Here is a 72,089-nt window from a genome sequence, read left to right on the forward strand (position 1 = left end):
AATTGAAATATACTTAAATGAGTTGTACGTGTGGATAGATGCCATGTCCAATTTAATTCAAATAAAAAATATTTTTCAACATAGGATATACGTAACCCTTCAGCCTTTATACTGCATGTAGCAGTTCTTGTAACAGTTGTATGTTTAAGTCACTAAATAAAATCATAACAAACCATATAGGATTTTTTTTTTCAGTATTATAACTTTAGTTTTATTTTGAAAGTGATGACTAGAGGTGCAATATTCTTCCCATGCATAGTTTGGTTTTATACTTTGGATTTCTTTAAATTGAGTGGAGCACTCCTCATCCATTCACGTCGTCTTTACCAACAAGAAAGTTAGCCTTCTAATTGAGTGAAAAGCATCCTTAAGATTTGCTCCAAGGTTGCTCCTCTAGTCGCAACTTGCACTAACGCTCTTTCTCAGTCTAGCAACTTGACCAACACTATTTCTAGGTCGGTTTGCTCTTCTATTGCACTTGCAATTTCCTATAAAAGCTAGCATGGCAATTGACGTTCATTTTCATCGCCTTTGCTCACTCCGTTCTTTGCTCTGCCAGTTTCAATTTATAATATATCTTAATTTTCTTCTACAAACTTTAGAAATTCATAATTCTGCCTTGAGTAGTATTTATTTTATTTACATGTTTTATACGTGTGGTTGAACACTTCAGTGAACATGACATGTCGTTCCAACTCGGTTGCCTTTATTAATTTATAGTAATGTCAAATAATTAACAATTTAAGTATGTGGATGGTAAACGAAAAAAGCCTTACATAAATGCATTTCTTTTTTTTAAAATCTTTTAATTAACTCCCTGTAAAATGCAAATATATGCTATATGTGTTTGTCATTGACATGCAAAAGATTTAAAGCATGATATTATTTGTCTTGTAGTTTAAAGTGCATTCCATTGTCATTAGGGTAAAATAATGTCATTTAGAAATTTTTAAGGAATTGAGTAAAAATAGTTCGTATGATCCTCTTTGCATGATCTAGTAAAGGTATTGAACTGCTTGTGTACTTCAATATACCCTATTTATCAATATATACCTCAGGGCATTCTAAAATTCGGTTGATATCCACGGCCTAGACATGCCTTTGTGGTCTTTATAACGTTAGTGACATCAACCTCTGTCACTATATTTTTCCTTTTTACTCCAGCGTGTCTTTCAATTGATTCTTACATATCTTTCCCCGTATATGTCGAACCAGTACTGCCTTTTCTACAAGCTACGTAAATTATCTTATTATAAAAGATTATGATTAGCATCTTTATGCATGTAGGTCAAAAGAAAAATTATGTATTTTATTTAACGACACATATTATCTCAAACTTCTTCCACATTAATTCCTCAATATCATCAAGCACTCTTTTCCATGTTGGTCATGAACTATTGAAGTAATTTTTAATTGTTCTAGTAATTGATGTGGTGACCTTTATTTTTAGGAAAGTACTGTAACATGATAAAAGAAAGTCATTAGATATCGAAATATATAATTAATTATAAGCTAACAAGTTCACATACGTAATCTCAGGAGGAGTCAAGTGTAACCTCTGAGATGGATTTGTGGGGCATTTGTCACGACCTGGAATCTCCCTCGGGTCCATGACAACCGGTGACGTTTCGATTGATACTCATTACCCGAAATACCAATCAGAATCCCGCAAGACTTACATATCAGTTTTAAACAATTTTTAGTCGTTTTCGGCTCAAGTAAATCAAAAGACAAAAATATAACATTTTTATATAAAACAATATTTATAGAAACATGTGTAAGTAATCTTTTGTAACTTAGAAGCAAAATAAATTCATACATATAATAATTTACAAAGTTATAATGTACAATAATAATTATAATGACAAGTGGCCCATAAATATACCAAGTGTTGGTGATAGTAACCTACTGTCTGTGTGATAGAGGGGTCAACTGAAATCCTCGACAAAATCGGGTATTTACAAGCTACCACAGGCCTGAAATATTTGGAAATGAGGTGGGTGAGATTTTACAATCCCAATAAGTAAACAGACATTATTATAAATATCTAAAGGCGAGTAAAATTGAGGCTAGTTTAAACAACAAATCACAAACCATTTCATAAGGTTTTCAATTTATTTCTTAAATCATAAAATGTTTGTAATTTACCAAAACAGTTGTTAAAGCTTATGACTTTTATTAAAAACAGGGCTCAAGCCAAAACTAGTCCTCGAGGATACCTTGGCCGAGGCATCTAACCTAATCCGCCAAGGTTGTTAAGATATTTACATGTTAAACACGTGTTAGTTTTGAAAACAAGTCGTTCCTTGGCGTTGGCCGAATTACACATTCATGTGGGGGTTCGACGTGAAGTGAGCTCTAACACTACCCCGGGAGTTACCCTCCTCGCCTCTACAACCGAAGTAACTATATAACCGGGTTTACCGTGCCCCTCTAATAGGTAGTCCACAGAAACCCGTCACTGCAGTGACTAAACCCGTCAATTTTAATAAAATTTCGACAGTATAACGTGACTTTTATTTATTTACCTAGCCTGCATAGTAAAAGACAGCTTACATAAATTCCAATGCAATTATAAAATATAGCCACATATACTCATATATCATAAGCCATTCATAGGCAAATATATTTTTCAAAACAATTGACAGCCTCCAATTACTCAATTTCATAACCAAAAGTTTCTTATTTCAAAAAATTAAGACAATATATTTATTTGTCACATTTATTTCTAAAACATCAAAAATCCCATTTTCGTTTCATAAAATCCATGAAGAGCATTTAAAACTAAACTCTAGATAATTTACAATAATAATAGGTTTACTCACCGTTTGTACAAACTAACTGCTTTTTAAGTGCCCTGATCACTGTTTGTCGGATATGACTTCCTGGCCTTTATTGGAAGGCTCTCCTCCTAGACACATTGCAAAAATTTCACAATTTACCACATTGATGCTAAATCACTGTATAATTGACTTAAATCCAATACTAATGTATGGTATGAAATGTAATAGCCTAAAACAGCTTAAACGTGGTATTAACCTATTTTTAACATTTTACCCGTTAAATTGCTAACGCGCTCCATTTTAGCTCTAAATTATCCTATTTTCTCTCCAACATTTCTAACTATTAAATATCAGCCAATAACCTTCTAAAATCACCAAAATTAGCTCACTTTCCTTCTTGAAAAATTCGGCTAAAAATGGGACATTAACTAGGTAAATTTTTCACTTTGTTTTTCTATCACATTTAACCATTTTTCATCATTTTCTCTTCATGTCTCTTAGAATAAAAATCAGTTCTTCATCATTGTACATCATTGAAGATTCGGCCAAGGGTGGGTATTGTGAAAATTTCATGCTTTCTTGCCCAATTTGATTTCTATACACATTTAACTAACTAAAACTATCAATTTAACTAAAAATCAAAACATAAAAATTTCAAATTCCTCCCCCTCGAATTTCGGCCAGCCCTTGGTATCACTTTTTGATCTCTCTCCTCAAGCATGCTAAATGGAAACAAAGACATAAGAAAGGTAGAAATCAAGCTAAAGTAGAAAAATCTTACCATTAAATGCGTGAACGGACGAAAAACGCGATTTCCCTTTTGAATTTTCTAGTTTTCCTTTGGTTTTTCTCTTTTCTTCCTTTCCTCTCTATTTTCTCTCTTGTTCTCTCCTTATGGCCGGCCATCACTTAATATGGGGTTTAAATGGGCTGATTTTCCTTTAAAATAATATTAAACAATTAAAAAGTGTCATGTGTCACTTTTCCATTGCCCTGTTTTTAAAATTTCGTCTTTTAAACTTTAATTTTTCACCACTTAAAATACCATAGTTATTCATACCAAAAATAAATAAATCCTATGATTTTGACAAGTTTTGGGTGGTGAAAATTACGATTTTTACCTTGGGACGATAAAATTACCGTTTTGCCCCTATATTCCGAAAATTACCGAAATTAAAATTTTTCACTTCCTATCATTAAATTACACTCCAAATAGTTAATCTTGGTCAAAAATTTCACTCCACAATCAAATTATTATCTTAGGTGGCAAAATGACGATTTTACCCCTAAACATCAAAATTTTAAAATTTTCTCCAAATGAACCTTCGAACTCCGAACAATCATTTTTAGTCATTCCTGGACTGTAAAATATTAAATTTCATCCTACGATTTCTATTTGAACTAGTTCGAGGTTAAATCAACTCAAGTGTACCGTTAAGTACAATACCGGGTTTCGTCTATTCTTAGGTGCTTTCCTAACGTAATAACATGCTACTCAGTGCATGTATGTCATGACATATGTTTATAAGGTTGGGTTTTACAGCACTCATAATCTTACGGTAAGCCCTTTAGTCCTCAACGTTGTAAAGGTACCACCCCCATTGTCACCTTTATATGTGGCTTAAGATCCACTAGAAACAAGGGCCGAGGTCATCCCTAGCTGCGTCGATCGATCAACCAAAGAGGTAGCTTTCGCCAATGTAGACATTGGTCCCGATGTAGGTTTTGGTTGACCTATTAATTTAGAATGCTTTTCTTCTACTATCATAACTGTAAAATAAAATAAAAAATAAATTATATATGTTAGGAAAATTTGAAACAAAATCGATGAATCATCAAATAAGCTCTCGAAACCTGAATAATAACAAGCATATAGTTCTAAAAGCATGAGTATTAAATAAATGATCCTAATGTGAAAGATAAAGTATAACAATTCTATAACATGTCAACATCCTTAAGAAATAATGAAGTTAAACATGCCTAAAATTTCAAAAGAAAAGAAATCTAATAAATTTTGGGGTTCTTGGAATAAGGAGCTTTGTTCTTTTCTGATTTGAAAATGGAAAGAGACATGAAGTTCTCAAAAAGAAATGAAAAGGAAGAACAAACAGTCTAAACAAGAGTATGAGAGAGAATCAAGTGTCAAAAGCTTGAGCAAGTGTCAGAATTACCGAAAACATAATAGTCAATATTGAAAATTAGAGTAGGTTTTAGGAAAAGATTTTATCTGATTTTAGTCATTTTCTAAAATATATATACAAAGCCTAGAGTTCTGGAACGGATTGTCTACATTGATTATAAATGCATCTTCTTTTATTTCATAAATCAAGAATGAATATATTTATGTGTGTATGTATATATATAACCCCCGTCTGGGCCCATATCTGGTAAAAGTGTGGGCCCGGTAGCAGGAATCTTCTCCTACATTGCAAAAGAGTGATGAGATATCCAACAAAGGATAAAACTCTCGTGATGTCACAGTGAAAGTTAATATTGACTTGAACCCAATGTTGGCATGGCGTCGACATTTTTGTCAAAAGCCTGTGGATGATGTGTCATCTATTAATTGGTCGATGACGAAACTTTTAATCTTTTAGATCCTTTGGAGCGGAGGTGTTGCATATATTATAGAATTCAAAGGCAAAAAACGAAACAAAGAGTGTAGCTCAAGGAATTAGAATTGTCATAGGGTTTGACCAATTGAAAGACCAGAATAGGCATATAGACCTTCTGGATTTTATATTTATCCACTTTACTCTCTGTTTTAAACAACAATTGAACAGGTTAATTTTCAACTACATATACATTTACTACAAATTTTACACATGTGATGTGCGAAGAGATCCATCTCTGACGAAAATATCAGAAAGGAGTACTGTATATATTCACTTCTGTTCGTTGGGAACAAAAAGGAGTATTGTAGTTGTAGATGCGTCAAGTTAAATCTGGACCGTCCAATGTCAGAAACTGTGAAACTTCCGGTTTTGTGGAGCCCATAGTAAATGTAACGGTCCAGATTCAACTGGGTAGTTGATTTTTTGCGGGACAAAGCCATATCCAATACTAGACTGGTTGAACTGTTGAAGTTGAAACGTACAAGACTTTGCCGCTGCGATACAAGACAATTTTAATTGTAATGCTGCTCCGTACTTTATCGCATCACAATCACAGCTGTTCATAACAAATATATACCGAAATTCTCCGCCGAGAAAGTAAAGTTCAGTATATCTGAATCCATTATATAAATACTCCTTCTCCTAATATTAAAATTCTAAACTAATTAGATCGATGGAATATGTAAAATTGTAGTGGAAGTTAGATTCATTTACTAAAATTTAAAAAATATATATCACTAGGTATATAGGGTCTATTTATTTTATCGTACAATATTTTTTGGAAAAACATTTTCAACACTTGTTCGGAACACAAAAAATTTATTCTAGATATAAAATACTTTACGAGTTAATAAGAAAAATATTCATTGATCACGTAAAATGTATTAAGCTTTTGACAAATGTAAGACATTTTTTGAAAAATAGAAAAAAATACTTTTATACTAAACTTAACAATATAGGTTTAATGAATACTAATATTGAACTTAAAATTATAAAATATTATAAAATATTAATATTTAAGTTTAAAAAATTTTAACTGAAAATATTAATATTTAAATTATTCAATACTATTAAAAATTTTAAAAATTTTTTTAATAAAATCATTCAATACAATTTATATTTTTATTTATAAATTGAATAAATCTTACCAATAATTGTAATAAAAATATTTTAATGATTGTTATTTGATGAATATACATTTATAAATATAGGTTTTTAGATTTTTTATACAATTGATGAATATTGATATTTTTATAGTGTTATGGTAAAAAAATGATGAGATGGAAATTTGTTTTTAAAAATTATAGCTTACTTTCATTACAATATACAGTTAAATACTTTAGAAAATATCATTATTAATTTTTGTTATTTTCATTTTCATTTTTAATTTTAATGTGAAAACTAAATGGCATTATTATTTTATAATTAACTCTTATTTATTATTTTAATACCCAAATAACTCTGCCAGTGATGTGAAAAATATTTTCCACAGGATAATCTAAACAATAAAAAATGTTTTTAACAACTTATCTAAATAACAAAAAATATTAAATTTTTTTATAAACTACTTTTTATAAAAAAAAATTTCCTCAAACAAGTTATTTTCTAATTACCAAATGAATCCTACATAGAACATTGAAAAAGTAATAATGCTGACTGTTAAAATAATGCATCGATAGCTCCTCTTTCACATATCAATTGTTTATTGATGTCTTCTATCATTGTAGTTTATCTGAAACGTCAGTTACCATGTATTCTTATAATATCATTTGAAAGTCAACTATTTACGATGTGTTCAGTCATGTCATCTTATTATCTTGTTTTGTCATGTTACTTGACACGTGTATTGTGATGTCATCTTTTATACCATATTTCGTCACATCACTATGTTATGCAGTCACTAGTTGATTTCAATATTTAGTTTGCCTTATTTTTTAAACTCAGATGAATTGTACAATAAAGTTAACTTTACTGTAAAACCAATTAAAATAATTTTTTTAAAAAAATAATAAAAACACAGATTGACAAGTAAACAACAAAACTAATTTATAAACTTAGTTATTTTATATTAATTAACAACATAGATAATTTTTAAATTTATCTATTTTATTTTAAATGTTATTTAATTTTTATTATATTTTTTACATTAAAATATAAGAATATTATTATTTTATATATTAACAATGTATCTCACTAATTTAATTTAATTAAAATTATTATTATTTCTTATTACATTAAATCTCATACATTTACGTCAATATTTTGACAATCTTAAACCCTTACATTAAGATTAGCATTATTATAAAATTTGCCCTAAACTCGAGTTGACATTTATCTTACTAATTTGAGCTTGAGGAGAGTGTTAAGATAATTATGTAAATTGTTTAGTTAGAGTTATAATATTTTTAGTTAGTAAGATTGCAATGTCAAATTAAAATTAGATTATAAATAAAATTAACCATATATATATATCACTTATCTTCGTAACATACAAAATTTAAATTTTTTTATAAGTATAATAATTTCAGAAATAAAAACCCCTCTTATTGTTAATATTACTTCAAAAGATTTGATAGAGAACAGTAGAAATCAGAAGTCATCGGTTACTCCAATAAAACGTATTTATTGTCATCAGAAAAGCAGTACGTGCAGGGGAGGAAGAGTCCATTCATGCACAATTTTATGTTTTATTTCCATGAGTCAAGTCCCCTATCAGGCGTTAGGGCTTAGGACGCATCATTTATTTGACCCTTTGAACCCGCCGAACGGAATGCGTCATTTATTTATTTATTTACTAATCACCAGTAAAGAAGATGGCCCATTTCTCTATATAATATTTTGTGACAACCTAACTTTGAAACAGCTTAGAGAAAATGACTAATTTATTCCAAAATCTAAAAATAAAAAAGGATTACTTTTGGAAGACGAGCAGGATTAAGAGTTAATAAAACAATGGTAAACCTGCAAAAGATGGCAGTAAAGGAAAAGAAAGCCACGGTAAGAATTATCTACCAAACTATCTATAAATACTGCTACGACATCTTTTCAAAAGGCTAGTGTTCCTTTCTGTTGTTGTTGACGTAAACTTTCCACGTTTCAACATCTACTCGAACCGTCCCAATCTGAGTTCTCAGATCAATAAAAGAATCCCAACCGCTTCCCTCAACCCAGCAAAGAAAAACATTTCTGCCCGCAAAGCAAATTGAATATGTGTTTGGTATTTTTGTGTGATCAACAAGAGAGAGAGTTGGGAAGACAGCAAGCGCCTGGGTGTTGTCCGCACTGTGGGGGCAAGGTGGTAGCTGCTGATGTTGAGAGTCGGTGGAGGTTCTGTTTCTTACCCATTTGCTTCAAGATTAAGAGAAAATATTCCTGCACCTTATGTTCTAGGCGTTTGGTCTTGTATTACTAGTTCTAGATGGCTTTTCTTCTTCTTCTTGGATGTTTAGAAAACTTTTCCGTTTCGGGGAAATGTGAAAAATTCTCAAAGCATTTGAATGGCGGCCATCGATTGCTTTGATCTTCATAATTGTAGATGCTCTGCTCTCCATTGGTATTCTATTCTTTTTCTCTCCCTTCTCTCCTCTTGTTTCTTAATTTTTCCCCTGCAATGCACAAGAGGCTTTAAAGCTTTTTTTCCTATGATAAAATAGATTATAGATCTGATATTCCATTTTATATACTGATTAATTAAACAATGCTAATTAGTATAAGTGGTACGCTTAATCAGATACGTTCTTCTGCCTTTGAATAAATCGTTCGATTTTCATTTCTTTGAGCAAAAGTTTATTTGTCTTTTAAAGAAGGGAACAGGCGGAGAACCAGAGGGTAGTTTAGTTCAAGTTCTGTTTGCTACCAAGGTAAAAAAAGAATCAAATATTGTACCATCTTGGTGGTTATGAGCTCTGTTCCTGGCCATTGGATACGACATGTTTCCTTCTTCTTTTCCTCTTTATTATTCTGCCAAACACACCTCCTTTTCGGGATTCGTTTGCCAATCGTACGGACATGTCTTTTCTGGTATTTTAGGGGGAAGTGGCTGATATTTCACTTTCTTGATTTTGATTTAATAATGCTGAAAGCAACGGAGAGGTCATTATTATCCGAATTACAGGCCAGACCGTTAGCAATGCCCAATGGCTAATATCATTATTCTACTTGTTTTTTTCCTTCTCAAATTTTTTTTTTTTTAGCACTTAACGTTATCTCGTCCTTATTAATTGAATGTTGATCTTAAGAGTTTACATATTTGATACTCGAATTATCGGGAAATTGTTAATTTGATATTTGAAAAAAATAATGATTTAGTACTCAAACTGTACTTTCATCTGTTAACTTGCACGTTTGATTAATTTTGTCAGTCAAACATATGATCTGATTAAATATATCGTGTAATGTGGTCAAATATGTCAATAAGTACTTCTCACGTGTCTAAAAAGAATCACATCAGGTTTCTTTTTAAAAATATTATACTAAATATTTTTTAAAAAAAACAATGGAGGAGAGAGAAAGAGGGAATTGTGAGGGAGGGGAAGGGGAACGCAGGAAAGATAAGGGGCCAACACTAGTCGCGGTGTCACCAACTGGCACTTAACGCAGAGCTCAAGGAAACATTGAAAGAAGGCTTACTTCGTTATAACAAAGAAAGTAAGTTACTTCTGAACTGTAAAACCAAAATGCTATGAGCCTAAACTTTGAGGACCACAAATGTAATATACATTTCTTTTACAAGAAGGCAAGATTGATGCGGAAACGGTAGAAATAAAATTTAGAGAATGGTGAGGCAGTTGAAAAGATAAGGTGTGTAGATTTGAAGAAAGATTTTCTAGAAGTCAGAGTATCCATTTACATTTTACGCTTGGTTTTTAGTTAGGGAACCATTTGATTCTCAAAATAAGAACAACCTCTGTTAGACTTGGGTTTTTTTTTTATATCGCACAACAACACGGTACAAATATGATATGGAGTTAAACATGTATGAGTTTAGGGTAATTGTGTTCACTTATATCTTGGATACAAAAAAAAAAAGAGTTTTATTGATGGAATCAATTTTGTTGTTAATGTTTTGTTGATAATTATTGATGAAACATTGATGGATTACCATCGGATTCAGACTGCAACAACTGTCGACAGATTATTGACGAAATATATCTACGAAATGAATTCCGTCGGTAAAAAAATGATGTGCAATGTAGATAGATGGTGCGAAGTTTACCGATGGAATATTTCTATTGGTAATGTCTTCGTTGACGGAATTTAACAACCACATTATTGATGGAATATTTGATCTGTAATTTTGTCCAATTGCTGATAGATTTGTCGACGGAAGTTCGATCAGTGAGAGTATTGCGAAATTGCATTCTTACTGCAACGAGAAACTCTCGAGTGGCTGGGGTAAAAAGTCAGCCTTGGTTTTCGCTGCAGCGAGAAACTCTCAGGTGGTAGTTCAAAACTTTTCAACTTCATGGTTTTCCCTTTGCCATGTTTACCTTGCTTGGATTCTGTTGTAGTTTTCACTCTTCTCAACTTCATGGTTGATCACAGATCCTTCAACATTAAGGGATTAAATAATCAAAGTTTGAATTGAGGGTTTTTAACAAGGAAATTAAGCTAAATTGCATTGTTTTCAATATAAGTGCATCATGTCTTCTAAAACTTCCTGTATAGTTGCTTGTTCCCTTCCTATGTTCACTCACTGAGTTTATACTCACGCTTTTCAACTTCATGTTTTCAGATTCGGAGGTAGTTGGGACCTAGATTGAGGTGTCCACTTGTATTTGCCTTTTGGTAGGTACCATGGCATTTAGTTTTCATACTTGTACCCAAAGTCACTTCGCTGGTAGTCAAGAGTCTTTTGTTTGTGTATACTCACATATGTTGTAAATCACTACGGTTCATGTTATTAACAATACATGTATATTTGGATTGATGATTGCCATTATGAGTTGGCAATGGGTGACATTTTTTTTGGGTTAATATGAATGCAAGCATATGATTGTCAAAGCACATTACTAAAGTAATTATAGTTGAGAATCATGAAATGTGACTTTAGGTGTAATGGATGAAATAATGGACAGGACTACAAAAAGAGACTTGCTTAGGCTTAATGGGCTATGACCATTGGGCCCTTGCGCCGGTCATAGCCCAAAAATTGGGCTGTGACATAATTTAAGCTAGGGTAAGTTTAGGACTTGTTGTAAAAAGATTGGAGCTTGGGTTATAAGCTCACCTTGTAAAAGCTTGGTGGAAGCTATTAATTTCACTGGTTCTAGTGAAGTTGGGTTAAAAATCCTTGATTGGGAAGATCAAAGTAGTGGATGTAGGTCAGGTGGATAGAACCACTATAAATATTGTATTTTGTCCATTTCTCTTAACCTCTATTTACTTGGTGTTTACTAACCTCAATAAGTTTTCAAACCATCCATCTTAAATCTTCCAAACAAATTTTAAATTTCAAGACCTACCCTCAAAAATATTTTTAAGTGCTATTCACCCCTCTTAGCACCCTTTTTGGGACCAACAAGTGGTATCAAAGCTTAACCCTTGATTTTAAAGGCTTAACATCCTAAGGGGAAGATCCAATCGTTGCTCAAAATTTTAATGTGGCTGAGGGTCAATCCACAAATAGGCTTCCTCTATTTGATGGAACAAATTACCAATATTAGAGCACTAGGATATCTATTTATATTAGAACTATTGATTATGTGATGTGGGATGTCATTACCAAAGGCTCTTTCATTCCCATGAACATAAATTTGATTATTGGTGAGAAAACTCCCAAAAATAGAAATGAATGGACAGAAGCTGAAATGAGAAAAGTTCAAATAACCTTCAAAGCCATCAACACTCTTTATTGTGCATTGAGTCCTATAGAGTTCAATAAAATCTCTACATGCACCATCGCTAAGGAAATTTGGGAGAAACTAAAGATCATCCATGAAAGGACTTCACAAGTCAAGGAGTTAAAGATCACCTTTCTCACTCACAACCATGAAATGTTCAAAATGGAACTAAGAGAAGACATCACCATCATGTATGATCGATTTACAAACATTACCAACAAGCTCAAACAACTTGGGAAAGTAATTCCAGAACATAAATTGGTAAAAAAGCTACTTAGAAGCTTACCAAAATGCTGGAAGCCAAAAGTGATAGCAATTTGAGAAGCCAAAAATCTAAATGTCATCACCTTATATGAGATATGTGGCTCACCCTCATAGATGAACAAGAGATCAAGAAAAAATTAGAAGGGAGAGCCAACCTTTGCTTGATGGCCAAAGATTAAGAACTTGAGGTAATTTCTGAATTATTTAACATTTCTTATAATGAAATGTAAGATTAGCATGATTGTTTTTACGCTGAATTTGAAAAGTTATCTCTAAAGTATAAATTTTTGAAAAAGAAAGCTTGTTCTTTAGATGATGAATTAGAAAAGATTAAATGTGATTTGAAATTTGTTTTTGATCAAAGAAACATTTTTCAAATTGAGTTGGAGCATTCCAAAACAGATTCTGAATCTTTAAAGTTGAAACTAGAGAGAAAAAATGAGGCCTTGCAAAAGGCATTGGATGTGAATGATGTTCTCAAAGCTTCAATGGAAGAGATTTCAAAATTGAAATTGAACAAAGAAGATAAACCAATAGTAAATGCTATTTTTAAGAAGAAAAAAGATGCATCTTTATTCCATTATTGTGCTTGTGGCAAAAAAGGTAATTTCTTTTATAATTGTTATTATAAGGGTAATAACCTCCCCAAAACCAAGATGGTTTGGGTTTCTAAAAGTTCTTATATGCTTACTAACCCCCAAGGACTTATTAAAATATGGGTACTTTTGAAAATGAAATGAAAAATTATTTTGTAGGTTGAGCAAAAGCAAAAGGAACAATATTTGAAAGTTCAACAAAAGGGAAAACAACCTTGGTACTTGGATTATGGTTGCTCAAGGCATATGATCAAAAATTTAAATTTGTTTGTCAGGCTTGATAGAAAGAAAAATGATACTGTTTTTTTTGCTGACAACTCCAATGGTATCATCCAAGGAATTGAAACCTTTAGTAACAATTCTCAAATTCAAATCAAGCATATTTTACTTGTTGAAGGTCTAAAGCATAACTTATTAAGTATTAGTCATCTTTGTGATAGAGGATTTATAGTTTTCTTTAGTTCTCATGTATGCTGTGCAATTGATTAATTTAACAAAGTTGTATTCATTGACAAAAGGTTTGAAAATATTTATGTGAATTTGAGAAAAATGAATTTGAAATACAAGAAAGTGATTTCAAAATTTAATGTTGAAAATGATTTCTTAATGAAGGCAAAGATTGATTTGGAAAAAGAAAATGAAAAATTGAAAATGGATTTTAAAGCTTTTCAAAAGAAAATTGACATTTTGGAAAAATAGAATTTAGATGTGAAAATAAAGCTTGAAGATTTGACAAATGAAAAGCAAAACGTTTTCATGAATTCCCCACTTTCAAAGATGACCAAATGCAATTATTGTAACTATCATGGTCATATTTCACACATTTATTCAATTAAGAAATATCTACCTTATAGAGTTAAACAAGTGTGGATTCCAAAAGAAACTTTGTAGAATGAGACCAACTATCAAGGATTCAAAGCAATTTGGATACTAAAAATCATATGAAAAGTGTCTCTTGTAGTTGTGTTAGAGCAAGAAGAAACAAATTCTTGAAGATCGAATGCCCTCTAAACACACAATGAAAATTGGGTGATTTCTATACCAAAAGTCATTTATTTGTCAAATTGTGACTTTTGGTTGTTTGCTTTTATTTTGCTTGGTTGTCAAATTCTTGAGATTGATTGATTTAGCTTGGTTTTTTTTTTTTTTGCCTTTTTAATTGAGAACTTTGATTTGCCTTTTCTTGCTTGACTATTAAATGCATTATTCTTTTTCTACTCTCATTTGATCTTTATTGATAAATTTTGATTATGCAATTTGATTTGATATGATACATGCTATAACTTGCATAATCTTGAAAGAAGTATAAGCTTAAATATTAAGAATGTGATTATCTTTGATCTTGATTATATCCTCATGCTTATGCCAAAAGTTATTCATTTTTTTTAAATTACTTGTTTGTTTTGTTGATTTTGCTTAATTGTGGAAAATTGTTTTGATATAATTTCCTCATGTTTTGTGAAATTTATTTCATATTTTTTTTGGAAAATTGATTTTTGAGCATATTTTTAAGCATAAAAGTTTGATGTTTATGGCATGTCAAGTGGAGAAGAAATCTACGAGGATTGAGGATCAGAATCGACAGAAAACCTATTCTTCACTCTAGTTTTGTTTTTCTTTCTCTTTCTTTTGCTGTAAACATGAATTTTTTTTCTTGAGAAATGTTGTTTTGTTGCAGAAATGATGAACTAAATTATTTTTTTAGGATTGTGGTTGATTTTGACATGTAATCTAAATATTTTATTTTTTTATTTATTATGAATGGGTATGGTGATGTTTATTCAATTCTATACTTATTACCCTTGACTGTCTAATCAGAAAATGATTGGTTATGAAAATCTAAATGAAACTTGACAGAGTAATTTTAGATTAGACTAAGTTTTGAGTAGCTTGTGTTCATGTCACTTAGAAATGAGGTGAACTGATTAGTAATTAGGGTAGACATATGCCTAAATGCTACATGCAGTCAAATTAGAACATTTGCTTAATGAACCATATTTAATTGATTACTATAGACATATAATGACCCAATTAAATTAGGTATACGTACAAGCATCTCGACGGAGACTTGTACATAAGTTTGGATTCTAGGCTAGCAAAACCACCCATGAATTTATGTATTAAGAGAAATGTATTCTAGATGAAATGTTGAATGAACCCATGATCTTAGGCCTTTAATATATAGTTTCTCTAGTAAATTTTCAGCCTTCATTCCTTAGTTTAGTGTTTAACTGAATTTAGATTTTAATTAATCTTTCAAAAATTGAGTTACTTGGATAAGATTGGTTTGTTAAAATTTTAGTACTTAGTGAGAATTTAGGAGCAAATCGTTAGGGGATACGATATTGGATTTACTGTCTATATTACTTGTTCGATATGAAAACTTACATGTATTAAATCAACAACAAGTTTTTGATGCCGTTGCCAGGGATTTGTTTTTCCTATTTGTTTTGCTAATATTAATGCAAAACATATTGATCTTAATCTAAGTTTATTTTTTCTTTCTTTATTTTTCAGGTACATTTTGTCATTGTACACGAAGAGTAAGAAGGTTAGAGATTGTTCCTTGTGATCCAAAGATTGAGAGAACATTTAGAAGTCTCTGGAGGAAAAATCATAAAAGTTCTACTCAGACTAATACAATGGTCGTACAACAAAAAGAGCAGCAAGTCCAAGAGCAAATAATGGAAAAAAATTGGTTTCTAAGAGACTAAGCTATTCTATTGGTGCAAGGGCTTCCATCAAGCATTTGCGGTCCAACTATTCAGACCAAAAACTTCGAAATAAAGCCAACCATCATCCAAATGATCTAAACTTTAGTCTAGTTTGGTGGTCTATTGAATGACGACCCGAACGCACATATTTCAAATTTTTTGGAGATCTATGACACATTGAAACAGAATGGAATGACTTATGATGCTATCAGACTGAGACTGTTCCCTTTCTCATTAAGGGACAAAGTAAAGGTTTGGTTGAATTTTCTTCCTACAAGCCCCACTACGACTTGGGTCGGCGTTGCTTATAAGTTCTTAGCCAAGTTTTTTCCTATGGCCAAGACAACAAAAATGAGGAATGATATTACATCATTCACACAATTTGTTGTTGAGTCATTGTATGAGGTTTGGGAAAGATACAAGGATCTGCTAAGGTGTTGTCCTCATCATGGTCTTTCGAAATGGCTCCAATTTTAGACATTTTACGATGGATTGAATGGTCAAATTCAGACCATTATTGATGCATCTGCTAGATGAGCTCTTATGGCAAAGTCAATTGATAAGGTGTATGACCTGTTGGAAGAGATGGCATCGAACAACTATTATGGCCAGAGAGAACAATGCATAGGAAGGTAGCTGGAGTTCATGAGTTGGACACCATCACGACATTAATAGCACAAGTAACTGCCTTTACTAAGAAATTTGATTCTTTTAGAATTTAGTTAGTTCATTTAGTTCAGAGTCTGTTTGTATCTTATGATTATTGTGGAGATGGGCATGTGAATGATTAATGTCTAAGAAATTCAAAGTCAATTCAATTTGTAGGGAATAGGCAATAGAACAACCTCTATTCTTACACCTATAATCATGGATGAAGGAGCCATCCAAACCTGTCTTGGGGTAATAATTAGGGATCTTCTTCAACTCCATGGTCTAATGTTCTTCTTGGTTTTTAATAAAAAGCAAGGCCTCCCGTGAAAAAGAAAAAGAAACCATTTATGAAGGAGTTGCTTATGCAATACATGGCTAAGATCAACTCCTTCAGTCATAGTTAGGCAACCTCGTTGAGAAACCTTGAGACACAAGTTGGACAACTTGCCAACACGATAAACAACAAAGCTCAAGGGACTTTACCTAGTGACACAAAAGCTAATCCTAGGAGGGATCATAAAGAACATGTTAAGGCTATTACCTTGAGGAGTTGAAAAAAGTTTGAAGGCAATCCCAAGCAAGATGAATAGCAGAGAGAGTTAGTTAAGAATGAGAGAGAGATTGTATGTTCTAACAAGTAGAGTCAGGAAAAGGAGGCAAAGGCTACTCCATCACCACCCTTTCCTTAGCACTTTAAGAAACAATAACAAGAGAGTCTGTTTCAAAAATTTTTGAAGTTGTTCAAAATGCTTCACATCAACATTTCGTTTATAAAAGTTTTAAAGTAGATGCCTTTATATATGAAGTTTCTAAAGGATATTTTGACAAAGAAAAGAACATTAGGTGAGTTTGAGATAGTGGTACTCGTAAAGGATTGTATTGTAATCATATTGAACAAGCTTCATTCGAAATTTAAAGATCTTGACAGCTCTACTATCCCATTCACTATTGGTGCATTATTCTTCACCAAGGCTTTAAGTGATTTGGGGGCTAGTATCAACCTTATGCCTTTATCTATTTACAATAAGTCAGGTTTGAGTGAGATTAAGCCCACCATTGTGACCATACAACTTGTTGACTGGACCCTTACATATCCGAGAGGTATTGCCGAAGGTGTGCTCATAAAAGTTGACAAGTTTATCTTTCCAGCAGATTTCATTGTACTCAATATGGAGGATGACAGAGAGTTCTAATCATCTTGGGGAAACCCTTCTTATGCATTGCCAGAATGCTCATTGATGTGGAAAAGGGAAAACTTACCTTGAGAGTGCAAGATCAAGAGATAACTTTCAACATTTCTAAAGCTTTAAAGTTTTCTAATAATCATGATGAATGTTTTGCAGTAAGTGTAGTAGATAGAGTCACGAGAGAAGTGTTTAGGGAAAACCACCCTAATGACCTACTTAAAGCTTCCTTAGTAGTTGATTTGAGAGAAATGATGAAGATGTCATTGAATGTGTAAATTTATTGGATGTTCCATCATGTGTCATGAGGACACAATTTACGACATTGGATTTTTCATCTGCTTTATCATCAATAGTGAAACCCTCAATTGAAGAACCACCAAAGTTGGAGCTTAAACCTTTTCCAAATCACTTGAGGTATGCATATCCTGGTAACTTGTCTACTCTTCCTATTATTGTTTCTTTTGCTCTTACTAATGTGTAGGATCTTTTGAGAGTTCTAAAAGAGCATAAGAAGGCATTGGGATGGATAATTGTAGACATAAAGGGGATTAATGTTTTGAGATGTATGCATAGGAATTTTTTAGAAGATGATCATAAAGCCACTAGTGAGAACCAGAAAAGACTCAATTCAATCATGAAGGAGGTGGTGAAGAAAGAGATCATTAAATGGTTAGATGCTAAGATTATCTGTGTTATATTAGATAGTGTTGGTCCCGTTTGAGTGCTAGAGGGGGGTGAATAGCACTAAAAATTGTCTTCTTAGCCTTTTAGAGCTTGAAGAGCACTTAATCAACTAGACGAAGGGAAAGACTAGAACTTGTTAAAATTATAAGACACCAAGTAAGGAAGGGTAAAGAGAAGTGGACAATATAAAAGTATTTACAGTGGTTCGGTCTTTTTGACCTACATCCACTACCTTGATCTCCTAATCAAAGATTTTCAACCCAACGTCACTAAACCAGTGGAATTAATAGCTTCCACCAAACCTTTACAAGGTGAGCTTTTAACCCAAGCTTTAATCCCTTACAACAAGTTTTAGAGTACCTCCTACACTTTAATTTCTTAAAAAAAAGAAGAAAAAAGGTATAATTAAGTACCTTTACAAGTTTGGATAGATTACAATCAAGCTCAAACACTTTTTCTGGATTTGAAATGGAAGACAAGTGTTTTTGGTGAAAAATATTTTACTTTTTGCTCAAAGTAGTTTTTTTTTCATCAAATCTTCAACTCTTTGACCGTTGGAGCTTCCTTTTATATATAGAGAGTCAAATTTTTCTGTTGGAGATAGTTTCTAGCCATTAAAAACAACTTTAATGCACTTCTAGCCATTATTTCATCCTCTAGTGTTTAAATTCAAACAAGCTGATAGACTTTGACTAATCGGATACAAGCAACTCTAATTGATTACAGCTTCTCTACCTTGCACTATCCTGTTGCTGTGTTATATGCTATAACCAATTAAATGAGCCTCTAACTGATTAAAAGTTCTCTGTCTTTAGACTTCTCTTCTTCAGCAGACTTCCTCTAATTGGTTATGGCAAGCTCTAATTGATTACAAACTTTCTGTTTTCATTTCTCTACACAACAGTCTACCTCTAATTGGTCAACATTTCCCTTAACTGATTGAAGCTTTACTTCCTTCAACCACAACCAATTAAAATCACCTTAATCAATTAGAAGATCTTCAAATTTTGAACTTCTCCATTTTGGCTCCTTTCAATGGTCAACAATATTTTCAAACTTGTTTTTTACGCTTGAAAATACTAGGACCTTGTGCTTTAACCGATTAACTAGACCTCTTAACCAATTAGTATATTTATGTTTTGCTTCAACTTATCACACAACCATGCCTTAGTTGATTAAGGTCCCTTGATAATCAGTTACTAAGTTTCTGTTTTTGTTCATTACTTATTTTTTTCCTCTTAACTAATTAACTCTTCATTAAACTTAGCAAGCTCTTTGACTTACCTTTAATTAACAAATTTGTTAGGGGTATAAAATTAAATCTTGCACACTTAAATAGTGAAGTTAGACATTAATGAATGAGGAATGTTTTGTTATCATAAAAAACATATGGAGTCAACAGATAGTGCTTAGGTAAGTCCAGTTGCAATTTGTATTGAAGAAATGTGGGATAACTATGGTAACAAATGAGAATAATAAACTTATCCCCAAGAGGACAATGACTAGATGGAGAGTATGCATGGACTTCTGAAAGCTCAACAAAGCCACGAGGGAAAATCATTTTTTTCTGTCATTTATTGACCATATGTTAGATAGATCAGGTAAAAAAAAGTTCTCCTATTTCTTGGATTCGGGATACAATTAGATAGCAGTAGCTTCAGAGGATCAAGAGAAGACTACCTTTACATGCCCCTATGGTACTTTCGTTTTCAAAAGAATGCCATTTGGACTGTGTAATGCTCCAGCCACTTTTCAAAAATGCATGATGGCCATCTTCTATGATGTGGTGGAATAAATTTTTGAGGTATTTATGGATGACTTTTTTGTTTTTGGTAGCAATTTCGATGAGTGTTTGTTGAATTTTCATAGAGTCTTGAGAAGGTATGAAGAGATGAACCTTGTGCTGAATTGGGAGAAATGCCACTTCATAGTGCAAGAAGGCATTTTTCTTAGGCATAAGGTTTCGAGCAAAGGATTGAAGGTAGACAAAGCGAAGATAGAGATAATTGAGAAGCTTCCACTTTAAAGAATGCTCATAATTTTGTTTTGCATTGTAATAAGTGTCAACGAGTGGGGAACATTTTGAGAAGACATGGGATGCCACTCAGCAACATCCTGGAAGTTGAAATATTTGTTGTTTGGGGTATTGATTTCATGGGACCCTTTGTTTATTCTTTCAACAATTGCTACATATTGGTGGTCGTTAACTATGTGTCGAAGTGGGTGGAAGCTTTAGCATTACTTATGAATGATGCAAAGGTTGTGTTGAAGTTTTTAAGGAAAAATATCTTCATGAGATTCGGCACACCAATGGCGATAATGAGTGATGCAGGTAGCCATTGTTGTTACAAATTCTTTACAGCTATACTTGCAAAAAATAGTGTGACACACATGGTGGCAATTGCTTATCACCCCTAAATAAGTGGACAAATTAAAGTATCAAATCGGGAGATCAAGAGAATTTTAGAAAAGGTTGTGTCTACGTCAAGGAAGGATTAGGCCAAGAAACTTGATGATGCATTTTGGGCATATTAGACTGCATACAAAACTCCCATTGGTATGTCGCCATATCATCTAGTCTTTGGCAAAGCATGTCACCTCCGGTTGAGTAGGAAGTTGAACTTCGATTTGGAAATTGCTGGTGAGAAACATTTGCTTCAACTATATGAGATGGATGAAATTAGATTGGATGCTTATGAAAATGCCAAGATATATAAAGAAAAGATGAAGAGATGGCATGATTGGAAGACTTTTGAAACCTATTTTTAGCCAAACTAGCATGTGCTGTTATTCAACTTTTAGTTAAAGTTATTTCTTGGAAAGTTAAAATGAAGGTGGTTAAGAACTTTTCTTGTTTCGAGATTATTCCCACATAGTGTAGTGGAACTTGTCGATGGTACGGCTAACTAAAAGTTTAAGGTGAATGGGCAACGGTTGGAGCATTATTGAGGGTGATATTGATCGTCAATGCTCCTCCATCAATCTTTATGACACCAGTTAAGCTAAATAGAGAGTTTAGCTAAAGACGATAAAGAAATTGCTACTTGGGAAGCAACCTAAGTTTTTTATACTTAGCAAATTTTTTTACTATTTGTTCGTTTTATACTTATTTTTTATTTTCTAAATTATGGTTTCTAACTTTCTTTATTTTTCTTTTGTAGGACTTATTTTAATCTCTTTATGTTTATGCAAAAAAAAAAAGAAACCAGCACCACGACATTGGCCACTTAAGGCCACGATGTTGGGCATCATCATGGATTCCATACAAAAACCTGAGGCTAGAGCATCACGGTGCTACCCATCCAAGGTTGCAGTGCTCCACACTTGAAAATTTTTCATGGGTCGAGCCTAGGTCAATGAGACGCTCAAGGGCATTTTTCCCCCATTTTAAACCCTAATAGCGCATTTTTTCACTACTTCTTCCCCAAATTGAAAAATTTCACCTTTCTACAACCTACCACCCCAAAACATCTCCAAACACTCAACTTTCTTGCATTTAAACACTAGTTTGGAGGATTGGGAGCATTTTTAATTCATCACACTTGACCAAGGTGCAGAAAATTTTCAAGTAAGAATCTAGTTCTTGCAAAAATTTAATTGTTGGGAGAATTTAGCATTGTGGAAGTGATTTTAGGTGGTTATTGATCGGTATTTGCTTAATTAGGTAATGTGGTATGTGGGTTTAAAGATTTCTTACTGTTTCATGAATATTTTGAAGTTTTTGTTGAGAAAGAAGGGTGAATAGTACCATATTTTCTGCATTTAACTTTATATTGTGGATTTGTGGTGCACTGTGTGCTATTAGAATTGGAAGAATAAGTTGTGGAAAATTTTGGTGATTAATTTTGAGTTAAACTTCATTTTTGTGGTTAAAAGTTATTATTGATTGTGGATTCTTATTGATCATCATATGATGGCACCTATGAAATGAGCTCATGGTAGCGAAAGTGCAAGTTGTTTTGATTAGAGCAAGTTTGTTTCTGTCGAGGCTGCTACACGGCATTCATAGTGACTTTTGCAAAAAAATTTTATCTTAGAGAGAGGTATTGACCTTCACCCTAACCTTTATGGTTTTGTTCATAGAATTATTAATGAGCGGTAGTGGGAAAAGTTTTGTGAGCACCCTAAGGCAGTAGTGTTGCCAGTCGTTAGAGAATTTTACACCAATGCCATTGAGAGAAATGGTCAAATTTTTATAAGTGGTCATCAAGTATAGTTTGAATGTCAAACAATTAACCAATTTTACAATCTACCTAACATTGAAAGGGATGAATATGGCTAGTATCTAGATGCAAATGTTGACTTAGATGAGGTTATTGGGTTGCTTTGCAATGAAGGCACCGAATGGAAAATAAATAAGGATATGCTAGTATATTTTAAGGCCAATGCTATGAAGAACAATTACAAGGTATGGTATCACTTTTTGGCAGCAAGGTTGCTTTCCATGAAGCACCTTAGTGACGTAACAAAATACAGAGCATTATTACTTTATGCAATTGTCTCAGGGACGTCTATCAACGTTGGTTAAATGGTGTTTAATAATATTGTCCAAGTTGCTCTCTCACCCTCTGATGGACTTTGGTATCTTTCATTGATCATAGCTCTTCACAAACGAGCGATAGTAATATGGGACAAAAGTGAAGAAATCTTGTAACTCAAAGTTCCTCTAGATGCAAGAATCATGTGATGGTTTTATGCTCATGAGCACTCTACTGCTAGCGAAAGTTCATCATCGCCACCTTGACCTCCATAACTGTAGTTGTGTCCTTAAAATCTTTCAATGTCACAACAAATGGAATGACTTGAGCTTTACATGGGCCATCAGACAGCGTGTAGTTGAGCCATTGAGATGATGATGAGAGCATTTGAAAACCTTTCGGTATGGACATGGCCACCTTCCCCACGTTGCTAGATGATCCCACCTTAAATGACCACAATAAAGATGAAGAGGAAGAAGACTAGTAGCGCTTGTTTGCAAGTTAGGGGAGTATTCCTTTTCTTTATTTTTACTAATATTAAGGACAAAGTTAGTTTTAAGTTTGGGGGGGGGGGGGTAGTTTTAAATTTTTATGCTTTATTTTAATTTCTTGCATTGATGTTTTTATTTATTTGTTTAGCTTTTTAATTTAGGAATGTGTTGAAAACTAAAGCTAAAGTTAATGCACCAATGAAGTTGATGTACCTATCTAATGAAGAAAACTAGTTATCTTGTTAATCTTTTACTTTCAGTAAACATGAAAATGGTTTGAGTATTATGTTGAATTCTTATGCTTTGCATCATAGTAGAATTTGATTTCCATAAATTTGAGCACTATATCTCTTGCATTGATTTATTGTGCACATTTAGAGAAAGCTTATGCAAATGTGAGTTTTTAAACTATGTTGGAGTTCTAGAATTTGTTTGATTCTTTTTTGAGGCGAAATCCTAAGCTATACTTAGTTAGGGAAATGACTTAGGCCATTTTTGGACTAATTGAGCTTTTAAAGTTGACCTAGTTAAGTTTTTATCCCGAGTATACCCCGTTGGGTCTAAATTGTTCCTTCTTCTTTGATTAAATAGATGAATAAATTAGCTTAACCTTTGACCAATTTTTCAATTTTACAATCCTCACTCCTAAGCATATATCGTTTTAGGAAATATATGATGAGCTGTTTGATGAAAAGGTAGAAAAGATGAAGTGTAGAAAAAGTCAAAGATTTTGTTAAACATTCATCCCATTACCAATAAAAGAAACAAGTTTGGGGGTGTTGAACTGAGAATTCAATTCAGAGAAAATAGAGAAAAGTTTAAAGTGTTTGATGAATGAAACGTGCAAGAAAAGAAAAGGGTGTACTTGATGTAGGAAAATAAGGCTATATAGGTTAGGGTGATTTGAGCTACATATTATCCCATATCCTACCTTGACCATAGCCACATGTTACAAGCTGAATAAAGTCCTAAGGATCCTTGGTTAAGTGCTAGCCTACATTAGTAGAGAGGGAGATGAAAGCATAAATATGAAACTCTAAGCTAGTTTAAAGGTTGCATGAGCATAAACCTATTCGGAGTGCATGATATTCATTGTAAGAGATTTCACACACACACACGAGAATCTATTCGAAAATGAGCTTGCATTTGAGTGTAATGTAAACTTGAATAATATTTATATTTTGCTTTGAGTTGGGAAAATGAGATAATTTATGAGGAAATTAAAGGTGATCAATGATTTGGTGCAACCTCCTCCTAGTTTGGTGTTTTCAACTAGGTTATGTCATTTTTATTTTAGGATTTGCTTGAGGACTAGCAAAATTTTAAGTTTTACGGTGTGAAAACTCTACTATATAGAGTTATTTTACCACATTTTGGATGCTAAAGTCACTAAGTCCTTGTGTTTTTATTTTGGTTTTAGGTAGTTTTCATATTTTTCTATTAATAAGTCTAAAGCATGTTGAACTACTTTAACGAATGTAATTCTTGCTCATTTTCATGTTAAAAGTCCTCATTGGAGCCATCACTGATTTAGTCTTTATTTTGGAATGTTCTCAAGTGCATAAAGTTAATATATGATGAACACTACCAAGATGGCTAGGTATAGACTATCACTAAATATGTTGTGGTATTTCTAGCATAACTCGCACTACAGAAATTCAATCTACTTGATTTTTGGACCATAGGAAATATAAGATGCATATCTACAACTTTGTGTATACTATTTTTTCAACATCAGCCTCTAAGTAGGAGAAAATCGAGTTGCAAGAGAAAGGACTATTGCAGTTTCTACGCAAGGCAACATGAAGGAGTGGAAGGCTGCAACACTCTAATGCCATAAGTCCCCATACATGTTCTTGAGAGCTCAGCATCATGACGACCAAGGAAGAAGGCCACAACACTAGATGCTGAGCTTGGTCGAGCTATTTTCTAAGTATGGAATGCCCCCTTGCTCAAGGAGCAAGGTTGTGGCGCTTTGATGTGTGTTATTAGAAAATTGGTATTTCGAGATTTTTAAGTCTAGGGCTTCTTGAGAGATTATATATATAGGACATTTTCATCAGATGAGAAGAGGACTGAGTGGCAGCTTTTTGAAAGAAAAATAGGAGTTTTACACAAGAGGAAAAGAGAAGAAATCAATGAGGATTAAGGATCGAAATAGGTAGAAAACTTGTTCTTCACTATAGTTTTGTTTTTATCTCTTTCTTTTGTTGTAAACATGAATTATTCTCTTGAGAAAATGTTGTTTGCTTTAGAAATGATGAACTAAATTAATTTTTAGGATTGTGGTGGATTTAAACATGTAATCTAAATATTTTGTTTCTTTTTTAGTTATTATGAATGGATATGGTGATGTTTATTCAATTTTGTCCTTATTGCCTTTGATTGTCTGATCAACAATTGATTGGTTATGGAAATATAAATAAAACTTAACAGAATAATTTTAGATTAGACTAAATTTTGAATAGCTTCTATTCATGTCACTTAGAAATTAGGTGATCTGATTAACGATTAGGGTAGACATACGCCTAAATGCCACATGCAGTCAGATTAGAACATTTGCTTAATGAACCATATTTAATTTATTACTATGGATATATAGTGACACATTTAAGTTAGGTATTTGTACAAGCATATTGACGGAGACTTATACATAAGTTTGGGTTCTTGGCTAGCAAACCCACCCATGAATTTAAGTATTAAGAGAAATGTATTCCAGATTAAATGTTGAATGAACCCATCATCCTAGGCCTTTAATATATTGCTTTTCTAGTAAATTTTCAGCCTTCATTCCTTAGTTTAGTGTTTAACTGAATTTAGTTTTTAATTAATCTTTAAAAAATTGAGTTACTTAGATAAGATTAGTTTGTTAAAATTTTAATACTTAGTGAGAATTTAGGAGAAAATCCCTGTGGGATATGATACTGGACTTACTGTCTATATTAATTGTTCGATACGCGTATTTGCGTGTATTAAATCAACAAAAAAATCATCCTAATTTTTCTTAGAACAAAAACCAAGCATCTTTGTCAACTCCTAAGACAAATTTTCTTTCAGCTTTTCCACCACTAGCTAAAGCTCCTATGCCAAAGAGAAAGCCAACCATCGAAGAGCTGTTCATGCAATTCTTGGCAAAGAATGATGCCTATATAACAAAGAATGATGCCATCATTCAAAGTCAAGCGGCATAAATTAGAAATCTTGAAACACAATTAGGTTAATTAGCTAATGCCATCAATAATAGACCTTGAAGTGCTTTAACTAGTGAAACTAAACCTAATCCTAGAAGAGAAGGTAAAGAGCATTGTAATGCAATCACACTCAAAATTGGGAAAGAGGTAAGTGGTAGTTAAGTGCAATTTGAAGATTCATGTATGCCTACTAAAAAAGAAGTTGAAATTGCTTGTGAAAAAGAAATTGTGGTTGAAAATTTTGGTGAAAAAGTTAAAATTGAAAAACCACAATTGAATCCTTCACAAACACCCCACCATTTTATCCTCAACGTTTTTAAAAGCAGAAACTTGACAAACAATTCTAGAAATTTATTGAGGCATTTAAAAAGCTTCATATTAATATCCTTTTTTTTGAAACTTCGGAAAAATGGCAAGTTATGTGAAGTTTTTGAAAGATATCTTGACCAAAAAGAGGAAATTGGAAAAGTTTGAGACAATTGCACTTATTGAGGAGTGTAGTGCTATAATCCAGAATAAGTTTCCACCAAAGCTTAAGGATCTAGGGAGTTTTTCTATTCCTTACACTATTGGTGGTTTTAAAACTTCTAAAGCTTTGTGTGATTTGGGTGCTAGTGTTTTAATAATGCCTTTGTCTATTGCCAGTAAATTTGGATTCAAGAAGATACAGCTTACTACAGTTACCTTGCAATTAGCAGACAAATCGATTAGGCACCTCGTTGAGATTATAGAGGATATTTTGGTTAAAGTTGGGCATTTGTACATTTCGATGGCCTTCATTGTGCGTGAGATGTAAGATGATGTTAAGCCTTAAAATCAAGGATTAGGCTTTGATGCCACTTGTTGGTTCTAATAGATTGATAGAGGGGATTGAATAGTACTTGGAAAGATTTTATGAAAGTAGCTTTTAAGCTTTAAAAATTTTTGTATAATTTGAAATGGAAGGTTTAAAACTTGTTGAAGCTTAAAGACACCAGGTAAAGAAAAGGTAGAGAGAAGTGGATGAAACATAAATATTTATAATGGTTCAATCTCCTTGACCTCTATCCACTATGTTGACCTCTCAATTAAGGATTTTCAATCTAAGTTCAGTAAACCAGTGGGATTAACAGCTTCCACCAAGCGTTTACAAGGTGAGCTTCTAATCTAAACTCTAAACCCTTACAACAACTCATACAGTGCTTTGCACACTTTAATTAGTCAAAAAATAGTAAAAAAATAATGTACAAGTGATCACCTAGCTGATGTAAGAAGTACAAGTTCAAGCTCAAACACTATTACAAAGATTGGAATGGAATACAAGTGTACAAGAGAAGGATTTTGCTCTTTTTGGCTCTCACAAACTCTTTGGAACTTTTCTATCTCATTTTTGACTGTTGGAAAGGCTTTAAACACTTGGAAGATCAAATTTGACTGTTGTAGACAAAAACTAGCTCTTACAAATAGTTTCTGGCTGTTATTTTGTCGTTTACTATTTAAATTCAAATGTGTAAATAGTGCTTCATTAATTGGTTAAAAATTGACCGATTAAGCCTTCTCTAACTTGAAATGTCTAGCAATTCTTTTCACTGTGTTAACTGGTAAAAGAAAACTTTAACCGATTAAGAACTTTTTGTATTGGGACACCTTCAAGCACTACTATTGGCCAACTTTCTTTCAATTGATTAATGCTTCCTTTAACTAATCGAAGCTTCTCTCTTTTTATCCTTAATTGATTAAAATTGGTTTCAATCGATTAAGAATTCTTCAAATTTGAATTTCTTCATTTGGCGACCTTTAACAATCAATATCACTTTGAATTTAAAGTTTAGCGCTTCTAGGTACTTCAAGCTTGAACTTTAACTGATTAAGCCTTTTGATTAATTGGTTAATAATTTTCCATTTTTGCATTTAGTACCCTTTTTAATCAGTTAAGCCTTATGCTAACTGATTAAGACTTCTTCGTTTTGCTTTTGTATAATGCCCAATTTTACCTTAACTGTTTAAGGTTTCATGTTAATCAGTTAACAAAATTTTGTTTTTACTAAGTCTTTTCTTATTTGCTTATTTAACTGATTAACTTATCATTTATATGAGCAAGCTTCTTGACCTACTTTTAAACATCAAATTTATTATAAATATTAAATTTTATCTTGCACACTTAAGTAATATAGTTAGACATTAAAGAATAAAGTGTTGGATCCGTTAGTTTTTTATGATAATAAAACATTCCCATTTCATTTGTGTCTAATATTTCTACTTGAGTGTGCAGGACAAAATTTATATGCAGATAAATAATAAATCGTTAAAATGCACATATCAAAGAGTATAGAAATAAGGAAACCATAATTGATCAACAAAACAGAAGCCCATTAGTTGATTAATGAAGAGTTAGTCAGCTAAGATTTAAATCAAGGTTGGTGGGTTGAAGAGCATTAAGAAACAGAACCAACTTAGTCTACTAAGAAATGAGTTAGTAGACTAAGTGTACACTACCAAAACTGCTAGAAATTGGGAACAGAAGATAGAGATGACTTAGTTGACTAAGATATCGGTTAGTCGACTAAGAACATTCTGCTTGCAAGTTTGAATTCTTCACTAAAAGACAGATTAACGGCTAGAAGCAACTCCCATCTATTTTCAACAGCCAGAAAACTGTCAAACTACCATCAGAGTTGTTTCTCCAAGTATAAAAGAGGGTTCCAATAGCTAGAAGTGTATTGAAGGTTTCCAAGAACACACAAAAGAGCTGAAAAACCAGAAAACATCCTTTGCACTTCACTACACTCAATGCCCATCCTTGTAATTGTATTTTGCACTTCAACTTGTACCACTTAAATCAACATTGTGATCATAGGTACACTTCTTTTTCATTTCTCTTTATGTTCTTAGAGTGAAAGGGTCACTCCAAGGGGTTCAATCAAGCTAGGATTGCTTGTTTGTATTAAGGTTCTAACTTAGCCTTGAAAAGTTAGGTGTTGGGTTATAGTTGAGCCCAAGAAAAACTATTGTGAAAGGTTTGGCTAAGCCTAGTAAAAGCCATTGTTAAGCTTGGTGAAAGCTTGTGAATTTCACCGATTCTTAGTGGATTGGTTGGAAAATCCTTGGTTGAATAATCAAGGTAGTGGATGTAGGTCTTGGACCGAACCAACTCTAAATTCTGCTGTCTTATTTACTCTGTTTTTGTTTTATTTTCATTCTTTCTTTTATCTTGCATTTGTCTACACTTAGAGACAATTTTTGAAAGAGCCAAATTGTGCTATTCACCCCTCCTCTAGCACATTTAATTGGGACCAACAAGTGGTATAAGAGCAAGTTCCCTATTCTTAAGGTCTAACACCCTTTGGGAGGATCCAAATGGCTTTCCAAAAATCCATAGTTGCTGAGGGACAATCAACAAACAGACCACCTCTGTTTGATGGCTCTAACTATCCTTATTGGAGTACTAGGATGTCAATATATATTAAAGCAATTGATTATGAGATGTGGGATGTTATAACTGATGGACCATACCTTCCCTCTACTATAAATGTAGTGACAAATGAGATGATCCTAAAGCTAAGGTCTGAATGGACCAAGGTTGAAACTAAGAGAGTCTAAACAAATTTTAAGGCAATCAATACATTACATTGTGCTTTCACTCCCACAGAATTCAACAAAGTATCAAGCTGTACAACAGCTAAACAACTGTGGGATAAGCTTAGGATTATCCATGAAGGGACTTATCAAGTCAAGGAGTCCAAGATAGCCCTCTTGACACACAATTATGAAATGTTTAAGATGGAGCCTGGTAAAGATATCACCAGCATGTTAGATAGATTCACAAACATTACAAACAAATTAAGTCAATTAGGCAAACCAATACTCGAGCATGAGATTGTTAAAAGACTTTTTATAAGCTTACCAAAAAATTGAAAGCCTAAAGTGACTGCAATCCGAGAAGCCAAAGACCTAAATGTCATTACTCTAGATGAGATTTATGGTTCTCTCATCACTCATGAATTAAACTTAAAGAAAAAGAAAAAGAAAAAGATATGAGGGAAGCAAAAGAAAAGAAAAAGAGCATTGCATCGAAAGCCAACATTCTTGAAGAAGAGCTGGAAGAGCTATCCTATGATGATGATGAAAAGTTGGCACTGGTTGCAAGAAAATTCAGAAAGCTTATGGGAAGAAGAAACTAGAGACTAGCTAGAAGAGGGTTCAGAAAAGATCAAAGTCCTTCATGGAAAACAAGAAACAAATTTGACTCCAACAAAAAAGAGGAGTTGACCTGCTTCATATGTAAGAAGCGTGGACATTTTAAGTCCGAATGCCCATTACTGAAGGATGAGACTCCAAAAAAAAAAATCAAAGAAGGCAATGGTGGCAGCTGCTTAGTCAGATAGTGACACATCAAGTTCTGAAAGTGAGGAAGGAAAAGCTGAGGAAAGAGCAAATCTGTGTTTGATGGCATAGGAAATTGAATTCGAGGTATCTTTATCCCCCTATGATATTTCTATTGATGATTTACAAGATGAGTATGAGTGCCTTTATGATGAATTTGAAAACCTCTTTTCAAAATACAAGACTTTAAAGAAAAAGACTGCTTCACTTGAAAATGATTTGGAAAAGATAAAAGAAGAATTCAAGTCTGTTTTTAAGCAAAGATTTTTTCTGCAAGTTGAGTTAGAACATTCAAAAATAGATTTTGAAGCTTTAAAAGTAGAGCTGGAAAATAAATTTGAAGCTTTGCAAAAAACACTTGATGAAAACACAACTCTTAAACTTCAAAAAGAAATGTCTACTACAAGAAAAATTCTGCTAATGGATTGTCTAGATGCTATACTTGTAATAAAATTGATCATTTATCGTATGATTGTTTTATGAAAAGGAGCACACAGAAAATAAGAAAAATATGGGTTCCAAAAGGATCCTATGTTTTTGCTAACAATCAAGGACCCAGCAAAGTATGGGTACCTATAAAGAAAAACTGAAATTCTGTTTTGTAGGTTGAGCTGCACTTAAAGGAGACATGTTCAAGAGCTCAACCCAATAAGAAGCAGCCTTGGTATATGGACAGTGGCTGCTCAAGGCATATGACAGGAGATAAAATGCTATTTGCTAAGTTGGACAAAAGAAAGGGAGGAACCGTATCATTTGGTGATGATTCAAAAGGTAGAATCCATGGTATAGGAACTGTTGGTAAGAACTCCCAAACTCAAATCAGTCATGTATTGTTGGTTATAAGCTTGAAACATAATTTATTTAGTATTAGTCAATTATGTGATAAAGGATTTAAAGTATGCTTTGATCCTAATAAATGTGAAGTGATAGATATAAGCACAAACAAAGTCTCATTTATGGGAAAAAGATTAAGGAATATGTATGTTGTATTTCTTGAAGATCTTGAAATAAATTGTGAAATGTGTTTAGTAGCAAATGCTGAAAATGATAGTTGGCTATGGCATAGAAGACTAGGACATGTGAGCATGCATACTATGTCAAAATTAATCAAGAAAAATCTAGTTATTGGACTGCCAGATATAAAATTTGAAAATGATAAAATATGCGATGCTTGCCAACTAGGAAAACAAGTTAGAACATTCTTTAAGACTAAGAAGATTGTATCCACATCTAGACCTCTTGAATTGCTACATATTGATCTATTTGGTCCAATAAGTACAACTAGTCTAGGAGGAAAATCTTATGGCTTTGTAATAGTTGATGACTACTCTAAGTATACTTGGGTTTATTTTCTTGCTCATAAGAATGATGTTCTACTAGCATTTATAAGTCATTGTAGGAAAGTTGAGAATGAGAAAAAACTAACCATAGTTAGTATTAGGAGTGATCGTGGAGGAGAATTTGAAAGTGATGAATTTGAGAAATTTTGCAATGAAAATGAGTTAGATCATAATTTTTCTACACCTAGAACACCCCAGAAAAATGGAGTTGTAGAGAGGAAAAACCGAACCTTAAAAGAAATGGCTAAAACTATGCTATGTGAAAATAACCTACCTAAATATTTTTGGGCTGAGGTAGTGAACACAACAACATATATACTTAATAGAGTCTCAATTAGAGCCAAGATATCAAAGACTCCTTATGAACTTTACAAGGGTAGGAAACCAAATATTTCACACCTTAAGAGTTTTGGTTGTAAATGTTTTGTGTTAAACAATGGAAAACAATCTTTAGGTAAATTTGATGCAAAGAGTGATGAGGAAATATTTTTAGGATATGCATTAAACTTAAAGGCCTATAGAGTTTTCAACAAAAGAACCTTCACTATTGAAGAATCAATCCATGTAGTTTTTGATGAGTTCAATGCCTTACAAAAGGAAATTCATGCTGATGATGATGATGATGTAGAGATCCTAGAAAAGCAAATGAAAGAAATGAGCTTGGAAAACAATAAGAATAATGAAGAAAGCTCACCTAGAAGAGAAAATGAAACTCCACCTCTAGAAAATTTGCAAAGAACATAAATTCAGCATAGTGATCTTTCAAGAAGTTGGAGATATGCAAAAGATCACCCACAAGACCTAATCATAGATTATATTTCACAAGGAGTTAAGACTAGAAGAGCAACAAGAAAGACTTGTGAGTTTTTAGTTTTCATATCTCAAATTGAGCCTAAGACATTTGAGGAAGCAGAAAAAGAGGAAAGTTGGATGTTGGCCATGTAAGAGGAACTTGATCAATTCAAAAGAAATCGTGTGTGGTCATTAGTCTCTTAGTCATTAAACCACCCAATTATTGGAACAAAATGGGTGGATGTTTAGAAATAAGGTAGATGAGCGAGGAAATATAGTTAGAAATAAAGCTAGGTTAGTATCCCAAGGATACAACCAAAAGGAAGGAATTGATTATGATGAAACCTTTGTACCGGTTGCTAGGATTGAAGCCATAAGGTTGTTGCTTGCCTTTGCATGCTTTATGAATTTTAAATTGTACCAAATGGATGCAAAGAGTGCATTTTTAAATGGTTTCATTCAAGAGGAAGTGTATGTAGAACAACCACTAGGATTTGAAGACTTTGAAAAACCAGATCATGTTTTCAAACTCCATAAAGCCTTGTATGAATTGAAACAAGCTCCTAGAGCTTGGTATGAGAGGCTTTCAAAATTTTTGATTGAAAAAGGATATGTTAGGGGTAGCATTGATACTACATTGTTTATCAAAAGATATTTAATTGATTTAATTATTGTTCAAATTTATGTGGATGACATTATGTTTGGTGCAACTAATGAGGGTTTATGCAAGAATTTTGCCAAAGAGATGCAGGGTGAATTTAAGATGAGCATGATGGGTGAGCTGAAGTCCTTTCTTGGCCTTCAAATCAAACAAAGTGAAAAAAGAATCTTCATCAACTAAGAAAGATACACTCAAGATATGCTCAAAAAGTTTGATATGCTGAAGCTAAAACCAATTTACACACCAATGAGTCCATCCACCAAACTTGATGCTGATGAGAAAGGAAAAAGTATTGATCAAAAGCTCTATAGAGGTATGATCGGATCTTTACTCTACTTAACAGCAAGCAGACTAGACATTCAGTTTCGTGTGTGTTTGTGTACTAGATTTTAGTCACAGCCTAAAGAATCACACTTAAATACTGTTAAGAGAATTTTTAGATACCTTTTAGAAACACAAACCTTAGGAATATGGTACTCTAGAGAATCATCATTTAATCTTATAGGCTATTCGGATACAGACTTTGCAGTAAGCAAAATCGATAGAAAAAGTACTAGTGGAACATGTCAATTTCTAGGAAGTATGCTAGTATCCTAGACAAGTAAGAAACAAAATTCTGTAGCACGTTCAACAGCTGAAGCAGAGTATATTTCCTTAGGCAGCTGCTGTGCACAAATTTTGTGGATTAAACAATAATTAAAGGACTATGGAATAACAGTACATAATATTCCAATATATTGTGATAATACAAGTGCAATCAATATATCAAAAAATCCTGTGCAATATTCTAGGACTAAACACATTAAAATTAGGCACCATTTTGTTAGAAACCATGTAGTGAAGGGAGATGTTAAAATTGAGTTTGTGAATACTTTGCATCAACTAGCTGACATCTTTACCAAATCTCTAAATGAAGATAGATTTTGTGAGATTAGAAGGAATTTAGGAATGATTAATATGCAGGAGTTGTAGGAAAAATTTTTGACTCATACACACAAAACAGAAGGCACTTAGTCAACTAAAGAAAATCTTAGTCAACTAAGAGCATTCTGTTTCATTAAATAATAAGACTCAGTTAAGTTGAAGGCATGGGGAATAAAATAATAAGAAGAAACTACCCACTGGGAAACAAAAATAGAGAAGAAAAATCGCTCCAACCAAAAACAAATTTAGGAGGCAATTTTTGAATTTTGAAGAGGGAGTTACAAATTGCACTTAAATAGAGGAATTCAGATAATTTTTCACTTGAAATTAAATAGCTCTCAACCCATTCTCTTTACATTCACTCTCTTTGCTGAAACCAAAGCTTGAAACTGAAACCCTCACCCCTTAACCATTCGAAATCCTGTGTTGAAAATCTTCCAAACCAAATGGCTAAAACCTCTTAGAGAAAAGAGATTATTGAGAAGAAGAAAGGCAAACGGCCGCTGAAAGAAAGTCTAGAAGCTGGAATACTGAAGAAAAAGAAAATGATTGAATCGGGGTCTATAAGTAAAGAATCTGGAAAATCGAAGAGCCATAAATCTGAAAAGAAGAAAGAAAGGAGCAAACTGCGCAAGAAAGGTACTTCTTCATCTTCTAAATTCAGAAATAAAGTGCATGAAGAGAGATTTAGAAAAATAGAGAATGCACCCATCACTTGTGGAAAATATATTGATTGGGAAAGCTTTAGTGAAATGCCTGAAATTCTGACAAGTCTATCATATTATTTTGAAGAGCTAAAATTAAAAGAATTCAGCACATTTAAAAATCGATCATACAGTTCTAGTTTAGTTAAGGAATTTTACTCAAGTATTGTTGTTGACAAGGATGAACTGGAAGAACCAGATGATTATTCTGATAAGAGTCTGAATGTGTTTTTGAATGGGAAGGAATTTACTGTCATGCTGCAGATTTAGGGGAACTTCTTAAGATAGAGTGTAATGAGGGAGAATTTGAATTCCCTAAGAAATATGACCCCTCATCCTTGTGGGAAATGATCACAGGGAAGAAAAAAAAGTATTTCTCTAAGAGTAATGCAGGGCTTATTACAAGTCCTCAAATAAGGATTCTGCATTACTTTGTTGCCGCCAATATTCATGGTAGGAGTGGAAGCTTAAGCTACATTAGCCTCCAAGATTTATGGCGAATGGAACATGCCTTTAGTGATGTTGCATTTAATCTGGGAAGGTTCATGATTAAAAGAATGAGAGGTGCATGCAAACTGGAGAATAACAACTTGCCTTATGGAAATATCATCACTTTTCTAGTGCAGAAGAAAGCGATTTGGAGTTCTAGATATGAGGCTGACAAGGTTAAAACTAGAGACCAAGCCATTTATTTAGGAAGCTTACCTAAAATATGGTACAAACTTGATGGAGAAAGATACATTAAAACCCCTAAGGCTGGTCTAGGAAAGGAATCCTCCTTACCTACTCAACCAGAGGCAACACCATCTCAATTCTCAAATGAGGTAATCTTTAATCTACTAATGAGATTTGATGGGAAGCTCACTGACCAAGGAGCAAGAATTCAGAAAATTGAAGAAAGGTTAACAGAAATGGAAAGCAAAATGAAAGGAAAACAAATAGTGCCATCTGAACCAGCTATTGTAAACAGTTCTGCAACTCCCAGTCTGGCTCCAACAGGATAGGAAGCTGAGGTGCAAGTTGAAGGTTATGAACCTGAGGTAGAACAACTAAGAAAATCACCCTTACCTAAGCCTCAGAGCAAGGATGAATCTAATCAAGGTACCGAGGTGCTTGGATCACTTAATGAAAATCCCCCCTCTGAACCCCAACCTCAACCATCTCCTCCACATTCTGAAGAGGTTTCAATCATGGGACTATTCCATCAAATGGTTCAAGAGGAGCAAGCTGAGAAAGAGATAACTAAGGCAAAAGCTCAATAAGTAGCATCTCCATTAGTTCTTACTACAGAAGGGCAGTCAGGGAAAGGAAAAGCAAAAGTTGCTGAAGAACCACAGATAAAGTCCAAACCACATGGCATGGGCAAGAAAACAATGGCAACTAAAACAAAGTTCATCAAAAGGAGGAAATCATCCAAATTGGCTGAAAAGGCCAAGCCAGCACCAATATCCTCTCCTCAAGACCCTCTTCTGATTTTATCCCCTGAAAAGTCTCCTGAGAAATCACCACCTCAACCCTCTCCTCAACCAGAATACTTTCCTTAACCCTTCAATGTCAAATACTACACGGATGATGAATCCTCTCTTTCATCCTCCTTTGAAGTTGATTAGGAATTGATGATGACAAAAAGGGGAAGAACTATGGTAGGGACCTTAGGAGAGAATTTAGGGGAGATACAAAGTAGAAACTGTCTAGGGGCAGTTTAGGAACATTAATTGTTAATTTGTGGGAATCTGCTGTTTGTGCCATGATGGCAATTGAACACTTAGATTTAACTCTAGTGTTTATGTTTTTGTGTGTAAAATGGGATGCTAATATGTTTATTCTATTTGGTTGTTGATAATAAATATCTGATGATGTCTTACTATCTATGGTATTTCAACTGTTGCTTGGTATTTTAACTGCTGCTGATAAAAATCTGGTGCTGTACTGATATTGAGAAATGATGCTGATGATTGATTTCTGTTATGTTTTCATAAATGGAGAATGGTTGTGGATATATATGGATGCAAACTATACTACATCTGATGAATAATTAATGACAAAAACAAAGTCTGAAAATGATATATTGTTGACGGACACTGCTGAAATTTGGATGATAATCTGTCAACATTCACCTGCTGTAAATCACTTTATATTTCTGCATATGTATACTCTGAATGAATAATGTTATTTTCTATATGACATGAATAAAATTTGCTAAAATAGATAAGCAAAATATGCACACACAAAGGGGGAGCACATATTTAGGGGGAGTAATCCTCATTTTTCTGCAGAATTGAAAAATAAAAAGACACTGTGTTATTAATTAAGGAATGTTTTGTCATCATCAAAAAGAGATAGATTGTTGGCTCCATTAGTTTTTGATGATAATAAAACATTTCTATTTCATTTGTGTCTAATATTTCTACTTGAGTGTGCATGAAAAAATTTCTATGCAGATAAATAATCAATCGTTAAAATGCACATATCAAAGAGCATAGAAATAAGGAAGCCATAATTGATCAATAAAATAGAAGCCCCTTAGTTGATTAATGAAGAGGTAGTTAGCGAAGATTTAAATCAAAGGTTGGCGGGCTAAAGAGCATTAAGAAATAGAACCAACTTAGTCGACCAAGAAATGACTTAGTCGACTAAGTGTACACTGCCAGAACTGCCATAAACTGGGAACAGAAGACAAAGACGACTTAGTCGACTAAGATATCGGTTAGTCGACTAAGAGCATTCTACCTGCAAGTTTGAATTTTACACTAAAAGACAGATTAATGGCCATAACCAACTCCCAACTATTTTCAACGGCCAGAAAACTGTTAAACTGCCATTAGAATTGTTTCTCCAAGTATAAAAGAGGGTTCCAATGGCTAGAAGTGTATTGAAGGCTTCCAAGAACACACAAAAGAGTTGAAAAACCAGAAAACATCCTCTGCACTTCATTACACTTAACGCCCATCCTTGTAATTGTATTTTGCACTTTAACTTGTACCACTTAGATCAACATTGTGATCATAGGTACACTTCTTTTTCATTTCTTTTTTATGTTCTTAGAGTGAAAGGGTCACTTTAAGGGGTTGAATCAAGCTAGGATTGCTTGTTTGTATTAAGGTTCTAACTTAACCTTGAAAAGTTAGGTGTTGGGTTATAGTTGAGCCCGGGAAAAACTATTGTGAAAGGTTTTGGCTAAGCCTGGTAAAAGCCATTGTTAAGCTTGGTGAAAGCTTGTGAATTTCACCGGTTCTTAGTAGATTGGTTTGATAATCAAGGTAGTGGATGTAGGTCTTGGACCAAACCACTCTAAATTCTGCTGTCTTATTTACTCTGTTTTTGTTTTATTTTCATTCTTTTTTTATCTTGCATTTGTCTACACTTAGAGACAATTTTTGAAAGTGTCAAATTGTGCTATTTACTCCCCCTCTAGCACATTTAATTGGGACCAACATAAAGAATATTTTGTTATCATAAAAAACACATGGAGTCAACAAAATATCAATATGCATCTGACACATATTTATCTCAACACATTTATTTTAGAGTTTATATTTAATGCACTAATAGTGTTAACTTCTATACACTACAAATGCACCAAGACACTCCTCATCATTAATAAATATAATATAAAAACTTATAGATTTTTAAAAATAAATATTAAAAAAATTAATAATTAATCTAATAAAAAATAAAATATTTTAGAATCACTCTTCCGTACTTCTCTCTCTTATTCTTGTTCTTCATCCACAAGTATCCAAATCAAAATCTTCTTTCACACAAATTAATTCATCCATTACCAGTGAGAAACTGAGAATTTCTTTGTGGGCAAAATATTCAAGTTGCAATTTGAAATTATTTTCTGATTGAAGTATCAATTCAAGTTATAATTAATTGTTCCACCATCAACGAGCAAATTGATAATTTTTTCTTTAACAGAACAAAACGAGATTAACTTGACAAAATCCGAGATAAAAAGGCTTTTGTGTAGATGAAGCAATTATCTAGGAAGTCAAGAGAAATAATGTTTTTGGCCGACATGAAAGCAAAAAGGGAGATAAACTTTGACGAAGGGGAAGAAAGAAAGTTTCTTTATGTCTAATCCTCAAACAAATCAATATTTTAAACTTTAAATATTTTTCTTGGATTATCTTGTTGCCCTTAAAGTTCTATAAATTTTGTTAAAATTATTTTTAATGAAAGAAGAAGAGAAGAAAATGATGGGATTGAAGAAATTAAAAATGAAAAACGAAGAAAAAAAAACCGGTTGAAAGGCAATTGGACAGAAAAAAAATTGTATTCATGTTTTTATATTTTTCTAAAAATTTTTAATATTTAATTTTTAAAAATTATTAATATTTAATTTTGACTACGTGACATCATTTGACGGATGATGGCTTATAATATATAGAAATTATAAAAATTATGCACCTCCAATACATGAATATAAACCCTTATTTTATTCATTTCGTATTTCGTTTTTCCATATTCAAAGAATGTATTTATTTAATAATTTATTTATTTATTTTATAGTTTATAGGTTATTAAATGTTACTATATTTTGTTTTATCTATTAAAATATTAAAGTAAAAAAAGGGAAAAATTAAGAAAAAAAATAACATGTGGAGAAGTAAATACGTTTAGAGAGGGATGCGTTTGAAATGTTAGAGAAGGCTGCAAAATTAAATATATTGCTTTCTAAGTTTTTCTTTAAATTTTGAATCAATTATCACTCAATCTGTGAATCAAATGAATTCATGTCGTCTTCTTTCTTTGTGACTTAAGAGAAAGAAAAAAAATCCCCAAGGAAAGAACTCAACAATCAACACCATACAATTAGAAAATAAGCAAAGTGATAATAGATTGGACATTATTTTTGAAATACTGAAACGTCAAATTTCTATATCTATTGAAGGGAAGAGTCGATCTTGTGAAGAGATCTGGAGAGAGCAAGGACATCATCAGGATTTTGAGCTCCATCAGCAGCAGCATCAGATACGATTGTTTCGTTAATCACCACTTTAGCCATTGGATCCATCCCTGTTGTCTTCGTTGTGCTTTCAAAAGAAGCTGCAGCATCTTCCTTCGTCCTCTTGTCTCTAACTTGCTCTGCTTCCCCCTTTTCTCTTCTCTCTTTGTTGCTCTCCATTTCCCTTCTCTACATCTCCCGCCGGCCAGCCTAACTGTTCTAAAATTATAGGACTGAGAAACAATAAAACGTGACACCCTTCTCTCATGCAAAGATGCTGGAATGGACGCGTAACACGTTTTTGGCTCTTCGGCAGCGGGGCGCAACTGCCAACGCCATCATAAGGCCGAGGTTTTGAGTCTTATGGATTAATTATCTAGAAAACGATTCGTAACCCAGAAAAACTCTTTTAATTGTGAATTTATATTTAATGCGATGACAGTGTAATAGAAACAGTCAGTCTATCAAAATGTATCATCTCATTAACGAAGGAAAATAAAATTTTTTTATATTTTAAATTAAATATTAAAAAGTTTATAATGATTAATTAACTAATAAATAAAATATTTTCATTTTTTTATCTCTCTCCATCATCGTTCTTTTTCTTGTTTTCTTACTTCTTTCTAACTTTATCATTCTCTTCTTCTTCTAATAAAATTAGGTTTTACAAAATTTTGTAATTTCAAGAGCAATTTTTATATTCTTTTCTTATTCTTCTTAAACCTTAAAAGGAAAGATGAAGGAAACAAATTCAAATAAAGAAATGTTATTAGCAGAATCTTATAAGTCAACAATTTTGTTTCTAAATAACAAGATTAAGTATAAAATTGTTCTCTTTCCACAGGCATTAGGGTTTTTTTTTTTCATTGAATATAATCATAAAACTCTAAATTCCTATCAAAACTAAAATTCGTTTGAAGTGTTAATTAACCATTTTACTAAAATCTAAAATGCTAATAAGTTTAAATTTGAGATGTTAAATCAAATTACATATTTTTTGGTATTTGAACCAAAATCATTGTTCAGCATTTGTTACATAACCATTTTAGTTTTTAACTAAACTCCACATTTTTAAGATTTCAAATGAAAATCAATCAATTTTTAATACGATATTACTAACCATTTTAGAAAAGGCTTCAAAATCAACGTATTTGGGTGAAAGTGAATTCCTTTGCAACACGACGGCAAAGAGAGGTGGGATATGGCTTCTAGGAAAAGAAAATTTTTTTGCTTAATCATGTTACTTAGAAGCAAAATTATTGACTTAATAAGATTCTACTAATGAGATTTATTTATTTAAATCTTATTTCCTCAATCTTCTTTTTTGAAAAGTATGTTTGCTCAATCTCTTTTAGAGTTTCAAAAGAATAAAAAAATAATATACAAATTACTCTTATGAGGGGGCTATTAAGAGAATATATTAAAAATTTTAAAAACTTCATATAATATAAAAAAAATTTTAAAACTTGTGGCCCCCCAAAACTAAATGAGGCTCCGCGCGCCTGCAAGCAATGAGCTGAAAAACAAGTTTTCTTTTTACTGGTTTTTCATGCTCCGTTTTACAGTTCATACAATATTTGCAGCTTTAGTTGCTGCATGTTAACAAAATTGAATCACAACAGTTCCTACCAATTAATTCATTTGAAGTTTTTGCGTTTTAGAATAATGTCCCAGAGGACATAAAATCTGCTAGGCAAAAGAACGATACATCAAATCTTCAAAGATGAAACAATTCATGGAAAGAGATCAATACTCGAAGTCCTTGTGTAGGCATTAATTAGACTGAAAATAAAAAATTTCCATTAAATGTAAGTATTTCCTTGTCAACTAAGGTATATGACATAGTTGTATCTAAAATGAATTGAAAATAATTAAATATGTGCTGGAAAATGACTCGAGCAAGCCTTCGAGGTTAGATTGAGGAAATTTTTTTAAAAAGATAATAGTCAAATAGCTAGCAATATTAGATAGTCAAATAAATGTGATAATGCTGGTCATTTACCCCATTGATCTGACACTGCTGAATTGACCATAGGTAGAGTATTCAAGAGCCAGTACTTGTCACAATCAAGAAGGCAGAAGTCCACAAAGAAAAGTTATTAAAATTGCAAATATTCGAAGACCGATTCTAGAGCACCTCACAAGTCATTACTTGCACGTTAAGGCTAGTTTAAGCACAAAAACAGTCGACTTAGAGGAAATTACTAAGGAGCAACTATGAGTCTGACTTTTTCTCATCATATGAAGTGTCTATAAATTAGAAACCTAGGCTATCGAGTTTTCAATAATCAGCTTTTCATTTCTCCCTGTATCATATCCTTCTAGCGTTCCACATTTCAACCATCAAATTGGCCTCCTTAAATTTCCTACAAAGCTAAATGGACTCAAAACCACATCGCCTTCATATCTTGTTCTTTCCACACTTGGCTTATGGACATTTGATCCCAACGATGGACATGGCTAGACTATTTGCAAGGCAAGGTGTGAAAGCCACCATTGTCACCACTCAACTTAATGCTCCTTTGTTCTCTCAAATAATTGAAAGAGAAAGGAAGTTGGGTGTTGAGATCGATATTCGAATAATAAAGTTCCCTTCCATGGATGCTGGCCTGCCCGACGGATGTGAGAACATAAGTTCCATTACTTCACAAGAAATGGGTCTTAAATTCATCAAGGCTCTTAGCTTGCTTCAACAACCCCTTCAACAAATGCTTGAAGACTGCCACCCCAATTGCCTGGTGGCAGATGCAATGTTTCCATGGGCCACAGAAGTTGCAGGGAAGCTGAAGATTCCGAGGCTAGTTTTTCATGGGACAAGCTATTTTGCCCTCAGTGTCTTTGATAGCTTACTGCGCTATGAGCCTCAGAAAAATATAACATCTGATTATCAACCCTTTGAAGTGCCTGGAATTCCAGACAAGATAAAGATGACAAGACTGCAACAACCAGTTGAACTTAGAGAATCAAGTGTGTATGATGAAATAAAAAAGTTGATGAATCAAGCCTTCGAATCTGAGATTACAAGCTACGGAGCTATCATGAACAGTTTTCAAGAGCTGGAACCAGCTTATGTAGAACACTACAAGAAGGTTATGAGAAGAAAGACATGGCACATAGGCCCTCTTTCTCTCTGCAACAGCAACACAGACGATAAAGCAGAAAGAGGAAATGCTGCCTCAGTTGACACAATTGAGTGCTTAAGATGGCTAGACTCAAAGAAACACAAATCAGTTCTCTATATATGTTTTGGAAGTGTGTCCTGGTTTTCAGCTGCTCAGCTTTATGAGATTGCTATGGGTCTTGAAGCTTCTGGACAGGATTTCATTTGGGTTGTAAGGAAGGTGAATAACAAAGGCAAAGAAGAGTGGTTACCGGAAGGATTTGAAGAACGGATGGAAGGGAGGGGTTTGATTATAAGGGGATGGGCACCTCAAGTTCTGATTCTTGATCATGAAGCTATAGGAGGCTTTATGACTCATTGTGGATGGAATTCGACACTGGAGAGTATCACTGCTGGAGTGCCAATGGTCACATGGCCACTTAGTAATGAGCAGTTCTGTAATGAAAGGCTCGTAACAGAGATACTAAGAATAGGGGTTGGAGTTGGAGCCCAAGAATGGTGTAGATGGATGGAAGATAAGAAGTTCTTAGTGATAAAAGAAAACATAACAAAGGCAGTGACTCAGCTGATGGTTGGTGAAGAAGCTAATGAAATAAGAAACAGAGCAAGTGCACTGAAAGAGATGGCAAAGAGGGCTGTTGAAGAAGGTGGATCGTCTCACTCTGGTTTGAACGCTTTGTTAGATGAATTGAGATTGAAGAGCCCTCGAGTAGAGCAATGAGAAATCCATTAAAGAAAGACTAAAGACAACAAGTTCATGCATCAAGCTCAAGATATTGTATGAAAATAAATAATGATAAAGAATTCCACAAACCTTGTCCTTGTATTTCTTTTTAGTTTTCCTCACTTTTGATTTTCCTTGTTGAGCAAAGTTAAGAAATTTTCAATTATTTGTTGTTCCAAGAGATCCGAGCTAAGAGTATTACTCTTAGTTCCAGTTCTAACTAACTTAAAATATAAAAAAGAGGAAATTGTGAAAAATAACTCTTCTCATAAACTCAAATAAAAAATAACCTTCATAATAATTTAACTGTTTTTATTCAAATTTTGACATAACTTGACAACAATGCCCTTTAAACAATTTCAAGCAAAGTAAATGATCTCGATTTTGTCTATTTCGTCAGCCAAAAGAAAAATTCTAAAATTACTATTTATTTGGGCATCCAACACTCTCTTGCCATCCTCATTTCTGTCACTTACAAAATATTGTTTATCTCGCCATCCAGCTCTCTCTCACCATCCCAAAGAGTAAAGATGACATCAAGGTATATGTTTTGGGTTATTGGGTTTATTAGTTTATATTCATAGAATAGAATCTCAAAGTCGAGGAGTTGAAATTGATTAGATATGTCTATAAATTAAAGATCTATATGACCTTGGCAATGTAAATCTAGCTGTTGTGGGTAGGCAAATCAATTAGTTATTAAGCATTGCATTACTAGTTTTTAAGTATTAAGTCCCTAGTTTCTAGGGAGAGGAGAAAGAAATGTTTTTAGGCATTGCGTTAGTGGTTTGTAGGTATTGCAAGATTGGTATTTAGGCATTGCGTCACTAGTTTGTAGGCATTGCCAGACTAGTATTTAGGCATCGCGTGACTTAAGTATTGTAAGATTGGCTTTTAGGTATTGCGTGACTAATTTTTAGGCATTACGTGATTGGTTTTTAGGCATTACATGACTGGATTGTAGGGATTTGTGTCAGTTATAATCCTACTACGCAAGTATACATATCGAATAGATAGTTTATTAGCAAGCAGTGTATCGATCCCATAGGGAATTGATCTAAAATTTTACTAAGTACTAAAATTAGAACAATTTAATCTTATTCAAATAATCAAAATTAAATAATTAATTAAAACTAAAATTAAAACCAGCAAGAAAAATCAAAATAATAACTTGAGAAAATATCAAACAAGCCTAGGATTACAATATCCCTCATACTTTATTTAAATCTTACCTCTCTTACTTAACTTATCTCAATGGGTTGAATTGCTAACCTAGAGTCTTAAATTATTTATAAAGGTCTCCCGACTCAACCTATAAAAATATCTATTTTAACCAAAACACTATATCCCTATGTGATTTGAAATTAAAACAGACTCATTAAGTTCAGGCTCTAATTTGGCTACATACGGCCTATAGAAATATCCCTATCCTATACGCAAATCAATTAATTTGATCATATGCTATCCCAATTTTAGTCTACTCTAAACTCCCTTTCCCAAGTTTGTTTAGGTTCCTAAATCAATTTAATTGGTGGCCAAGCAATTAAAAGCATTAAGAACAAATTGGAATAAACAATTCAAATCCCATTGAAAATAATTAAGAAAGAGATTTAAAAACTTAGACTACAAGTGAGTTCAATTGCAATCCCAGAAAAAGAAATTTAGCTACTCATAATCGCAAAATAAAATAACATTATATAAAATTCAACCATTGAAAGTATCAAGAACAATAAAAACTAAGGAATAAAACAAAACAATATTTGCCGTCTTGATCTCCAAGTTTCACCTCAACTTCTAGTTCTTGAATCTCCCAAAAGTTCTTCTCTTTTAATGTTGCTAAACATATCCTATTTATACTAATAAACTTAACCTAAAGTTACTTAAGCTGTCCTAGGGTTTAATTGGGCTTAAAAGTATACTAAAAGGCCCAAAAATCAATTATCAATCTTTACAATTTTCCATTCCCGGCACAGTACATCTAGTCATTTTCCTATGCGATTTTCTCTATCTTCAAAGCAGAACTGGGCAAAGTGATCTTCATGAAAGTTGTAGCCCTGTCTCTTAGCTTTTCACTGGTTTAAGAATCACATCATATTGAGTTCTGTAGCTTGAGATATGGTGAAAATACTAAAGCATATGCAAGCAGATTCTGGGTCTATCTACACCTTACTTTCCAAAATTAAGCCCAATCACTTTTACTCCTACAAAAAAAATATAAAAACTAATAAATAATAACCAAATTAACATGAATAACATAAAATTAAAATAACTAACTTAAAAGTAACCTAATTATAAAAACAACTAAAAATAAGTAAATTATAATTAAAAATTGAGAACTAGCTGATATTTAATAATAAAATTGGAATAAAATAATTCTATAAAATAGAATTATCAATTTGATAACTTTATTATATAGAGTTATTTTGACACATTTTTTGGGCTTAAGTAGCTAGATCTTTGAGATTTTAGATTCAGATTTTAGCATTTTGGGTGTTTTTCTAGTTTAAGTTTGATTACATGTTGAGTAATTAATTTAAGTTATTTAATTAATTTTATGTCATTTTATTTTAAATTACATTAAGAGTAGTTATTGTTGATTTCTCTTATTGTTATTGTAGGAAATTTGATGTAAAAAGCTCATTTTATGAAAATCTATGCAAGTATGGTGATGACTTTATTTGTTTATGTTTCAATATTTTGACAATATCTCTCTATAAAGAACTCCAAATGAGGTGATTTTTTGCCCACTAGAACGATAAGAGGAAGGACTATAACTTTGATGTTTACCACTTCATCCAGTTCTGATTGGATGGTGGTCAAACTCCTTGTCGAATTTGGAGCACTACAGCACTCTGCATGGACTGAACATGATGTGGTATTTGGTCATATCTTTCACTCAAGAAGTTCAATTGATACTACTTTCGAACCATTAGAAATTTAAAAGGGAGCGATACAACTTTCATGTTTACCACGTTGCCTAGTTCGGCTAGGAATAAGGCAAAAATCATGTCACAAAATGAAGCAGTGCAATAGAGACAACATAAGAGAGAAGCACCATAGTGCCATCCGAGAGCAAGTCGCCATGGCACCTGACGACTTAGCAAAAATCTATTTTTGACAGGATTTTGTAAATTGGGATTTTGTAAACTAAGGCTTTTGGTGCCTATTTAAATGGCCTTTTTCAAAGGTTTTGAGAGGAGGAGGTAGCAAGCAACTACTCTAGAGTTAAGGAGCCAAGAACAAAGCAAGAAAACAAGAGAATTTGAGAGAGAATTGAGATTGCAAAGCTTCAACACTTAGTTTCTTTCTCTATTTTTGTGTTTCTCTTATTTTCTTTAACTTGGATTCATGGTTAAATTTCTTTGTATATTGTTTTTATTAGATGTTATGAGCTAAACTATTTTTCTAGGACTGTGGTGGATCTCAACATAGAGTATGATATTAGTTTCTCTTTTATTTACTATGAATGGGTATAGTTTTGCTTATTCAAATATGTTCTTAATGCTTTTGATTGCTTGGCCAACAATTAATTGATTTGTGAATATAATTGAGACTCAACAGAGTGATTTTAGATTCGACTAAGGTTTGAATAGTGTATGTTCATGTCACTTAGGTGATCTGATTTGTAATTTGGGTAGACATATGCCAATTGCCATACATAGCCAAATTAGGACACTAGCTTAATGAACCTTATTTAATTGATTCCTGTAGACATATAGTGACCCAATTAAGTTAGGTATTTGTGCAAACATCTCGATGGAGACTTATATATAGCTTTGGATTCTAGGTTAGTACAACCACCCATGAATGTAAATAATAAGAGAAGTTGGTATCAGATGAAGTGTTGAATGAACCCATAATCTTAGGTTTTAGTCTATTGCCTTTTCCAAGTAATTTTATTTTCTATTAGTTAATTTAGTGCTTGTTTTAATTAATGTTTTAAAAATTTTAGTTACTTAAATAAGATTAATTTGTCATAAATTTTAGTATTTAGTAAAGATTTAGGAACAAATGCCCGTGGAAACGATACTTTACTTCATCACTATATTACTTGTTCGATATGTATACTTGCATGTGCAAAATCAACAACAGGATTGCATGAATGATTTTTAGGCATTGTGTGACTAAGTTGTAGGGATTGCATGACTAGGCTGTAGGGATTGCGGGACTAATTTGATGGCGCAGAATGACTAGTTTGTTAGGCACTACATGACTAATTTGTTAGGCATTGTGTTACAAATTGATTGAAGCTTATGATTACACATGTTTGTTTTGATAAATTGATTGATTGTGACACTTATTTTTTGTTAAATTTCAGCAGTATGCCAAATGTGAAGCTTATGATTACGTACAGTGGTCATTGGGTTGATGACACTTACAAGAGTAGTGAGACACGAGTGAGGGGTGTTGGGAGTGATTTGTCATTTTCGGGCTTGATGAAGCTGGTTAAATATGTTGTTAGGGTAAACTCACAAAATCACAAAATCGAGCTACATGCATTGCTCAATCATGTCGCAAGGGTTTCACGCTTAGTTATCAGTGATGATGAAGATTTAGCAAGTATATTGTAAGATGAGAAGGCAATTATAGTGTTTGTGACAATTAAGGAACGAAATGCAAATGTTATGCCACATGAACAAAGTGTCCTACATAGTAATCACCTAAATCAGAATTATACTACTTCAAACATACCACACCATGCATTCCTTAACGAACAACAATAGCAATCACCATTGATGTATGCACATGAGTTTGAGTAGCCCAACACATACATGAGGTGTCTGCAAAGGCTTTCTCCACAATTTCGATTAAAATATGCATCAATCGAAATACTTCGTTCTTGCCAACAAATGCAACCATCGCCTAGGAATACAGTGGGTCTATTGCCATTTGCAAACAACATTGTGATGGTCATGAGTGATGATGATGCATCTGATTAGATATTTAATGATTGTGAAGAAACTGACATTGCTCATTGGAATGATGAAATGGAAGATGATTGTGCAGACAATTACATTGTCAGGCATGATGACTGTTTAGAGGAGGACAAGTGTGAGAACAAGGACATTCCAGAATGCAATCATGCAAATGGTAGTATAGAACAAGCCACAACTATTGCGTTAGAAGATGTTTAGTGCAATGACCATGCCATAACTATTATCTTAGAAGATGTTGAGTGTAATGACCCTATTTACAACAACCCCATCATTGGTGACAATGGGATTCATTCACCCGATGATAGTGATCAGGAACGGGGTAAATGCAAGGGTATCTTGTCAATGGATTATTCCGAGGGCAAATATGATATCTTTCCAAACAGTTGCGATCGAAAAGTCTAGATAAAGCAATGACCACTTATATCGTGGAAAAGTGTTTCCATCCAAGGCCAAATTGAAACGAGCTTTGAGCATGTTGGCACTAAAAAAGTATTTCGAGATTAGAGTTAAAAAGTCATGTCTTGCTTATTTTGAGGTTACTTGTAAAGACTAGGTATGCAAGCTCGTTATGCATGCAATAAAGTTGCCTAAGGGAGATTGTCACGACCCAATTTTCGGGCCATGACAGGCGCATGGGCCCAATGGACGTAGCCCACTAAGTCCAAGCAAGTCTATTTATATGACCTGTTCATCATTCCGTCAAAAGTTGCTAAAGTCACATTTCATAATTCGAATTCAAAATAATGCTAACCATTGCCAATTCATAGTGGCATTACCAATCAAAATATACATATATCGTCTAAAACATACATCTTAATAATTTACATTGGGTTGGTCTATACACAACAAAAGGGATACTCGACTTCCAGCAGAGAGACCTGGTTAAAAGTACAGCTATTGAATGCCGAGATACCTACCATGGAGACGAATCTACGAGGACACCTCGACCTAGTTACCAACTGCCTCTTGATCTAAAAAAATGAAGTTGAAAACAGTGAGTATAAACCCAGTGAGTAAACAAAGGAAAGGAACAAGCAAAAAATAAGAAAATTTTAAGAAATCATGATGCACTTATTTTCAAAACAATGCAATTTAGTTTAATTCTTGTTAAAACCCTTCATTTAAACCCTTAATTGGTTAATCACTTGATGATGAAGAATCCATACATAACAAAGAATTTGAAGAGTGAAAACTTTAGTAGCATTCAAGCAAGTCAAGTGAAATGACGGGTCCTCGCTACAGCGGAAAGGCATTCTCGCTGCAACGAGAATGAATTCTCGCTGTAACGAAATTTAGCTCAAATTATCAACTGGTTGAGGGTTTCTCACTAAAACCCCTCATTTCAAACTTAATTAATTAATTCCTTGATGTTGGAAGTCCATGATCAACTATGGTGCTAAAGAAGTGGAAAATAGGGCAGCAACCAAACAAGCTAACAAGCATAACAGAAGGTTTCTCGCTGTAGCGAGTTACAAGGCTGCAGTGAGCCTCCCAACTTGAGAATTTCTCGCTGCAGTGAGAAACAGAACACCAAGAAAAATTCTCATTATGTCAAGCAAAGGCCATCCTACTGCAATGAGAAAATCAACTTGAAAATACTCAACAATTTCCAAGGTTCAATATGCAAGATCTCACATACATTACAACCATATACCATATTCATGAACTTTCTATTGAATAAATAAATATATATATATATACATACATACATAACCACCAATACCACCACCGCCTTACCCAGCTCATGTGTAACCCCCACATCGCATACATAGCTGGAGTCATCATGTGCATCCCCCACATCGTGCACAACTAATACCACCTTGTGCATCCCCTACATCGCGCACAGGCAATATCATCATCCACACTCTCACACCCATCATCATCGACATGTGCTCCCCCACATCATGCACATGCTCGGTTTTAATTACAAACAATATTACTATCAATACATATCATATATATTTAGATATATATATATCAACATAACACAGGGCACATGGATTCATCACAGTCACATTCCACAACGCAAAACGTTTCATTAAAAGCTTGTTCCCATGCATATTTTAGAGAAAGACAGATAAAATATTTCAATGGATTTAATCAAACACATATACCCTAATCCCAAAACATTTTAATGCAAGTTCACTCTCCTTGGTGGGTTTGTAATTGAATTTCTTTTCAAAATTCTTCAAGATATTATAAAAGCTCCCTCTTTCTCTCCCTAAAACACCTAGCTAGTGAGAGGAAGTATGGGAGTAAGACTTTCAAGGGTTTTAAAGTTCGAGAGTGAAAGAGCACAAAAGGTTCTATGAAATGGTACACAAAAGCATGAAAATTGGAGCTAGCTTGAGATGAATTATGGAGGTTTCAAAACAAGCTTCCATGGAGGATGAAAGAAACGTGAGATGGGAGGAAGAAGAAGAAGAAGTTGCTGGAGAAATGAATAAGCTACTGGAAAAATGATATTTATAGCTAAAGCTTATCTAATCTCTACTCAAATTACGAAAATGCCTTTAACAAGTTGGCTTGTTCTCCTCCAATCCTTTGTGTAATCTTTTTACTCTTTTGACACTGGGACAAAGTCTATAATAGTCTAGAAATACTCGGGTTCACGAACATTTAAAATTTCGACTCGAGATGAAAAATGACCATTTTGCCCCTACCTTAAAAATTATCATTATTTTTATTTCCTTCGTCATTTTAAACTTATTTTCATCATATAGATAACAATCACGCAATGCCATACAGATATCAGTCATGCATTGACCTATCAGCAAGTCACGCAATGACTACAAACTAGTAAAACAATGACTTATCAACTAGTCACGTAATGCCAAAAACCCTTAAATGCAATGCCTAAACCAATCACGCACACCCTAAGTCATGCCATACTTAAAACTAGTCATGCATAAGGTGTCAACCACTCATGCAAACCCTAAGTCATGTAATACCTAAACCCTTAAATCCAATTCCTATTAACTAGTCACGCATGCCCTATCACCATTTGAGCCAAAAACCACAAACAATACCAAATTCAAATCTATATTCAACAACTTCAAACAATAAGAATATCAATATGAACAATATGCTTATGTTTATGCTTAAAAACCATAAATGAAGAACATGAATAACCCTACCTTTCGGGACATGGTTAAAAATAAAAATATATGCCTACCTTTTTGCATAGAATGTGAACTTCATATCACTGCTCAAAATGTGAACTTCCTTTATGTGAAAAACCACTCAAAAATGCTTTTATCCTTACTCAAAATGCTTGACAATGTACCGATAGAGGAATGCTTTCATGAGGATGCTTTAGATGGAGACGTATAGTCTGTTGAGGAGAATTGAGGAGTTGCAAAGGTTGTAAACTAACTTGACCCAAACATATGAGTCGAGTTGAGGTGTAGACCCAAACATATGGGGTCGATTTCATTAAGGGTACATTTGTCTAAAATTTATTTCTCTTGGCTAAAACTAGTTAAAATTATGGGGAGGCCTATTTTTAAAAACACCTTATTCATGAGGTCTATTTTGAAAAAAAAACTCTGTAGAAAATGTATAAGAGAATGGACAATTAAATCACCAAAAAACAAAAACAAAGGAAATATGCTTTTTTTTTCAAAAGGCTAGAGGAAATATGTTTTAATATTCAAGGATGCCAATCACCCAAAAGAAATCAAGTTTAGGCTTCACAAAAAATGATCATACACCATAAATAAGAAATTAAGTTTGGCTCAAGAAACCTTAATCATCCCTTGATCATATAGTTGATAAATTGTTTAAATTTCATTGTTTAATATTTTTATATTATTCAACAAAAAATCAACTTTGTAATATAAAAAAATTCAAATTTTACCCAAAAAAACATGAAAATTGTCCATGAAAATTAGAGTACACATAGTCCTCCCTGTTAGTAACAAACAAATCTCCGATGCAATACGTCTATATTTCATGTAGTTATAAATTGGTGGGATAAAAATTGCCATTTGCAACAAGCTGATATGTGATTATTTTCAGAGATTTCTCTACAGTAAGGTCGTAATGTATGGAGTTAGAATAAGATCATGAGATATTTAAAAATGATAAAATTTTAAAAAAAGAAAATTAGAAAACAAGTTATAGGTAAATTGCAAAATGAAGTACATACATATTTTTTTGTTTCATTCATCTAACATATAAGAAAAATATTTCATCTGATCATTTTGTACTTGTTTTTACCTATTTTTACATATAAAAAATATTAGAATTAAAATTTTATCACAATTATGTCACGTCCTACCTATTTTATAAAGTATTTTGTTATTTTACCTATTCGTCCATATTGACATTAAGATGTTGGAATGACTTGTTAAAATTAAAGTTTTTTAAAAATAAAATTGAAGATACAAATTAACATCTACATCTTAATTTGAACGTTTTGTTAATGTATAATTTTATTTCATGAAGATAGTTCATTAAATGTTGTCATAAAATTAAAATGTAACATATTTAAATATTACATAATTTTGTTAACTACAAAAAAATTAATTATCACAATAATATCTTGTATTTTCATATGATATAATAGGCTTAGATGTTGTTCCTTGGCCAAATTGGATCCTACCCATAAGAAATATACAAAGAAAAAAGAGGCAATGTACACAACAAACTTTTCAATATAACCTAACTATCTTGGTTAAATTCTATCAATCTTTATAACTTTAAGAACTATACTTAAAGAATATGCAATAAAATGTAGTACATATTAAAATATAGTTGAACTCATTATTGAAAGTGCAGTTATAAAAAAAAATCCCTCTTAAAACAAAATATGAAGAGTACACAAAAATTTATACCCAAAAGGGAACAAAAAATGAAACCAGGCTATCAATAAACATGATTAACAAAAAAATTTTCATTCAATTAATTAAGAAGAATGTGTGATAATAGCTATTACAAATTTGATTAATACAAAAATAATCTAATTTAAATGACAATCAAAATTCTCTAAAAGAAGTAGTCAATCCTCAAGCAATGGTCACACAAAACTCAGATATTTGTGAAGCTATAGTCAATATTCCTCAAGTGCCAGCCGATCCTCGACCAGAACAAAATAAAAATCAAACTGGAAAAAGCTCTAGTCAATCTTGATCAAGCAATAGTCGATCCTTGAATAGTAGCATCGCACGAAACTCAACTCCATGGAAACCTAGTCGATCCTCAAGGCATGGCAATCGATCCTCAAGTCCAAAACTTCAAAGTTGTACACTCTCTAGAGTTGGATCGAGTATAGGATGAATTTAGTCAACTATAAAAGCCCTAATTCAAGACTTTTTAAAGAACATAATCAATCCTATGAGTATGGTAATTGATCCTCAAGCTCTAAAAAGGGTAGATTTGCTTTAAGCTTGTGTTTAACAGCTCCAAACATCCTTTACACTAGAAATAGACTTATTTGAGTCATTTGAAAGAAGATAAGACTAACACTAAAGAGAAAAACCCTAAAGAGACCCTCAAGTTTATTTTTCCTCTCTAGCTTTCTTCTTAGTCTTCCAACAAGCATTTAAGAGCCAAAAAGCTCACTCCTTTGAAAATCCTTACGTTAAGTTTTCAGAGATTATTTCTTCACTTCATACCAAAGAATAAACTTGTAGCACCTAGCCTTTGTGAGGCAAATCCTTTGCAATACTCCCTTGTACACACATTCTTGTGAAAGTTCTAGCTTAACCTTGAAAAGTTACTTGTCGGTTTGTGGCTAAACCTATTAAAAACCATTGTTAAAGGGTTTCACTTGATCCCATGAAAAGCTATAGAGCTGGTTTTGCTTAATCTTGTGAAAAAGCTATTTTGAGGGTTTCGCTTGATCTCATAAAAAAACTCATTTCCCTTAGTGGATTTGAAATTCTTTGGTGTTCTAAGGGAATGGATGTAGGCATTCGAGAAAGTTAAACTACTATAAAATGTCATACATATTAAAGTTTAGTTGAACTTATTATTGAAAGCACAATTAGTAAAAAAATTCCTCTTAAAACAAAAAAAAAATGAAAAGTACATAAAAATTTATACCCAAAAAGGAACAAAAAGTTAAATCAGACTATCGATAAACATAATCAACTAAAAATTTCCATTCAATTAATTAAGAAGGAATGTGTGCTAACAGCTATTACAAATTTGATTAATACAAAAATAAGCTAATTTAAATGACAATTAAAATGTAATATAAAAAGCAACAAAATTTCCTTATTAACTCGTATACATATGAAAAACAAAAGACAAAGTAGAAATTTTTAGTATTGACTACACAACTCTTTGATAATGTTAATGTGTCTTAATGATAAAGCAAAGAAGAAAAAACTTGCATAATACCATGAAACTATTAAATTTGCCTTATCAACAGCCAAAGACAAATAAAATATGTAAATATCATATAAATGGTATTTCTAGATGCCCACAATATCAGAGAACATAAACATACATATAGGCTAGAAATAATTGATGAAAAAAACTGTAGATATCATGTAAATGGTACAATTATATAATCACAATATCTATTAAAGATCAATTTAGGGTTCATGAAAGAAATATGGAAGGATCGTGATTGGCGTAAAGACCTACGTGGGTATAGCCCATTAGACCCAAGCAAGCATAATATCATTTACTACATAATCATTATCATCATATGTCCATCCTTATCATGCATTTCCCATTATCATGCAAACATATGCATAAATTCACTATTGTGGATTTCACCAATTAACTTGCTAATAAACATTCTCCTAATCAAATATTTCATAATCAAATGTGGATCCATGAAATTTTAGATAAACTTGCAAGGGTGCTGCTATTTTAGTCACCATTGCCTTTGAAATTTTGGGGTGATTCCATCTTAGTTGCTACACACATTATAAATCAAATTCCTATACCAATTTTACAAAATAAAGCACCATATGAACTTTTATTTCACAAAATACCTTCATATTCACACCTTAGAGTGTTTCGATCATTATTTTTTGCATCCACATTATCAAATCATAGAAGACAATTTGATAAAAAAGCCACTAAGTGTGTTTTTATAGGCTATCCAATTGGCATAAAATGCTACAAGCTATATGCCTTGGAGACACATAGTATCTTTGTGTTTAGGGATGTCATTTTTCATGAATATGTTTTTCCTTTTAAACATTTGCAACAAACTAATGATTATTAATACTCATTGCTTATTCTGCATAACACAGCCTCACCACCATTTGATTTGATTTCTTATTGTGATTTACCTGATATTCCTTCACATCCAAAAATTGACTCATCACATACATATTTTCATGATTCTACAACAAATACTTTTTGTCCTATTTGCCAAAATACTCTTCAAGAGCATGAAGTTGATACAAGTAAATTTGATTCCTAAAATACCCTTCCAACACAAAATCCTATCCATGATATTAACCTAAGCATTGATAATGCCAATCATTATTCCCTTAAAAATAGTAACAGAACTAAACACCCACCAAAGTACCTTGATACCTACCATGTGATTTACCTTCTCACTCATTCAAATTTTGTAACTCATCATCCAATCACTTAGTACTTGTCTACATCACAATTATCTACTTCTCATAAAGGCTTTACTTTATCCTTTCTAATATACCTAAACCAAGTCATTATCATCAAATTATGAAGTCACGACCCAATCCCGGGCCATCATTGATGCAAGGACCAAATAGGCAGAGCCCACTCGATCCAAGCAAGCCTTGTACATATCACACTATTCGTCTTAACTAGTACTCAAGTGTACACACACAACTACACATATAGATGTAACATATATATATATATATATATATATATATATATATAATCATAAAGCATCCAATTCACATTAATTGCTCTACTGCATATTCCATGTTCTCACATACACATTCAAGCCATCACATTCAATCACATGAGTGTGTAAATACATATAATAAATGTCAATCCTTGGCTACAAAATAAAAGTGTATATCAATACTATAAATACATGACCCAAAAGTTGACTTGACAATAGAACATGACTTGACACAATAAGGCTTCACTTATGGGCCTTTAGGTACACTTACCAAAAGTAAGGCTTAAGGATCACTCCAATCATCCAAGCTAACTTATGAATCTGAAACCATAACAAGAAATTAAAAGGTGAGTTTGAAACTTCGTGAATAGATACGGGGAGAAGGACAAGCTAGAGCACGAGTTTTAACTATAAATTATATTTTTGATTCAAGAATGCATCTCTAGGATAAATACAATTTTTCATTTAAATGGATTTAAATGAGTGTAAATTCATCCAAACATTTAATTTAGAGTGGCTAAATGTTTTGGTAAGGAAAATGTTTCAAAACGAAGTGTTTCAAGGAAAACCAACCATAAGTATCGATATTAGGTCATGGGGTACCCATACTTTCTATACAAAATGCCTCATGCGGCATTTTGTTGGCCAGGTATCGATACCTTTCCTTGAGGTTACAATACTTTTAACATAAAATGCCTCTTGGAGCATTCTATTAGCTAGGTATCAATACCATTTCTAAAGGTATCGATACTTTCAACATAGAGTGCCTCTTCGGACATTCTATTGGCTACGTATAGATACTTTTCTTGGAGGTATTAATACCTTTTACATAGAATGCCTGTTAAGGCATTCTACTTGCTAAGTATTGATACTCCTTCAAGAGGTATCGATACTTTCATTCATCTTACTTAGATTTTAGGTCAATTTCCAGCAAAATAAACTTATAAAACCTTACCATCCTTAATACTAAATAAGTAGCATAAATATTCATTCAAACTACACCTATACAACATAATTTAGTTATAGAACTACATTCAAATTCAATTCTTAACTAAAGACTTCAACCTTCTATCAAATGTGTATTTTAACACATGATGAAGCCACCGCAATAAACACACACCAAAAGGTGTGCCAACCCAAGTAATAATGACATTTTTAACTCACTACCTAGGCAATATCAAGGGGATTCAACCTAAAAAATAGTTAAATTTTTGCCTCACTACCTAAGCGATATCAAAGGTATTCAACCAAGACATAGTAGAATTTTTGCTCTACTATCTAGGTAACATTAAGGATACTCAACCCAAGGGATAATGGTATTTTTGCCCACTACATAGGCAACCTCAATATTCTACACAAAATGTCATTAATTGTCACATCACAATTCCGAGCGATGATGGTGCAAAGGCCTAATGGGCAAGTCCACTCGACCTAAGCAAGCCTCAGATACTATAAACAGAATCTTCAAACAAAGCATAATGACATGAGATGCATCTCAATGCATACTTATATAACCATATGTAAACCATCAAGTAAATATATGTCTCACAAGACAATTAGATACACCTTTAAGTGTTCACATAGTTGCATAATTAGGGTTGAGCATTGGTCATTGTGGTTAGTTTTGATTATAGAGGAAATAGCAACTAACCAAGCTGACTAGGGTGAGGGTATCGACTAATGTTGTTGGGGAATTGAAAAATCGCTAACCAACTACGGTTGGTCGGTTAGCAATCGATTATGCTATTTTAAGGAATTGATGCAAAAAGGGAAATACTGATAAGCTCAGCAATGATTGATGACAGAGAACTGGATGGAAGGAAAAAGGCGAAGAGCGAACGAGGAACTTTAAAAGGAAAGTTATGATTATTGCTTAATGTTTGCTTGTTTAGGGGAAAAGGAAAAGAACGAGTTAAGGTTTAGTTAAACACATTATTTTGGTACCTCACTTCAAATTTTAAAACCCTAGATATAAAAGCTCGTAAAAAAGCCCTACTCCTCGTTTTAGCCTCCCTCACTTTCTCTCTCTAAACCTAGTAGTCACCTTCAACCTTTTTCCTTATCCTTTCAATAAAAACACTACATTCTTGCAAATTTTCTTCCCATCGGCAAGCTTCCCATGACCTTTTCTTACCCTTTTCCTCTTTTTTCTTTCCTTTCCTTCCTTTTTGACAAATTAAAAATCTCAAATCTCCTTAAAAGTTACACTAACCCTCTCTCCATTTGGAAATCCCAGGGCCTTGCAGTTGCACAACTGAATCTTCTCAACACCAAAATAAATCCACCACCCATGATCTAAGCCTTTCCCCCGTAAACCAAGCCCCATGTTTATTTATTGTGATTTTTGTTTCGATTTTTTCTTGTGTGCATTTGGTTGGTAGATTAGGGTTTTTTTTTTTGTTTGCAAAGGAACAGCTACATAGGGGGACTTAATGGAGGTTAATACTGCAATTTCTTACATATACATATATATGCTTGATTTTTCAATCGGTGTGGGGGGAAATTTTCCTCATTGATGACCGAATCGATTGACCGTCTAAATCGATGCTTCCAACCAAACTAAAAACTAACATCACTCAACCGAGCTATTTTCGAAAAAAAATTGTTAATGTCAGTCAATAAGGCGGTTTGCACCAACCACTACTCACCCTTACAAATAATATAAATCCATTACATGTCAAATATCATACGTCAATCATATGCCTAATAATTAAGTGTGTCTCAACACAAGTATACACAAAATAAAACTTGACTCTGACAATGGAGTGGACTCAAAAATGAATAAAGTCAATCAGGAAGCCATGAACCTACCAACACAGGGGATGGAGATCTCTCAATACATGATGAGTCAACAAGCTATGGATCTGAAAAACAAATAAAGCTTTTGTGTGTGAGCTATAAAGACTCAATGAATAGACAAGAGGAGGAACAAGCTAATCAGTAAAGTGTTTACATAAAACACAATTTATTAAAATATGCAATTCTTAATTCGAAGTCAAATTCCCACACAAAATGTAAAATATAGTAGTTTGTACACCATTCGGATGATTTTCAACGCATACATAACCCTTTGGGGGTTTAATTCAATTGACAAGGTCAAAAGCATTTAAAAATCCCCAAAAGGTATAATATCTTCAAAAAAAAAAACCTTAGGTATTGATACTTTTCTTGAAAGTATTGATACTTACAACATGGAATTCTTACTACCTTCTAGGTATTGATGATTTTAACACATAATGCACTTCCAAAGTATACTGTTGGCTAGGTATCACTAATTCCTTTAAGGAGTATCGATACCTCCTTCAAATTTCCAAAGTTCAAGTTCTAAAACATCAAATTTGACCTCAATCCAAGGGTCTAATCATTCCATATACACAAATATCAAATTACGGATTCAAAGTAGATCATTAAACACATTCAAATACAAATTTATTCAATCATAATGCAAAATCAAATGGACCTAATTCTAATATTAAGTTCTCATCAAACCAAGCCTTCTTAAGGGTCTTGAATCATAATTAATCAAACATGTAACCTTATAGAGCCATATCGAAAATCAAAGTCAAATCGAGATGTATCAACCCATGGAGTAGTGTTAGGGTCCCCACTACTTAAGACATTATAAAGCACACATGCTCAACAAACATGTGTCATACTTCACCCTATATGACTAGTAATCATTCCCCATTACTTAAGAGATCAATTATTGTGCACAATGACTAGCGTAACTGACTCTAGCTATGAATTATTTGTTGTTAGATTTACCAAGCAAGTGCACGTATCATTAACAAGTAATATAATGAAAAGTAAAGTTTCATTCTCACGAGGAATTGTACCTAAATTTGGCTAAGTACTAAAATTAACACAACTTAATCTTATACAAACAACTAATTTTTAGAATTACTAAAAATTAAAGTAACTAAAACTAATTACAAAAATTACAAATTAACTAGATAAACTTTATCAAACAAAGTCTAAAACCACAATATCTCTTCAACACTTCATTTGAATCTCTTCTACTCTCTCTTTACTTACTAGATAGTTGAGTTGTTAACTCAGAGTTCTAATGTATTTGTAAGTCTCTTCCAATGTTCTTATAAAAATATCTCTCTTAACCAATCTACTATAGTCCCATGCAAATTGCAATTAAGAAGGACTCATTAAGCTTAAACTCTAATTATGACTACATATGACATTTGAGTGTATTCTTACCCTACACACAAATCAAATCAATGATCTAATGCAATTTATATTGAAACTATTTCATCAAAAGTTTACACTAAACTCCCTCTTCCAATTTTGTTTAGGTCACCCTATCTATCTAATTGGTGATCAAGTAATCAAACGCATTAATCACAAGACTGAAATAAACAATTCAAACACTATCAATCATAAGTAAAAAAGAGTATTAAAAATTCAAACTACATGTTGGGTTCAATTGCAATTCTAGATAAGAAATTTAGTTCCTCATAACTACTAAAAACATCATCCAAAAAAGTTTAGCCATAAACACAAAACAAAGAAAGTATAAAGAACTAAAGAAGAAAAGAAAACTAAGATTCGTCATGTTTTCGATCTTCAATCTTCAAGAGTTTTTCCACATTTTCTTGCTTGCGTGATGGCTCTTTTTCTTCAAAGAAAACCTATCTTAATTTTTTTTCTTAAGTGCTCTGAAACGGTCTTTTAAATAAAGCTTCAAATTCTACTTGAATTGAAAGTCTAAATTTTTTGAAACTCGAGGTATTGTGTTCTCACCATGACACCACTCCCTCAATGCCACGACACTGAGCTTTCTACCTTGACCCATGCTCATCGTTTCTTCACACCTCCATGGTGCCCATGCATCCATGGTCGCAACGCCCAACATTCTGTCTTGTTTTCTCTACTTTGTTGCACTATTTCAACTTGTGAGGCAATTTTATCATTTTTCCAAGCTGAATGGACAAAATGGTAAGCATGAAAATTATGGCCTTATCTCTTAGCTTTTCAGTAGCTTAAGAATCACGTCAATTGAACTTCTAGAATGAGAGTTATACTCAAAATACTGGGACATGTGCTGGAGAAGCATGGACCTTTTTTGCATTCTTCTTCAATAATTTAAGCCATTTCAATTACACACCTACAAGAACAACAAACTAATCAATAATAACTAAACTAATAGCAAATTTTCATCAAACTAACATAAAATAACTTAAATTAAATCAACCCAACATGATTTACTAAACTAAAACAAAAAATAAAAATTTCTAATTTCTAAACTAAATCTTAAGAACTTTAGCCAATTTAATGCTCAAAATGTGACAAAATAACTCTATAACATACAGTTATCACACCCTTAAACTTAAGATTTTGCTAGTCCTCAAGCAAAAACATAAAAGAAAGAGTTACCACACTCCTAAACTTAAGATTTTGCTAGTCCTTGAGCAAAAACATAAAAGAAAACTAAACAAAACCAAACCATGTAAATGATGAAAACAATTTAAATAAAGAAAACAACTAAATAAAAAGAGATGAGTTGCATCAAGCTAATGATCTTCCGTAATTCCCTCATATGTTATCTTCAAATCTAAATCCAAGGTAAAACATAAATATTGTCGAAATTCATGCTTCAATTCAAATGCAAGCTCATTCTCAAACAAATTTTCGTGTGTGTGTATAATTATTTACAAAGAACATCATGCAATCTGAATAAGTTTATGCAAGTGTAACATTTAAATTAGTACAAGAATCCCATAGGTTTGCTTTTCATCTCTCTCTCCACTAATATAGACTAACACTTAATCAAGGATCCTTAGGTTTTTATCAAGCTTGTAATGTAAGGTTTGGGTAAAGGTAGGATAAGAGATATCATAAAGCTTAAATCACCCTAAGCACATAATCATTCTAAGACCATATAGAGCTCTAATCATACTCCAAGTAACACCTTTCTTTTTCAACTTCACACTTTTCTCTTATCAAACACTTTCTTCTTTTTTCTTTTCTTTTTCCTTTTTTTTCATCATAATTTTTACACCCCTAAACTTATATTTTTCTATGATGGATAGCAAGGTGAACACTAATCATATTTGAACTTTTTTCAACAACTCCACCTTCTACGTTATTCAATATCAAGCTTAATACACTTCCTAAAATGATTAACATACTTAAGAGTAAGGGATGCAAAATTGAAAATTTATTTATAGGTTTAGCTAAATAAATATGTGTCTGACAAAAAGAAGGTAATATTAGGCTCAAATGGGGTATACTTGAGATAAAAGTATATAAAAGTAGGCTTAAAAGACTCAAACAGTCCAAAGATGGCCTAAATCATCTTCTTAACTATGTATTGCCTAGGATTTCATTTCGAGAGAAAATTAAACAAATTCTAGAATTCATGATATAATCCAAAATTCTACATCAATATAAACCTTCTCTAAATATGCATAACAATTCTAAGCAAAAGACAGAGTGCTGAATAAATGGAAACTCATTCTAACAATGATACTTAACATAAGAGTTTAGCACAAACTCAAATAGTATCCATTTTTACCAAAAGCTAAAAATGAAAATATAACTAAGTTCTCATCATTGGATAGAAAAATCATTAAAAAATTGGCGCAACCAACTATAACTTAAAATTCTTAAAGAAAAACATAAAGAAAAGTAAATGATCAGCTTAATGCCTAAAAACCATGAATGGAAATAAATAAATAAAAACAAAACGTAAAAGGAAAAAGCCATAGCTCAAAAATAATTTCAAACTCTCCCTTCAACTTAAATTAAACATTATCTTCCATGTTAAAAATAGATAAAGAAAGGTAAAAGAATACTCCTTTGATCTTTGTGGGAATGCGGAGAAACTCTACTCTTCTTCTTCATCTTCCTCATTATCTCTTTTACTTGTAAGAGGATCTAGTTGAGTAGGAAAGTTGTTCATATACATTCCCATGTAGTTAGCATAGGCTCAAAACATCAACTCTATGGCTCGATTGCTTTCCACTTGATATGACTTTTGTTGAGTATACTGGAGCTCAAAACGTTCCTCTCTTTGAGGCAATGTCAAATTTTGGGATCAAGGTTGAGTAGCTCTAAGTCGTGGTGTAAAGGAAAAACTACCACCATCAGTAAAAGGTTCAAAAAATTTCAAAATAATACTCACATGAATGGGAGCTTTTTGATGGAGCAATTGTTCACTTAAGTCCCAAAATACACAAGCTCTCCTCCACAAGGCAATTATCAAAGAAGGAAATCATAAACCATCTCATTTTGTACCAGAAGTGTGTAGTGTGGCGTTAAAAATTTGCTAGCCAATGTTGATGGATTTGCCCATAACAATGGCATAAATAAGCATTGCTCGCTCCCATGTAACATCACTAATGTGGGTAGATGGAATCATTTTTGCCATTAGGAAGTGCAACCACACCTTTATGTCCTCTTCATCACATTAACTTTAAAGGATACCAGTTCATCCTTTGATATTTTCCATTGTTCACTTTCCTTACAAAGAATTGAGATTATCCCTTCCCTATCTTAATGCTCTCTCAAATATTGCCCATAGCCATCATCCTTGATGTTAGGAGTCTTGTAGAAATCATAGATGGCTTGGCTATGAAAAAGTACCTGTTTACCTCACACAAAAGTTGTACTATCAATATGTTCAAAAACATTAGCATAGTATTCTTTTACCACTAGTATGACGGCTGCTTCTGGTTGGGCACAGAATTTTTACCAATGCTTTTTGTCAATATAGGCTTAAATTCCTAGGTAACATATTAAAGCATCATCAAAACCCCTTTCTTGAATTGGAACTTTGTTGACAAGGGAGTTGTTATGTCTAGTGACAGCATCCATACACACAAACTTACTTCAATCCAAAGAACCACTCGCACTACTTCTCGTTCTCTTTGGTGCCATTATCAAATTTTCTAAAATAATTTCAAAACAACCAAAGCAAAGCACAACAAAGCGAAATTCACAGCAATTGCCTAATTTCAAAATTACTCTACCACAAACATCTCAATTATTAATTTCAATCTCGCAATTTTTAATTAATTGCAACCAGAATACTATCTCTTAAATTCTTAATAATCAACTCAATTAATTCAGCCACAATTCAATCTAAAATCACAAATCTAAAACCACAATTCAAGTCACCAAAATCACAATTCTTAACAATTCTAACAAACCCAATATCATCAAAGCAAATTAACTTAACTAGCATGAATTTTCACCAAAACTAAGCAACAAATCGTTAAAATCAAGAACCAAGCACAAATTCTTCAATATTTATAAAAATCTTTTAAAAGAGAGAGAACTTACGTGAAGAAATTTGTTGTAACTTTTTTGTTGAATATTTGATGAAGATTGAATGAAGTTTTGATGGGTTTGGATGGAAGAAGTTGAGGAATTTGAGTGGGTGTGAGATTTTTAAAGAGAAGGGAGTTTATGGGAGAGTAGGAGAGAAAATCTTAAGAGAAATTAGGGGTTAGGGTCAATCCATTTCTCGAGGGGTTACATCTCGGACTTCGATGCCACAATGTTAGCCTTTGGGCGCTTTAGCGTCAGCTTTTCTATCTCGTGTTCTTCTTGTCAAGCTTTTCAACATCGTGATGTTGGCCCTTGGGCATTATGGTGCTGACTCTTTGTAAATAAAAAGTAAATAATACTTGTAAAAGAAATAATAAGTAATTAAAAAATAATGAAAAGTAATCTTAAAAAAAATTTAAGTTTAGAACGTTTGGGTTACCTCCCAAGAAGTGCTTGATTTATAATCATTAGCTTGACCATTTCAAGTTCAATTGGCTTCAATCAGAGTGATTGAAGACTTATGGCGTTCAATTTAACCTCCTCAATAGTGCTTGAGTTACTGACCATTCACTTTAAATGACTTATTCGAGTTTCCTTCAAACAATTTCACTGCTCCATGGGGGAATACTTTTGTAACAACAAAAAGACCCGACCGTCTAGACTGGAGCTTACTAAGAAATATTCTCAATCGAGAATTATAAAGGAGAACATGTTGGCCTAGTTTAAAGTGACATTCGATGATATTTTTGTCATGCCATCTCTTTGTCTTCTTGTTGTAGATATTTGCATTCTCATAAGCTTAAAGACAAAACTCATCCATCTCATCAAGTTGCAAGAGACACTTCTCACCAGTTACTTGGAGATCAAAATTTAGTTTCTTGATGGCCCAAAACATGATATGCTCAAGTTCAACCGAAAGATGGCAAGCTTTTCTGAAAATCAATCTAAAAGAAGACATCCCAATCGGAGTTTTGTAGGTAGTCCTATAAGCCCATAATGCATCATCCAACCTCTTGGGCCAATCTTTTCTAGATGGACACACAGTTTTTTCCAAAATGCTTTTGATTTCTTTGTTGGATACTTCAACTAAGCAATTTGTTTGTGAATGGTATGTTGTGACAATCTTATGTTTAACTCAATATTTAGTAAAGAGTGCCTCAAAATACATGTTGCAAAAGTGAGAACCTTCATCACTGATAATAACTCTAAGGGTGCCAAAACGAGTGAAGATATTCTTTTTCAAAAAGTTCAACACCATAGAGTCATTACTTAAGAATGTTGCAGCTTTAACCTATTTAGATATGTAATCAACAACAACCAAGATATATGAATTATTGTATGAAGGGATAAATGGACCTATGAAGTCAAATCCCTAAACATCAAAATTCCCTACCTCAAGGATATTGTTGAAAGGCATCTTCTGTCTTCGTGAGATGTTGCCAACTTGTTGACATCTATCATACTTTTTAACAAAATAACGAGCATCTTTAAAAAAGGTAAGCCAATAAAAACCTTATTGAAGAACCTTTACAGCAGTTCTTATCCTCCATAATCTGAAGACTGACAATGGTAAAGTATATTCTCAATTTCATACTCTAGAACACACCTTCTAAGAATTTGATCCCTACATCGCTTAAACAAGAAAGGCTCATCCCAAAGATAATATTTGATATCATGCAAGAATTTCATCTTTTATTGAGAGTTCAAATTAGGAGGGAAATGATTACTTTTAATGTAGTTCACAAAATCAGCATACCATGGTAATCTTTTCTACTTGTTCACATGAAACAACTACTCATCTAAAAAATTCTCATTAATCATAGTTGAATTACCAGCTTGTGTCCCATTCTCCAATCTTGAAAGATGGTCTACCACTAGATTTTTGTACTTGTTTTGTCACGAATTTCTAAGTCAAATTCTTGTGGCAAAAACACCCATCTTATTAAGCATGGTTTGGCATCTTTTTTATCAATCAAATATTTTATTGTAGAATAATCAGTATAAACAATGACTTTAGTGCCGACAAAGTAGGAATTAAATTTATCAAATGCAAACATTATAGTAAATAGCTCTTTTTCAACAATGGTGTAGTTCATCTAGGCATCAGTCAATGTTCTGCTGGCATAATAAATTGGATAATGTATCTTTTCTTTTCGTTGGCCTAAGACTGCATTAATCGCATAATCACTTGCATCAAACATAAGCTCAAATAGAATACTCCAATCCAAAGGATTGTGACAATAAGTGCAAAAACCAATCTCTTTTCTAGCTCCATAAATGCCTCAAAGCATGCATCATTAAAGTGGAAAACTATGGCTTTCTCTAAAAGGTTGCTTAGTGGCTTGGATATTTTAGAAAAATCTTTGATGAAGCACCTATAAAAATGAACATGACCAAGAAAACTTCGAATACCTTTCACTAATGTCGAAGGTGGAAGTTTGTCAATTGTTTCAATCTTTGCTTTATTTATTTCTAAACCTTTGCTAGAAACTCTATGTCTAAGAACTATACCTTATTGCCCCATGAAATGATATTTTTCCCAATTCAGCACTAAGTTGGTTTCATCACATCTTTTAAGCACTCTAGCAAGATTAAGTAACAATCATCAAAAGAATGTCCAAAAACTGAAAAATCATCCATAAATACCTCCAAACACTACTTAACCATATAAGCGAAAATAGCCATCATTCATATCTAAAAAGAAGTTGAAGCACTACAAAGTCCAAATGGCATTCTTCGAAAAGCAAAAGTTCCATAAAGACAAGCGAAGGTGGTTTTCTCTTGATCTTTAGGTACAATTGCAATTTTGTTGTACCTAAAATAACCATCCAAAAAGCAGTAGAAATCTTTACTAGCAAGTCTATCAAGCATCTAATAAATAAATGGAAAAGGAAAGTGATTCTTTCAAATAGCTTTGTTGAGCTTTCGATAGTCCATACAAACTTTCCAATTAGTCACAATTCTAGTAAGAATAAGTTCATTGTTGGCATTGAAAACTACAATCATTCCTCATTCCTTTGGCACATATTAGACTGGACTTACCCATGTATTATCTAAGATAGGATATACAATACCAACATTTAACCACTTTATAATCTTATTCTTAACCACTTTATAATCTCATTCTTAACCACTTTTTTCATGATTGGATTCAATCGACTTTGATGCCCAATAGCTACTTTGTGGTTGTCCTCAAGAAGGATATTATGCAAATATATGGACTAATTCCTCCAATGTTTGCAATGGTCCATCCTATTGCTGTCTTATACTCTCTTAGCACACAAACGAGCTTGTCTTCCTACACGTTAGTAAAAAAAGAAGAAATAATGACTAGTAAAGTATATGAGTTTCCTAAAAAAGCATACCTTAGATGATTAGGCAATGGCTTAAGCTTAAGTGTAGGTGGCTTTTCAATGGAAGGCTTACATGGTGATGATGAAAAAATTAGTAATTCCAAATACTCAAATTGAGGTTTAATGAGGCATGAAGAGGTATCCATTAGTTTCACACATTCAAGAACTCTATCATCATCATTTTCACAAGTAGAAATTAAAGAAACCTCAAATGGATCATTAGAATAATTCTTAATAAATACCTCATTGGTGATCCTATTCACCACATTAATTGCAAAACACTCATCAGAATCTTTTAGAAATTTTAAAGCTTTAAAAATATTAAAATTTACCTTTTAGTCTTGAACCCTTAAGGTAAGTTTACCTTTTTCAAAATCTATGAGATCTCTACTAGTAGCTAAAAATATTCTCCCAAGAATGATCAATATTTCACGATCTTCCTCCATGTCAAGCATGATAAAATCTACTACAAAAATAACCTTACCAATTTTTACCAAAATATCTTCCATAATACCTCTTAGGTCAGTGAGGGTTCGATCAGCAAGTTGTAAAGTCACTGAAGTAGGCTTAATTTCTCCCAAACTAAGTTACCGATAAGTGGACAACGACATTAAATTTATACTTGCACCCAAGTCTCATAAAGCTTTTGCAAAATACAATGTACCATTAGGGCATGGAATGGTAAAACTGCTTGGATCTTTAAGCTTTGGCGGAAGCTTATTCTAAATTATGGCACTGCACCTCTAAGCGAAACAGTCTCAAATTCACCCAATTTCCTTTTTTGGGTCAAAATATCTATCAAGAACTTCACATACCTTGGCATATTTTCCAAAACTTTGACAAAAAGAATATTAATATGAAGCTTTTTAAATAACTCAAGAAATCTTTGAAATTGCTTGACAAGCTTCTACTTTTGAAAATGTTGAGGGAAGAGTGGTGGTGGTTGTGATGGATTTAATTGAGGTTTCTTTCCTTGAGTTTGTTCATCAGAATTTTCAACCACAATTTCTTTTTCAACATTGCCACTTTCAATCTTTTTTTTTTCAGTAGGCTTAACTAGATCATGAGATTGCACACTACTATTTTTTACCTCTTTACCACTCTTAAGTGTAATTGCCTTACAATGCTCATTACCTTCTCTTATAAAATTGGGTTCAATGTCACTAGGTAAAGTAGCTTGAGGTTTACTATTAATTGCATTAGCTAACTGGCCCATTTATATCTCAAGAATTCTAAGTGATGTTGTTTAACTTTGGATGATACCATCATTCTTAGCCATATATTGCATGAACATTTCCTCCATCATTGGCTTTCTCTTAAGCATAAGAGCTTTTGCTTGTGGTGGAAAACCAAAAGGAAAATTTTGCTTTACTATTGATGAGGATCTTTGGTTGTTACTCCATGAAAAACTAGGATGCTTCCTCCAACCAAGATTATAGTTGTTAGAATATAAATTATTTTGTTGTCTATTAAAATTTCCAACAAATTGTACAAATTCAGCATTAATAGGACAATGATCACTGGAATGCTTATCTCCACAAAAATCACATGTCGCAAAAGGATTCTAAATAGCATGAACACTCGGTGTATCAATTTTCTTAGTGAGAGTAACTATTTGTGTAGTTAAGGCATTAGTGGCATCAAGCTCATGAATACTAGCAACTTTTCTTAGACTAAATCTCTCAAATGGCCATTGGTAATTGTTGGAAGCCATCTCCTCTAATAAGTCATAAGCCTCATCAATAGATTTACCCATTAGTGCCCCTCTTGTTGTAGCATCAATGGTGGTTCTAAGTGGTCCTAGTAAACCATTATAAAATGTTTGTACTTGCAGCCATTTAGGTAACTCATGGTGAGGACATCTTCTAAGTAAATCCTCATACCTCTCCCAAGCCTCATATAGTGATTCCGAATCAAATAACATAAAGGAGGTGATACCGTTCCTCATATTTGTTGTCTTAACTGGTGGAAAGAACTTAGCCAAAAATTTCTTAGCGAAATCATCCCAAGTATTAATGGAACCAACTAAACATGAATTCAACTAACTCTTTGCCTTATCTCTCAATGAAAATATGAAAATCCTCAATCTAATGGCATAATCAAAAATGCCATTATTCTTAAATGTATCACAAATCTGTAGGAAATTCACAATATGTGCATGAATATCATTATTCGGCTATTCCCAAAACTGAATTGAAGTCTGAATCATCTGAATGATTGCTGGTTTAATCTCAAAGTTATTGGCTTGAATGGTAAGTGTACGGATGCTAGAATGAAGACCTTGTATGAGAGGTACAACATACTCTTGTAAAGACTTGTTCTTTTCTTGATCAACCATTGTGTGGAATTGAGTTAAAGCTTGTAAATTCTCCCTTTGAAGTTTTCAAAAAGTCTTTTCGATTTCTGGGCCAAAAGGAATAATTTCCAAAAGTTTAACTCTTCGCATACAACAACCAAAAATAATTGAAAATAATGAAAAAGAAAGTTTGAATTAAGACTAAGATTGCTTGGTATTAATATTAGCAAATATTATGAAACAATTCCGTAGCAACAGCTCCAAAAACTTGTTGTTGGATTTACCACACAAATGCACGTATTGTTAACAAGTGAAATAATGAAAAGTAAAGTTGCATTCCCACGAGGAATTGTACCAAAATTTTGCTAAGTACTAAAAGTAACACAATTTAATCTTATCCAAGCAACCAATTTTTAAAACTATTGAAAATTAAAGTAACTAAAACTAATAACAAGAATTGTCATCAACATCCATTTGTTAATATCGTTAGAATTTTTCCTTTATATTGGATATGGTAGTTAGGTGGAATTTTTTAAATTTTATAATTTTTTTAAAAAATATGACATAGATTTATCAGACTATGTGACAACCTTAAGCCTTGGTAATATGTCATTGTGGCACTTGATGAAAAATATTTATTAACAAAAATAAAAATATTATTTTCTTTTTATTTATTTATTTTTTTACTTTTTTTCTTTTTTTCTCTCTCTTTGCTTCTACTTTCCACCCTTTTGCTTATGTTGTTGGGTTGCATTGATATTATGTCGAACAACCTTAAAGTTGAAACAAAAGATGGGAGACAAGATGAAGAAAATAAAGTGAAGTTGGAAAAAAAGATGAATGATAGGGAGAATGAGGTAAAGGTGCCATTGTTACAAAATCTCACATTAGATAAATAAAATAGGGGTATCAAGTTTTTAAACGAAGGTGTTACACACCGTAGTAGGTTAACCTTTCAAAAAAGGATAATGGCCCCATGACAAGTGGGATTCAAGACAATTCGGACCCGACTATGATGTCATGCCAAGTGCTCTAATGGATGGAGTAGGCAAGGTGACCCAAGCCGCAACAAAGGCATAACATAGACGGTGGCAGAAAATGTTACGAAATCCCACATTAGATAGGTGAAGGAAGGTTTTAGGGATATAAACATAAACATTACAAGCCCAATAGGTTAACCTTTTGCCAATTGGGTATTGGCCCTGTGACATCAACATTTGCAACATAACTTTTGATCTGACCAACACCAGACTAAATCAACTATTGACGGCATAAAACTACAAATAAATTTGCCAAAATTTGGCTTTTCTTCTTTGGTTTGAAGTTGTTCTTTTA

At 32.9% G+C, this 72,089-nt stretch overlaps 2 protein-coding genes and 1 non-coding gene across 3 annotated transcripts; 2 read left to right on the forward strand and 1 right to left on the reverse strand.

Moving 5' to 3' along the window:
- The first annotated feature begins 8,450 nt into the window (after nt 1-8,450).
- On the forward strand, nt 8,451-8,995 carry LOC18589447 (uncharacterized). The gene has a single exon (XM_007014426.3). The coding sequence runs from the start codon at nt 8,607-8,609 to the stop codon at nt 8,808-8,810; it is 204 nt and encodes a 67-aa protein (XP_007014488.1). The 5' UTR covers nt 8,451-8,606; the 3' UTR covers nt 8,811-8,995.
- A 7,167-nt stretch (nt 8,996-16,162) lies between these two features.
- On the reverse strand, nt 16,163-16,269 carry LOC148760811 (small nucleolar RNA R71). Its single transcript, XR_016028670.1, has one exon. It is a non-coding gene; the product is annotated as a small nucleolar RNA R71 (small nucleolar RNA).
- A 26,192-nt stretch (nt 16,270-42,461) lies between these two features.
- LOC18589450 (scopoletin glucosyltransferase-like) lies at nt 42,462-44,254 on the forward strand. Its single transcript, XM_007014429.3, has one exon. The coding sequence runs from the start codon at nt 42,609-42,611 to the stop codon at nt 44,070-44,072; it is 1,464 nt and encodes a 487-aa protein (XP_007014491.3). The 5' UTR covers nt 42,462-42,608; the 3' UTR covers nt 44,073-44,254.
- Nucleotides 44,255-72,089: the final 27,835 nt, after the last annotated feature.

This window comes from Theobroma cacao, chromosome 9 (assembly GCF_053813885.1).
Source record: "Theobroma cacao isolate CCN51 chromosome 9, ASM5381388v1, whole genome shotgun sequence".
Lineage (NCBI taxonomy): Eukaryota > Viridiplantae > Streptophyta > Magnoliopsida > Malvales > Malvaceae > Theobroma > Theobroma cacao.

Excerpts from the sequence above, each read along its gene's own strand:
- LOC18589447 (XM_007014426.3), top strand. The coding sequence starts at position 8,607 with ATGTGTTTGGTATTTTTGTGTGATCAACAAGAGAGAGAGTTGGGAAGA.
- LOC18589450 (XM_007014429.3), top strand. The coding sequence starts at position 42,609 with ATGGACTCAAAACCACATCGCCTTCATATCTTGTTCTTTCCACACTTG.